Source organism: Musa acuminata, chromosome BXJ3-7, assembly GCF_036884655.1.
Source record: "Musa acuminata AAA Group cultivar baxijiao chromosome BXJ3-7, Cavendish_Baxijiao_AAA, whole genome shotgun sequence".
Classification (NCBI taxonomy): Eukaryota; Viridiplantae; Streptophyta; class Magnoliopsida; order Zingiberales; family Musaceae; genus Musa; species Musa acuminata.
The window spans coordinates 27476254-27548342 of record NC_088355.1 but is presented as its reverse complement, the minus strand read 5'-3'; the positions used below and the strand labels follow the sequence as shown (position 1 = coordinate 27548342).

Here is a 72089-nt window from a genome sequence, read left to right as displayed (position 1 = left end):
ATGGGAAGAAAGAATTTTCTCTTCTCTTCTGTGGCATGCCAACGGTGGAACCACCAGAATCGGCAGTAGCACCACTTGAGCGCTCGGGTGTCAGGCGGTGGCACCGCTCGTTTTGGCGATGGCATCGCCCGAGAGCCCCTTTATAAGCCAAGGGGTTAGGGCCGGCGATGACACCGCCCCCAACCCGTGAGAAACCGCCTCAAACTCTCCCACAACCTCTCTAAATCTTCATTCTAGCATTTAGAAGCCTTGGAGAGTGATTCTTGTTGGTCCAAGCTCTCCATCTTCTAAGAGATTCTCAATAAGGTAAAATCTGAAAATTTTCCTCTCTTCTAAGAGATTCTTAATGTGAAGTTAGAAGTCTGTCATCTTCTTTTGAACAAAAAAACTGAACCTTTGTGTTGTTAAATTCTGGATAATTACTGATTTGGTTTGGAATCTGGATAAATATTACTTGTGAGATTAACTTTGCATGATGAATTCGAATTTTGTATGATATGATCACAAACTGTGTGTTTCAAGTCTCATCTCCTTATTTTTTTGTTGATGAGAAAGGGGGAGAAGTGATGACTTGTATGACTTATGCGCATTGCAAAAGCTTGTCTTATATGCCTTGCTTGCCTTATATGCCTTGCAAAATCTTTGAGTATATCGTAAGATTGGTTGATCATATGAATTGCAAAAGCTTGTCTTATGCGCATCGATAGCATGACTTATATGAATTGCAAAAGCTTGTCTTATATGCCTTACAAAATCTTTGAGTATATCCCAAGATTGGTGGATCATATGAAATTATTCCTCACATTTATATCATGAAATTCATGTTGAAAATCTTTATCATATTGAAAATTTTTTATCTCTCGTCGAAGTGAAAATTGTCTCTTATCATTTGATTTGAAAATGATTTTCAATAGCTAAAAATTATGAGAAATACGAAGTTTCGTATTTGCTCATGCTTAATAAGATAACAATAAGTTCAAACGGTTAGAACTTATCGATTTATGCTTGAATTCAAAGGGATGGAATTCAAGTGGTTTTATCTTCTCACAATTTGGCATATAGATAGGGGGAGTTATGTTTAACTCCATTATTAATTGATTGTCATCATCAAAAAGGGGGAGATTGTTGAATCTCATATTTTGATGATGAAATCAATTGATGGGTTAATTGATCTAATCTATGTTATTGAAGTTAAGTGTGCAGGATTATCTACGACAGCCTAAAAACATAAAGCAAGGATACCGAAGTCAAGTTCGATTGATGTTTGAGAGTCCAAAGATTCGTCGAAAATGCTGTCGGAACCAACCAAGAAAGATCGAAGACTTATCGGAACTTTTGGAAGTCTGCCGAAGAGATCGTTAGAGGTTCGTAGAGATCACCAAGAAGGCTTGGCTACTCGTTGAATTCGTCACAAGATCGGGAGCCTGCTGGGAGTCCGCTGGAAGAAACCCGAGAGCATATCGGAAGTCCTCCGGAAGAATGTAGGAAAGCTCACCGAAACAAAACTCGACGTTGGCCGGTTAAAAACTTGCTTAGGATTATGTTTTTAGGTATGTAGTTCACATGTAATTAGGGTTAGGATTAAGGGACAATCCTATATCTTGGTTAGGGGCCAACTTAGCCAAAAAGTGACCTGGTTTGGGACGGACGTGAAGCCCAACCAGAGATCTGTAAGGACGGGTGGTGGAACCATCGGACTGGGTGGTGGCACCGGCCAGAGCCCGAAGAGCACCCGAGACCAGGCGGTGGCACCACTAGTACACCGCCTGATAGACATTGACAGGCGGTGGCATCGCCAGTCTCAGAAACCCAAGAGAAATTCAAATTTTGGAGCCTAAATTTGAATACTCTTGGGGCCTATAAATACCCCTCAATTCTCAGTAGAGAATACAACTTTTGCAAAGCAATAGTTTGAGAAAATAACCTTAGATAAGTCTTAGCAAGTCTTGTTTTTCAAATTGCTTGAGTGTTCACCTCCTCCTATCTTGTTGAAAAAATTGTGAGAGTATGAACCACTTGTAAAGGTTGTAAGAGGGGTATTAGTCCTTCCCCTTCAAAGAGATTTGCTAGTGGAAGTTGGGAGCCTCTTCGAAGAAGGCTTCGCAAGTGGATGTAGGTCATTTTGACCGAACCACTTTAAAACTACTGTGTTATCTAGTTTGCATCCTACTCTTGCCATTTAATACTGCAAATTACTTAGTTACTATGCTTTCATACGCTTCTAAGTTATCAAGCTTCCAAAATCGGTTTTCATCGATATTGGTTTTTATCGTACGAAAGTTTTTAAACCAACGTTAGTTTACCATTGCACTAAGTCACACCCCCCCCCCCCCCCCCCCCCCTCCCCCCCCCCTCTTAGTGCCACTCCGATCCTAACAGTATAAACATTTTGGAGCATATCAAAGAAAAAATATGAAATAAAAGCTCAAATAATACATATGACATCACATTCATTTCATTCTTATCTAATGACCACTAAATATAAGTCTATAATGTTTGGGAGTTTCATCCACCCATGTCTGAGTAAAGTCATAGGGGGCCGATAGAGCATTGCGAGCTCTAAGCATAACTCCCTTTATCATTTCTAGCAAAGGTTCATATTTATTCTATAAATATCATAGTACATAAAGATAGTGTGAATAATAAGATTGGCACATATCAGAAGCACATGCGGAACAATGGAATGCATGTGCCTATATGAAACATTACGATATAAACATGAACATTACATAATAAAATTAGGTATGCAAATAATTAAAGGATAAGAGTATACAGGAATTTAAAACAATAATATAAAGCTTAACTGAAGTAAAAGTTTTAGCTGAAATCATTTTCTAAAGAGAAGAAATAAGAATAAACGAAATCGATCAAAGCTCGATTTTGGCAGAATTTGAGATGCATATTGTATGAATTATTTGAATAATCAATTATGCTCTAATTTCTACAAAATAGGTATCATTCGAAAGATGTGTAAATCTAGTTTAGGTAAATTAAGTTTTGCATGAATTAGAGTTTACACCAAGGAGTTACAAATAATTTCGTAGCAAAATATATGAAAACATCAGCTCTATTTTACTAAATACATAGGGTTGATGAAAATAGATGTTTCAGTTTGCATTCATATTCCAAATCTTTCAAATAAGATAATTATAGAAATATATTTGAGTTTAGATTCCAATAAATTATACTTTACATGAATTTGAGTTCCCAACAGAAAGTTATAAGCAGTTTAGTAACAAAAGGTCATAAATTATAGTCCCTATTTTACAGAATCTGTAGGGTTAATTGAAGCAGAAGTCTATATAGGTATTTAAAATCTAAATTAAAATACAGAACTTTGAGTCTAATTTTAAATGGATTAGATTTTGCCAAAATCAAAGTTTAGTGCTAAAAGTTAGGTTTGAAACAATGCATAGAGGTCAGATTACCAAAAAATTTCAGATTCATGGCTTTATATCAAAACGAAAGAAATGTTTGGTGCTAAGTGAAGTCTTTTGAATTTTGTAGAATTAAAATAAAAATAGAGATTATGAAGGTCAAAGTCTAAGAGCAGTTCACGTATGGGTAGAAGCAAGTCAAGATCAAGAAAAGATATTGTTTGCTATAACTATGGTGAGAAAAGACATTACAAGAATCAATGTAAGCAACCTAAGAAGAACAAGAAAAAGGAAAAAGAAATTGAGTATATAGAGTCAAAATATAATATCACAGCAATAGTGTAGGGTGGTAATTATTTGATTTTGTCTTCTTCTAATGATATTTTTTCTTATAAATGTCAGGATTTTGAGTGGGTGATTGATACAGGTGCTTCTTATTATACTACACCATAGAGGGAGTTTTTTGCTACATACAGGTTGAAAATTTTAGTGTTGTCAAGATGGACAAATATGGCACAACAAACATAATTGGCATGGGTGATATCCATTTAAAGACCAACCATGGCTGCAAGTTGGTGTTTAAGGATGTGAGGCATGTGGTTGACTTGAGGCTGAATTAAATTTTATGTGGAAGGCTAGATGATGAAGACTATGATAGTAGATTTCACAAAAGGCAATGGAAGCTCAGTAAGGGTTCTCTTATTATAGCTAATAGAAAGAAATATCATACTTTGTATAGGTTACAGGCTAAAGCTTATGGTGAGCAGTTAAATGCTACAGAAAAATACTTCAGCATGGAGTTGTGGCATAGGCGATTAGGACACATGAGCGAGAAGAGGCTGCAAGCTCTTTCCAAGAGAGAGATATTGCTAGACCTTAGAGGTATATATTTGAACCCTTGTATTGATTGTTTAGTTGGTAAACAACATAGAGTTTCATTTGCTAGTCCTACTTTGTTTAGAAAAATGCATGCCTTAGATCGTGTTTATACGGATGTATGTGGTCCTTTGAGGACAAAAACTCCTGGTCGATCTGTTGATATTCTTGGTATAAGTGGTGCACTTTATTTTGTCACTTTTATAGATGATTTTTTCAAGAAAGTTTGGGCCTATGCTTTGAAGACCAAAGATCAGGTTATTAATGTCTTCAAAGAGTTTCATGCCAAGGTTGAAAGAGAGACAGAAAGACAATTGAAATGCATAAGATCAGATAATGGTGATGAGTATACAAGATTATTTAATGATTATTATAGGTCACATAAGATTCAACATGAGATGACAGTTCCCAGTATACCTCAGCATAATACAATTGTAAAGATGATGAACCATACCATCATGGAAAAGATCAGATGTATACTTTTATAGGCCAAACTACCCAAAAGGTTTTAGGATGAGGTTTTGAGGACTGCAGTTGATGTGATCAACTTATTACCATGTACAACCTAGATGGTGATATTGCAGAGCATGTATGATTATGGAAAGATGTTTCTATTGAATCTTGGATTTTGATGATGAAACTAATTGATTGTGTTTAGATGTTTAACTGCATTTTGAGTAATGCATGTCTACTCGATCAGGATTAGACAGTTGACGCAGGAGGAATTGACATTGCGCCGGAGGAGATCACGTCAGGATATTGGATGGCAGAAGGCTTCGGACGTCGGGCAACGGGCCAAGGAGAGCGGAATTGCGCCAAGGATATCGGGGTTGCGGAGGTCAACCGTCGATTGGGCAACAAGCCGCAAGAGAGGACGAAGTGCCAACCAATGACGTGCTGGGCAACGGAATGTCGATTCGCGTTGTAATAATTGTCTAGATCGGAGTAGAGTTTTAGTTTGTGTGTGCAGGAATAACTATGATAATGAGAAAGACATAAAGCGAAACAAAGTACGGAGTCAAGCGCGAAGGATTCATTGGAAGTTCGACAGTTCGACGGAAGTCTTAAGGTTCGTCGGGAATGCTGCCGGAACTAGCCGAGAATGAGTAGGGAGCTTGCCGAAGGGTTTTTTGGAAGCTCACCGAAAGGATCATGGGAAGTTCACGGAGCTCGCCGAGAAAGATCGGAGCTTGCTGAAGAAGCTCGTTAGAACTCGCCAAGATCAAATTCAAGCGCGAAGGATTCATTGGAAGTTCGAGAGTTCGACGAAAGTCTTAAGGTTCGTCAGGATTGCTGCCGGAACTAGCCGAGAATGAGTAGGGAGCTTGCCAAAGGGTTTTTTGGAAGCTCACCGAAAGGTTCATGGGAAGTTCACGGAGCTCGCCGAGAAGGATCGGAGCTTGCTGAAGAAGCTCGTTAGAACTCGCCAAGATCAAATCGTGAAGTTTAAGAGCTTGCCGGGAGTCCGCAGAATGGTTTCCGAGAGTTTAACTAAAGACCGCCGAAAGTTCGCCGGAAGCTTGCCGGAATAAGTCTTGACTTATGGAATTTGTAATAGCTTAGAAAATATCTTTAAATTCATAGTTAGCATGTTAATTAGGGTTAGGATTAGGTATTAATCCTATAATACAAGTAGGGGCCAATTGGGCCCGAGTTCGGACTAGTTTGGGCCAAGATGGAAGCCCAACTAGTGGGTTGAAACACTATAGGCGGTGGCACCGCCTGGGTTGGGCGGTGGCACCGCCCAGTGCCCGAGAGCTGGGCGGTAGCACCGCCTAGGCTGGGCGGTGGCACTGCCACTAACAGGCGGTGGCACCGCCAGCATCGGGAACTCCAAGAGAATTCAAATTTTGGAGCCCAAATTTGAATTCTCTTGAGGCCTATAAATACCCCTCAAATCTCATCTAAGATATCAACTTTTTTAGCAGCAAGTGTTGGAGAGAAAGGCCTTAGAAAAGTCCTTGCTAGTCTTATTTTCAATTTGCTAGTGTTCACCTCTTTCTTTCTTGCTGAAAATATGTAAGAGAGTGAACCGCTTGTAAAAGAGTTGTAAGAGGGGTATTCACCCTTCCCTTTCAAGAGATTTGCTAGTGGAAGGTGGGAGCCTCATTGAAGAGGGGCCTCGTAAGTGGATGTAGGTCACTTGAACGAACCACTTCAAAAACGGCATAATCTCTGGTTTGCATTTCATTACTGCTATTTACATTACTGCAAACCTTCTTACTTGCTTTATTTTATCATTACCTTTGCTGCACAACTTTGCAAATACGCTTTCAAGTTAAGCACTTCGGATTCCGATTTTTATCGTACGAAAGATTTGTTGAAACCAACGTTTTAATCCGCTGCACTAATTCACCCCCCCTCTTAATGCTGTTCCGATCCTAACAATTGGTATCAAAGCCCGGTATTTCTCATTTCGTATTTACACCCGAGAGAAATGGCTCTTCATGGCTTTCAAGAGGGCTTATCGATTTTTCGTCCACCGTTGTTTAACGGATTGGACTACACTTATTGGAAAACTCGAATGAGAGTTTTCTTGATTTCTATGAATTTGGATTTATGGAATATTGTTGAAAACGGTTTTCAAGTTCCCTCTAAACTGACGAACGAATGGTCGGATTTGGAGATGAAATATTTTTCTTTAAACGCAAAGGCTATGAATGCCTTATTTTGCACTTTGGACAAAAATGAGTTCAATCGGATTTCTACGTGCGAAACAGCTTTTGATATTTGGCGAACACTTAAAATCACACACGAGGGAACTAGTAGAGTCAAAGACTCGAAAGTTAACATTTTATTACATGATTTTGAGCTTTTTCGAATACAACCAAGCGAGACTATTGGCGACATGTACACCCGTTTCACGGATGTCGTCAATAATCTAAGAGTTATTGGTAAATCTTTTCCGAATTTTGATCTCATAAGCAAGATCTTAATATCACTTCCAAAAAGGTGGGATCCTAAAATAACCGCAATACAAGAAACAAAAGATTTAAATAATTTTCCACTTGAAGAACTTATCGGCTCATTGATGACATATGAAATGGTGCGTAATGCACATGATGAACACGATGAACACTTGAACCACCTTCCAAAGAATAGGAAGGATTTGGAACTCCGGACAAATGAATACCACTTGAGCGATGACTCAAGTGATGAGGACAATGTTGAACTTGAACTTCGAACACTAAATCTTAATAAGTTCATTAAACAAAAATCTAAAATAAACAATGAACTTGAACGGAGGAAGAGGCCAAAGAAAAGGAAGGCACCCAAGGATGAATCAAGAACTTCCAAAAGTGAAATGGCGAATTGGGCTTTGACGAGCTTCGACTACAAGGTAAGTAACTCAACTCTCTTGAATTATTTTGAAATTACTTGAAGTCTTTCATGAGTGCTTAATTTAGATAGTAGCAATAGGAAATTAAAAAAAAATTGTTTTTCAAAAATTATATCATGTTTTTCTTTTTAGCATCTTTGAAAAATTAAAAATTTGATCATAAAAAGTATATAGCTAAGGTTTCATGCATGTTATGTTTTGAAATGTTGAATGATGTATGCAACGTTAGGGATGATAATGCTTAGGATTAATCCATGTATGTGTATCTTGATGATTTTATGTCATGCATGAGTTTTTGAAGTAAATGTTGATTTGAAACTCTCATTTTAGATTAACATGTTTTTGGTCTAATCGTTTTTATGACGAATTAAGATAACATAGTACATGTACATCTATGTATGAATTTTTTGATAGTCTTTTGATGATAGATGTGTTTGGTCTTGACGATTTCATAACGAAACTTATGTTTTGATTTTAAATGATGATACATGTTTTCACAAAAGACTTGAATACCCTCACATGAAATCAATTGTATGAAATGGAAATGAATTTTCTATCCTATTGAGATTAATAAGTTTATTTTACCAATCTTGTGAATCTCATGAAAATAAACATGATGAATATTTTGAAAAATAAATGAGTGTGTCATGCTTTTGGTCTTAATGATTTCTATTGAACATACTTTTTGGAATCATGATGATTTGTTTTACGAAATTTGTCTTTTCGTCTTAAATGTTGACACTTGTTTAATTAAAGGTAAAGGCATGCTCATAAGAAGCAAATCATATGAATAAAAATTTATGAAAACGAAATGCAATCCTCTATCTTATCGACTTTTCAATAAATCTATGCTTGTCATATATGAATTTATTGAATGTGACTTTGAGGATGATTTCAGATTTCACAAATGCTTGATTCATACTTATGACATGAGATAATTGAATCCTTGACTTACTCTTTATATGACTTGAAAATAGATGTTTAAAATCTTGCTTGATGAGTTGTTTTATAAGATTTTGCCTTTAAATCTTGAACTTTCATGCTTATCTTGATTTGGCTTATAATGCTTAGATGAAAAAGAATCATTTAAAAAATACTTTTCCCATAGATTAATGATTTCATGATATTTTGTGAATCTCGAAATTGATTTTGATGACTTGATTATGAATTTCAAGTTAATGATTTGATTTGAATGAGTTTTATCTAAATCATAATCTTGATCTTGCAAAATTGAAGTCACAAATAATATCTTTTGGTATTCATGAATTGATACTCACAATATGAAAGTATTGGTATTCATGACTTGAATTGGATTGAAACATTGCATGCCTAAATTAATCGTTCTCCTATGTTTTAAAAATTCTTTAAATGCCTTATGTGATGATTGAAAATTAACTTGCTTTATGATAAATCTATATATACAATTTTATTGATGAGATTTTTGATGAATTTGACGATTTGAATTTGAATGAGTTTGTATTCGAATTATGATCTTGACTTCTTGAATTTACTATTTGAGATTTTTTTTTAATCACAATCTCTTCTTTGTACACCAACAATTTTTGATATTTATAAAAAGAAGAGATTTGATAAAATGAATCATTGTTGACTTAATGTTCGGTATCATGAATACTCTATTATCATACATGAAAATAGTGATAAATATCTTGAAAATAAATGTTTGTATCATGTTAGATGATTTTACATTTTGTGCATGATGAGTTATAGTGATGATTGAAACAATGATTGAAATGATATGAATGATGATTTGGAATCATGCATATAATGATGAGTTTATATGTTTTGAAAATATATATGATGATTTGGTATTATGCATGCAATAATGATGCACGCAATGATGAAATATTTATGATAAAATTATTATTTTGATATTCATGACTTGAATTTTTCTTTCTTTTTGCCAATGACAAAGGGAGAGAAAGAGTTGCTAATGTGCCATCTTGAATTGATGTAAAGGGTCATCTCAAAGAGAAATTAGCTACCTTGCACAAGTCAAGAAAATACAAAAACTTTCTTACTTTCTTACACATCTAAAGAAGATACAAATGTAACACTTGCCAAATTGTTTGCTTGCCTCATGTAAAATATGGTCCCTTGCTAGTTTGGTATTTTGCTAAGGAAGCAAAAATGACACCTCTCAAAAGAGAAGAAAGAGCTTGCTTCCTTGAACATCTTTAATATGCTAGCTAGCATGATTTACAATTTGCTATCTTGAACATTACAAAGAAATACTATCATGCATATTGCAAAGAAAAGCAAATATGCCAACTTGCACATCTTTAAATTTGCTAGCTTGTATATCGTAAAAGTTGCTAGCTTATAGAGAAGCAAAGAATTGCTATCTCGAAAGAAGCAAAAAATACAAAACTTAGAAAACTTGTAATATAATTGCTCTTGCCATGCTTTGTATCAAAAATAGGTTGATATCCTTAAAAGCATCGCATTAAATTTTTTAGTATTGCAATGTATCACATGTATTGCAAATTAAAATTTTTGAGACTATTATCATATCATGTTTAACAATTGATGTCTTTCATGACATGATTTCTTTGCATTTTTATCTTATATGTATCATATGATGATTGAAATATTGATTGATGCAAATTCATGATTTATGAAAAAGTCTAAATCATTGGTTCCTCTCCTTCTTTTCGGCAATGACACAGGGGGAGAAAGATTGCTAGCTCAAGGCAAATGTTGGCTAGCTTGTATTCTTCCCTTCTTTTCGACAAAAACAAAGGGGAGAGTACAAGCTTACACAAGAAGCAAGTGTTGAATTGCGATGATTCAACTTAAGAATCTTGCTATGCTTTTGTGCTTATATGTTGTGATGAAAATCTAGCTTCATGTTGTAAAAGCATGCATATATTTTAAAATAGCTAGAGCTACTTCTCCTTTTTATTGATGACATAGGGGGAGAAGTATATTGATGACTTCATGCATTGAATTGAATATTTTATATATTTGCATGATGGTTTAAATATTTTTCATAACATGTGATGAATGTTACTTGGATTTGGGATAATCCAAGTGTTCTATCAATGGCATATTGATAGGGGGAGTTTGGTTAAACTCCGGGGAGTTTAAGTTAACTCCGTTAGTCATCAATTAATTGTCATCATCAAAAAGGGGGAGATTGTTGAATCTCAGATTTTGATGATGAAACTAATTGATTGTATTTAGATGTTTAACTGCATTTTGAGTAATGCAGGTCTACTCGATCATGATTAGACAGTTGACGTAGGAGGAAATGACATTGCGCCGGAGGAGACCACGTTAGGATATTGGATGGCAGAAGGCTTCGGACGTCGAGCATCAGGCCAAGGAGAGCGGAATTGCACCAAGGATATCGGGGTTGTGGAGGTCAACCGCTGATTGGGCAACAAGCCGCAAGAGAGGACGATGAGCTGAAGAATCGGACGAAGCGCCAACCAATGACGTGTCGGGCAACGGAATGTCGATTCGCGTTGTAATAATTGTCTAGATCGGAGTAGAGTTTTAGTTTGTGTGTGTAGGAATAACTACGATAATGAGAAAGACAAAGCGAAACAAAGTGCGGAGTCAAGCGCGAAGGATTCATTGGGAGTTCGAGAGTTCGACGAAAGTCCGAAGGTTCGTCGGGAATGCTGCCGGAATTAGCCGAGAATGAGTAGGGAGCTTGCCGAAGGGTTTTTTGGAAGCTCACCAAAAGGTTCATGGGAAGTTCACGGAGCTCGCCGAGAAAGATCGGAGCTTGCTAAAGAAGCTCGTTGGAACTCGCCAAGATCAAATCGTGAAGTTTAAGAGCTTGCCGGGAGTCCGCATAATGGTTTCCGAGAGTTTATCGGAAGACCACCGAAAGTTCGCTGGAAGCTCGCCGGAAGAAGTCTTGACTTATGGACTTTATAATAGCTTAGAAAATATCTTTAAATTCGTAGTTAGCATGTTAATTAGGGTTAGTATTAGGTATTAATCCTATAACCCAAGTAGGGGCCAATTGGGCCCGAGTTCGGACTAGTTTGGGCCAAGATAGAAGCCCAACTAGTGGGCTGAAACATTGTAGGCGGTGGCACCGCCTAGTGCCCGAGAGCTGGGCGGTAGCACCGCCTGGGTTGGGCGGTGGCACCGCCCAGCACTATCAGGGTCAGAAACTGACAGGCGGTGGCACCGCCAGCATCGGGAACTCCAAGAGAATTCAAATTTTGGAGCCCAAATTTGAATCCTCTTGAGGCCTATAAATACCCCTCAAATCTCAGCTGAGATATCAACTTTTTTAGCAGCAAGTGTTTGAGAGAAAGGCCTTAGAAAAGTCCTTGCTAGTCTTGTTTTCAATTTGCTAGTGTTCACCTCTTTCTTTCTTGCTGAAAATCTGTAAGAGAGTGAACCGCTTGTAAAAGAGTTGTAAGAGGGGTATTCACCCTTTCCTTTCAAGAGATTTGCTAGTGGAAGGTGGGAGCCTCATCGAAGAGGGGCCTCGCAAGTGGATGTAGGTCACTTGACCGAACCACTTCAAAAACGGCGTAATCTCTAGTTTGCATTTCATTACTGCTATTTACATTACTGCAAACCTTCTTACTTACTTTATTTCATCATTTCCTTTGCTGCACAACTTTACGAATATGCTTTCAAGTTAAGCACTTCCGATTCTGATTTTTATCGTACGAAAGATTTGTTAAAACCAACGTTTTAATCCGCTGCACTAATTCACCCCCCCCTCTTAGTGCCACTCCAATCCTAACAGTTTCCTATAGCCATTTGAGGGTGTTTAGTTGTCATTCATTTGCATATATTCCAAACAATGAGAGGTCCAAGTTGGATGGTAAGACAAGAATGTATTTTTCTTGGTTACTCACATGACCAGTTTGGTTACAAGCTTTGGGATCCAGAAAACCAAGACCTAGGGACTTGTTTAGCTTAACTATGACTTAGATTTTGTAGTTAGCACATAATTGAGATTGGATTTAGGCCAACCCAATTAGGGACCAGTTAGGCCCATATAAAGATTGTGTTAGGCCCAATGAGAGGTATAAATAGTGCTCCAAGAGGTGACACCATCGTGGCATAGTATCCGAGACTGTGTCAAGCGGTGGTACCACCCAGACACAGCATCTGAGAGGCTACAGGTAGTGGTACCGCCTGTCTGGGCGGTGGTACAACCCAATGTTAAGCGATGGTACTGCTAGACTAGGCGATGGTACCGCCCAGTGCAGTGTCCATGTCAAACTGACACTAGCGGTGATACCGCCCAATGTAGGCGGTGGTACCACCCGTGCTCAGAAAACCCGATATGAGATGTTTTTAGGCTCCAAGTTTGAATCAACTTGAAGCCTATAAATACCTCTATCATCCCTGGTTAATACACACAAGTATTGAGAGTAAAAAAGGATAGAAACTCTACTATAATCTTATATGAGGTTCTCTCAAAGTTCTAAGTGTTAGAATAGTTTGAGAGAGGAGTGAGTGGGGGTGTAAAGATTATCTCTTAAATCTGGTAAAAGGAAAATTGAGTTGTAAAAGGTGGTTGGTCTTTGCCTATTGAAGGAAAATCGATAGTGGATGCCGGTGGTCATGACGGAATAGGAATCGACGAAGTGGATGTAGGTCACAACGACCGAACCACTCTAAAATCTGGTTTGCATTTTACTTTGAGCAATTTATCTTTGCTGCAAACCTCTTTAATAGCTTACTGCTTTCAATACATTTATGAATGTGTTTCAAGTTAAGATATTTACGAAATAGTTTTCATCAGAAACAGTTTTATCGAAATGAAAGGTTTTTTAGAAGACATGATTTTACCGCTGCACTAATTCACCCCCACTCTTAGTACTGACCCCGTTCCTAATAGGAGACACTAGCATTCAAGAAACCAATCCTGGACAAGTTTCAAGATGTTATACCGGAAGAGATTCCATATGGCCTTTAACCTTTGAGAGATATATATCATCACGTTGATCTTATTCTAAGGGCTATTCTATCAAATAAAGCAACATACAAAATGAGTCTCAAGAAGCATGAAGAACTTCTAAGTCAAGTAGATGAGTTGGTAAAAAAGAGGTTAATTCGGGAGAGCATTAGTCCTTGGTTCCAGTCTTGTTGGTGCCTAAGAAGGATGATTCTTGGAGAATATGTGTGAATAGTCGTACCATCAACAAAATCATAGTGGATTATCGTTTTCCCTTCCAAGGTTAGATGGTTTACTTAATTAATTGTGTGGTGCTTCTATTTTCTCTAAGATTGATTTGAGAAGTAGCTATAACCAAATAAGAATGAGGATTAAAGATGAGTGGAAAATAGTATTTAAAACTCAAGAAGGCTTATATGAATAGTTGGTTATGTCACTTGGGTTATCAAATGCTCCTAGTATTTTCATGAGATTTATGAATCACATACTTAAGCTATGCATTGGGACTTTTATTGTGGTTTACTTTAACAATATATTGGTTTATAGTAAGAGTGAAGAGGAGCATATAAATCATCTTAAGGAGATCATTTTTATTTTGAGATAGCAAAAGCTTTATGCTAATCTAAAGAAATATGATTTTTTTTACTCATAATGTAGTGTTTTTGGGGTATATAGTTTCAAAAAATAAAATCATGATGGATCAAAGCAAGGTAGAAGCTATTCTCAATTGGCCAACACATGTTTCATTGTATGATGTGAGGAGTTTTCATGGCTTAACTTTCTTTTACAAAAAATTCATCAAGGGTTTCAACTCTATTATCGCTCCAATAACCGAATGTCTAAAATGTGCTAAATTCAAATGGACTAGTGATGCTAATGATATTTTTAAGCTTTTAAAAAGAAAGGTGACCGAAGCTCCTATCTTTGTACTACCTAATTTTGACAAGATGTTTGAAGTTAAATGCAATGCATCTAATGTGGGAATTGGTGTTGTTTTGATTCAAGATGGAAAGCCCCTAAATGATACAAAAAGGAAATATCCAACCTATAATAAGTAGTTCTATATCATTTATTGAGCTTTATCTTATTGGAGTTAGTATCTTCTTGTTAAGCCATTTGTCCTATATTTTGATCATGAGGCATTAAAGTTTATTAATCACCAGCACAAGCTAAATTAGAGGCATATAGCTTGGGTGAAGTACTTGCAATCTTATAATTTTATAATCAAGCATAAATCTAGTGTTCAAAACATAGTTGCTGATTCATTAAGCAGAAAGCACTCTTTATTATCAGTAATAAAGTTAAAGTGGTTGGATTTGAGATATTCAAATATCTCTATGAGAATGATATAGATTTTGGCTCAATACGGTAGAATTACAAATCAGGTTCTTTTCAATAATTTTCTATCTTTGATGATTTTCTTTTTTGAGCTAATGCATTATGTGTTCCATCTTATTCTTTAAGACAAGTAATTCTAGCTGAAGCTCATAGTGGTGTTTTAGGAAGACATTTCGATAGGGACAAGACTCTAGCTCTTGTTCAATCAAATTTCTATTGGCCTAAGATGTTTAGAGATATGGAGAGACATGTAAAGTAATATCGAGTGTATGATTTAGCAAAAATAAGAAGTTAAAATTCTAGTTTGTACATTCCATTACCATTGCCAAATGCTCCATGGGAGGAAGTAAGTCTTGATTTCATTTTAGGACTACCAAGAACTCAAAGGAATATAAGGATTCTATCATGATTGTTGTCGATAGATTTTAAAAAAATATCTCACTTTATTCCCTACAATAAATCGAATGATGCATCTTATATTGTTGATTTATATTTTAAAGAGATTATTAAATTGAATGGTATTCCAAGTACTATGGTGTCTGATTGAGATTCAAAATTTCGTAGTCATTTTTTGAGAACTCTTTGGAAGATGTTGAGTACTTCTTTGAATTTCAATAACTTGCATCATCCACAAACCAATGGCCAAACTGAAGTAACAAACAGAAGCTTGGGAAACTTAGAAGCTATGTTAGCAAGAACATTAAGCAATGAGATCCCATTCTTTCACAAATTGGGTTTTCCTATAATCACTCCATGTATCATAGCATTGGTAAGAGTCCTTTTGAGGTTGTTTATAGTGCTAATCCTACTGGTCCTTTAGACATTCGACAACTAAGCAATTTAGTGAAGATGCTAATGAGAGATCTAAGAAGATAAAGAAGCTGCATGAGGATGTTAAAGCAACCATAGAAAAGCAAAATGAGAGGTACATGCAAGTTGCTAACAAATATAGAAAATATGTGGAGTTTAATATATGTGATTTCATCTTGATTCATCTAAGGAATGAGAGGTATTCATCGGGCATATTTGAAAAATTGAAACCAAAGGCTGATGATCCATTTAAGGTGTTTAAGAGAATTGGCAAAAATACTTATGAGATTGAGCTATTGAAAATTATAGAGTGTACGAAACATTTAATGTTTCTAATTTAAGTCCTTTTCATAATCATGTTGACGAAACAAACAAGGACTTGAGGACAAGTCTTTTTCAAATAGAGGAGATTAACAAGGGAGTACCTAATTTACTACAATATGCTCATATGGACCTTGCTGATGCTATGGTATTTTTTTCAACTTACAATATTGCCTCATAGTTTTCAACTCAGCCTACTCAAATATTAGAGCTCATTAGCACATTCTGTTGAATCTCTGATTTTGATGATGATGTCAATTATCATTTGTTATCTAATCCATATGTTGAGATAAGTGTGCAGGATTAACTACGATGAAAGTAAGACATGCAGCAGGAGTTACGCCGGAGTCAAGACTATGATCACGTTAGGAGTTCGAGAGCTTGACGGAAGTCCGAACGGTCGTCAGAGGTTCTACGGGAACAAATCCGAGAAGTCCAGGAGCTTACCAAATTAAGCTCGTCGGAACTCACCAAGTGGATCGTTGCAAGTCCAGGAGTTTGTCGGAAGTCCGTAGGAGCATCGTCGGAGGTCCGTCGGATGTTCGCCGGAAGTTCGCCGGAAGCTCGCCGGAAGAAGAGATTGACGCATCGGAGCAAGCTGTAGTAAAAGTCTTAAGAATTGTCGTAGTTAGCATGATGATTAAGTTAGAAATGGGAGGTGAACCCATTAACTTAATCCAGGGGCAATTGGGCCCTTGAAAGAATCAAATTGGGCCGAATGGATCAACCCATTCGGATCCAGATCTCTCGCCCAGAGGTGGCACCGCTTGGGTCGGCGGTGGCACCGCCTAGGGCTCAGTCTCTGAGTTCTGGCTGGGTAGTGCAACTGCCTCTGATAGTGGTGCAACCACCTGAGCTCGGTCTCCGAGCTTTGCCAGGCGGTGCAACCGCCCCTGACAAGCGGTAGCACCGCCTAGAGGATCAGTCTTCGAGCTCTGTCAGGCGGTGCAACCGCTAGACCCTGGAATTCTGAGAAATGACAATTTTGAGCTCCAAATTTAAACTGGTTTGGGGCCTATAAATACCCCACACTTTCAGCAATGAAAGAGCAATGAAAAACCACCAAAATCCTGGTCTTACTCTGTGATTTTTAGAGCTCAAAATTGTTGTATAAGCTAAAGGTTCTTCTCTCTCTTTTCTTCCAAGTTCAGATCTTTCAAGAGAGGAGAGAAAAGTTTATAAGGGTTGTCTCCTAAGCCCGTCAAAAGGAGTGAATATGTAAAAGGGTGCTTAGCCTTCGCCTATTGAAGGAAAGCCTCTAGTGGATGTTGGTGACCACATCGGTGGAGGAAGCCAAAAGTGGATGTAGGTCAAGATCGACCGAACTACTCTAAAATTGTGCTGCTCTCTGGTTTGCATTTACTTTGAGCTTATTATCCTTACTACAAACCTCCTTCATAGCTTACTACCTTCTGCGCTTTTACGATTGTGTTTCCAAGCTCAGTATTTTCTGAATCGGTGTTTAGACGTAAATCGCTTTTCTCGTACGAACATCGTATTTCAGTTTGCACTTACATTCTGATTTCCATCACAACTGCAAACTGCCTTCATAGATTCGTTTTAACTGCTTCTTGCCTAATCTCAAGTTAAAGTGATTTATGAATCGGCTTTTCTGTTGAAATTTCTCTTGTCGTACGAACGCAGTTTTAAACGTCGAAAGTTTTCCGCTATACTAATTCACCCCCCCCCTCCCCTCTTAGTGCTCTTGATCCTAACAATTGGTATCAGAGCGGGGTTCACTCTCAAATGGATTAAAACCCAAGAGAGATGGCATACGCCGAAAACCAAGAGGGTCATTCTATTACATGTCCACCCATGTTCAATGGGACGGACTACACCTATTGGAAAACTCAAATGAGGATCTTCCTTATTTCAATGGATTTTGAACTTTGGAATCTTGTCGAAAATGGTTTTTTGAAATATTCTCTTCCAATGATCGATTGGAATGAATTGGAGAAGAAGACTTTTGCTCTTAATGCAAAGGCTATGAATGCCTTATTTTGTGCACTTGATAAAAATGAGTTTAATCGTGTTTCGGTTTGTTAAACCGCGTTTGATATTTGGCATACACTCGAAGTGACTCATGAAGGCACAAGTAGAGTAAAAGAGTCAAAAATCAATCTTTTGATACACTCTTTCGAACTTTTCCGAATGAAACCGAGCGAGACTATTGGCGACATGTACACTCGTTTCACGGATGTCGTCAATGATCTAAAAGGACTCGACAAAAGTTTTTCGGATTTTGAGCTCGTAAATAAGATTCTAAGATCCCTTCCTAAGAGTTGGGACCCTAAAGTCACTGCTATTCAAGAGGCTAAAGATTTAAGCAACTTCCCTCTTGAAGAACTAATTGGGTTATTAATGACCTATAAAATGACATGCATGGCTCATGAAGAGCAAGAAGACATCCTTCCAAAGAACAGGAAGGATATGGCACTTAGAACTTTAGATGACCACTTGAGAGAAAACTCAAGTGATGAGGACTGTGACGATGACTTGGCACTTCTAACAAGGAAATTCAAAAAATTCATTAAGAGAAACAAGTTTAAAAATGACACAAAAAATAAACTTTGAACCCAAAAGGGACCAAGTTATTTGCTATAAGTGCAAAATGCTGAGATACTACAAGAGTGATTATTCCCAAGCCAAGAAGAGAACATCAAAGAAGAAGGCGCTCAAAGCAACAAGGGATGATTCGAGCGCGTCCAAAGAAGAGGAGTCCAACACCGAGCAAGTTGCTCATTACGCCTTAATGGCCATCGGAGAGGAGGTAATAAATTTAATTGATGCAGATTTATCATTTGATGAGTTATTAAATGCCTTCCATGATTTATTTGATGAATGCAAGATTATTAGTAGAAAATACAAATTGCTAAAAAAGGAGCATGATAGTCTTAATTGTGATTTCGATAAGTTAAAAACTGAATATCATGATAGTTTAGGCTCTTGTATAAAATGTCATGATTTAGAAACTATCCAAAAGCAAAACTTGCTACTCATGAACACCTTGAAGAAATTTGAGGTTGGTAGCAAGTCTTTGAACATGATCCTTACAAACAAGGGTCACGTTCCCAAAAGAAGTGGAATCGGATTTGTGAGAACTTCTCACCAAAATCCAACCACCTTCATAAAAGGCCCCATCCTACATGTTCGACACCAAAACAAATGCAACTTATGTCGCAAGCATGGATACAAAACGCATTATTGTCCATTCAAGAAAATTAGTTCGAACAAATTAATTTGGGTTCCTAAAGGAACCATGATAAACTCTATGCAACATGACAAACAATATAGATCAACTTTTGAGGCACCCAAAAGTAAATGGGTATCTAAAAATTATCCCTTCTTGTAGAGACATACTCCATCACAAGCTAGGAGCAAGAGATGGTACCTTGATAGTGGATGCTCAAGGCATATGACTAGAGATCCATCTCAATTCTCTAAGCTCACTAGCATAGACGAAGTCTATGTCACATTCGGAGATAACAATAAAGGTAAAATCATTGGCAAAAGAACCATAGGTAACAAATCCAACTTCTTTATTGAAGATGTTTTGTTAGTTGATGGTTTAAAACATAATCTCTTGAGCATTAGTCAATTATGTGATAAAGGATATATTGTCAAATTTAAATCTAATGCATGCATCCTTAAAAAACCACACAACAACACATCTATGATAGCATTAAAACAAAATAACGTATACACCATTTACATCAATGATCTGTGTAATGAAATGTGTTTTTCGATTTTAAATGAGGATGCTTGGCTATGGCAAAGAAGATTAGGTCACGCTAGCATGAAACTAATCACTTAAATATCATCTAAAGAACTTGTATGAGGAATTCCTCACATCAAGTTCATCAAAGATAATGTGTGTGATGCCTGTCAATTAGTCAAATAAATTAAGAGTAGTTTCAAATCTAAGAATCAAATAAGCACATCAAGGCCCTTACAATTGATCCATATGGACTTGTCCGGACCAATCTCTATATCAAGCCTAAGAGGAAGCAAATACACCCTCGTCATTGTAGATGACTATAGTAGATACACATGGACTTATTTTTTTAAAACACAAAAATGAATGCTTTAGATATTTCACCAAGTTTTGCAAACTTGTTCAAAATGAAAAAAGTTTTATGATTTCATCAATTCGAAGTGATCACGGTGGTGAATTTCAAAACTGTGATTTCCAAGAATTCTGTGAATCTAATGGATTCAACCACAACTTCTCTACTCCAAGAAATCCTCAACAAAATGGAGTAGTAGAAAGAAAGAATAGAAATTTACAAGAAATGGCAAGAACCATGTTGAATGAACAAAACCTACCCAAATATTTTTGGGCCGAAGCTATAAACACTGCATGCTATATTTTAAATAGAGTTTTAATAAGACCCTTACTCACCAAAACTCCCTATGAGTTGTGGAACAATAAAAAACACAATGTTTCATATTTTAAAGTTTTTGGGTGTAAGTGTTTTATCTTGAATGAGAAAGATGCCTTAGGAAAATTTGATGCTAAATCTGATAAAGGAATTTTTCTTGGTTATTCTTCGATTTCTAAAGCTTTTTGTATCTTCAATAAAAGGACTTTAATAATAGAAGAATATATTCATGTTGTTTACAATGAGATTTCCGAAATCAAGAAAAATGACTTTGATGATGATGTTAATTTCGATTCTTTGAATTTAAATGAAACCCCTTCTCCAACTAGCAACTTGGATGCATCCACTTCCAAAACATCCTTACATAAGGATTGGAAGTATGTAGATGATCATCCTAAGGAGCTAATCCTAGGAGACACATCTAACTGGGTTCAAACACATTCATCTCTTCAAAATTCTTGTGCCAACGCCACTTTTCTCTTCCAAATTGAACCTAAATGTATTGACGAAGCCATGAAAGATGATTCATGGATTATCACAATGCAAAATGAGTTAAATCAATTTGAGAGAAATGAGGTGTGGAAGCTTGTTCCTAGGCCAAATGACCATTTAGTTATTGATAATAAATGGGTCTTTAGAAACAAGCAAGATGAATATGGTATCGTGATGAGAAACAAGGCTAGACTAGTGGCCAAAGGTTTCAACCAAGAAGAAGGTATCGATTACGAAAAACCCTTCGCTCTTGTGGCTAGATTAGAAGCCATAAGGATGCTCCTTGCCTATGCTAGTAATAATAATTTTAAGTTATTTCAAATGGATGTTAAAAGCGCTTTTCTAAATGGCTTTATTTCTGAAGAAGTTTATGTTGAACAACCTCCCGAATTTAAAAATAATAGCCTCCCTAATCATATATTTAAATTAACCAAAGCTCTCTATGGTTTAAAACAAGCCCCAAGGGCTTGGTATGACAGACTAAGTACTTTTCTTATTGAAAATAATTTCACAAAAGGCAAGGTCGATACTACATTATTTATCAAAAATTTTGAAAATAACTTTCTCATTGTTCAGATTTATGTTGATGACATTATTTTCGGTTCTACGAATGAATCTCTTTGTGAATCTTTTGCTAAAACCATGAGTCTCGAATTTGAAATGAGTTTGATGGGAGAATTAACCTTTTTCTTAGGCTTACAAATTAAGCAACTAAGCAATGACATCTTTATTAGTCAAACTAAATATGCCTTAGATCTGCTAAATAGATTCAATATGAATAGCTCAAAAGCTATTAACACTCCTATGAGTACCTCCACTAAGTTGGAAGTTGATGAAAGTAGAGAAAGCTTCGATAAAAAAACTTATAGGGGTATGATAGGAAGTTTACTTTACCTCACTGCAACTAGACCAGATATCATGTTCAGTGTAGGACTTTGTGCTCGGTTTCAATCGAACCCTAAGATATCTCATCTCAAAGCGGTTAAAAGAATACTTAGATATCTTAAAGGAACCACAAATCTAGGATTATGGTATCCAAAATCCGAAAATTTTCAGTTAATTGCTCATGCTGATGCGGATTTTGCCAAGTGTAGACTAGATAGAAAAAGCACATCAGGAACATGTCAATTTTTGGGATATTCCCTTGTTTCCTGGTCATCTAAGAAACAAAACTCGATTGCTATATCAACAATTGAAGCTGAATATATTGTAACTAGTGCATGCTGTGCACAAGTTGTGTGGATGAAAAACACCTTAGAAGATTATAAATTCTATCTTAAAAATATTCCCATTAAATTTGATAACACGAGTGCAATATGTTTAACAAAAAATCTCATTCAACACTCAAGAATAAAATATATTGATATTAGACATCACTTTATACGAGATCATGTTACTAATCATGATGTAATTATAGAGTTCATAGATACTAAGCATCATCTAGCTTATATTTTTACAAAACCTCTAAGTGAAGAACAATTTGATTTCATAAGAAGAGAATTAGGAATGTTGATGTGTCCGAATGCATAAACTTGTTAAAATTATTATTCGGACTTTATTGATTGAATGATCAAATCACTTAATCGCCGTTACATACCAAAAATAACATGTTGGAAATTAATACAAAAAATTTCATAAACGATGAGCATGTCTTCATAGTCTTACATGAAAGTGTTAAATTAAATTTTCGATTCCAATCGGATTTCATGAATACATTATTCTCTTTCGGATTTTGATTCACATCATTAATTCTTGACAAACAAAATCATCTAGCAAATGCATAGCTTTTAGACTTATCATGTGAAAAATATTGCCTTTGAGAAATAAATTTGATGATTCATTCTTATAAAAGGAAGATATTTTTTGCAAGGACTTTACTCACATAAATATTCTGATCCTTGTAAAGCATGCTATCGATTTGAACTACACAAATGGCTTTCTTCCTTCATGCAAAAAAGATAATAACAAATAAAAATGAAGAAGTTTTCACTCGCCCAATTGAGCCCTTGAAAGAACCAAATTGGGCCGAATGGATCAACCCATTCGGACCCAGATCTCTCGCCCAAAGGTGTTACCATATGGGTCGGCGGTGGCACCGTCCAGGGCTCAGTCTCCGAGTTCTGGCTGACTCTGACAGCGGTGCAACCGCTTGAGCTCGGTCTCCGAGCTCTGGCATGGCGGTGCAATCGCCCCAGTTAGGTGGTGGCACCGCCTAAGCTCGGTCTCCGAGCTCTGCCAGGCGGTGCAACCGCCCCTGATAAGTGGTGGCACCGCCTAGAGGCTCAATCTTCGAGCTCTGTCAGGTGGTGCAATCGCTAGACCCCAAAATTTCAAGATATGACAGTTTTGAGCTCCAATTTCAAACTGGTTTGGGGCCTATAAATACCCCACTCTTTCAATAATGAAAGAGCAACAAAAAACCACCAAAATCCTGATCTTACTCTGTGATTTTTAGAGCTCAAAAGTGTTGTATAAGCTAAAGATTCTTCTCCCTCTTTTCTTCCAAGTTCAGATCTTTCAAGAGGAGAGAAAAGTTTGTAATGGTTGTCTCCTAAGCCCGTCAAACGGAGTGAATCTGTAAAAGGGTGGTTGGCCTTCGCCTATTGAAGGAAGGCCTCTAGTTCAGATCTTTCAAGTTCAGATATTTTAAGAGAGGAGAGAAAAGTTTATAAGGGTTGTCTCCTAAGCCCGTCAAAAGGAATGAATCTGTAAAAGGATGGTTGGCCTTCGCCTATTGAAGGAAGGCCTCTAGTGGACGTCGGTGACCTTATCGGTGGAGGAAGCCAGAAGTGGATGTAGGTCAAGATTGACCGAACCACTCTAAAATCACGCTGCTCTCTGGTTTGCATTTACTTTGAGCTTATTATCTTTACTGCAAACCTCCTTTATAGCTTATTGCCTTCTGCACTTTTACGATTGCGTTTCCAAGCTTAGTATTTTTCGAATCAGTGTTTAGACGTAAATCGCTTTTCTCGTACGAACATCGTATTTCAGTTTGCGTTTACAATCTGATTTTCATCACAACTGCAAACCACTTTCATAGATTGGTTTTAACTGCTTCTTGCCTAATCACAAGTTAAAGTGATTTACGAATCGGCTTTTCTACCGAAATTGCTCTTGTCGTACGAACGCAGTTTTAAACGTCGAAAGTTTTCCACTGCACTAATTCACCCCCCTCCCCCCCCCCCTCGCTTAGTGCTCTTGATCCTAACACATTCCTTCGATAAAGTTACAATTGTTTCAAAGTGCTTTTCTTCGTGACTAAGGAATGAATTAAAGAAGTTGGTTGCCATTTGTAAAACACTTAATTTCAAAATTTCTTATGCATGAAGGGTTGTTTCATGCACTAGTACTTATTTTGGTATTTAGGGGTTAGAAAGGAGTTTAAAAACTGATGACATTGGCAAAAGCTCTCTTAGAGTTATCTCTTAAACTTTGTATCTCTTGGATGCTTTTTGGAGTGGTGAGTCTTTTATTTTTCAATTCTATATCCTTATTTAATTTCTTTGGGGTGGTGAACTTTTTGTATCCCTTTATGATTTTAAACTTGGTGGTGAGTTATTTTTCGATCTTATTGAAGTATTATCGTAAGTTAGTTTCTTTTCTATTTGAAAAACTTATTCTAGCAAATACAATTATACTATCGATTTTTCTTTCAAAATCCATTCTGCATTTTACATAAACTAAGAATAAATGAACTAAGAACTAAGTATCAATCCTTGCTCGGTTAACATATGAACTAAGAATAAAAATTGGAAAAAACACTATTGTGATCTTATGAGAATTTCCCTCTAGCTCTAAGTATTGATTTCAGTTTCAGAGATAGGTGAGTGGCTTATAAAGGTTATCTCCTAAACCTATAAAAAGGAGAAAAATGCTGTAAGAAGGTAATTAATCTTCATCCATTGCAAGAAGATCGATAGTGAAAGTCGATGGCCTCGACGGAGAATGAATCGGGAGTGGACGTAGGTCACGATGATTGAACCACTATAAATTTAGTGTGTACTCTCTTTCTACTCTTCATTACTATTGTTCTTTATTTTAATTGCTTATTAAACTTACTTCAAGTGAAGTGAAGCATACTTTCGATATCATTTCCGATACAAGCTTTATCGAAATGATTTTTCTAAATCGTCAAAGTTTTTTTATAGCACTAGTAATGATAGATTTAATAATCATAAATTTGTTCATAAAATTAAATATAGTGAAATAAAAGATGCATTAAAGAATATAAAAAATCTAAGAGTATAGGACTTATTAAAGTCTGAAAAAGTTTACGGGATAAGAGAGTAACTTTATCAACTAACTTATTTAATAAAATTATTAGATTTAGAAAGATGTTTGATTAATAACAAAAGAGTTTTATAGTACTAATTTGTAAAATTAAGGATGATATGTAAAATTATTTAAATTATAGAGAAATTAAAATCATGAGTCATACCATGAAACTTTAGGAAAGGGTTATAGAAAGTAGAATAAAGTTTGAAATAAATATTTCTTAAAATTAATTTGATTTTATATTTAAAAGATCAATTATAAAAGTTATTTATTTATTAATATAATTAATAAAAAATATTGAGAGAAAAAAATTTGTATATAGTTTTTATTGACTTAGAAAATGCTTATGATAGGGTTTATAGAGATTTACTATAATCAGTTTGAGAAAAGAAATGTATATCCCCTAATTATATTGTGTTAGGATCAAGAGCATTAAGAGGGGCAGGGGGTGAATTAGTGCAGCGGAAAACTTTCTGCGATTAAAACGAAACTGCGTTCGAACGATAAAAACGATTTCTGTTTGAAAGCCGATTCTAAGATAACTTTAACTTAAGATCAAGCAAGGTAATGTTAAAGTCAATCTATGAATGCAGTTTGTAGTTATAATAAAAACCAGAATATAAGCGCAAACTGAAATAAGACGTTCGTACGAAGAAACTGATTTACGTCTAAATACTGATTCATAAATCACTTGATTAGGCGAGATGCTGTTTAAGCAAGGGTATAAAGGCAGTTTGCAGTTATGGTAAAAATCAAAACGTAAACGTAATCTGAAATATGATGATCGTACGAAAAAGCAGATTTACGTCTAAATGCTGATTCGGAAAGTGCAAAGCTTGAAACCCGATCGTATATGCACAGAAAGCAGTAAGCTTTAGAGGATGTCTGCAGTAAAGATAATATGCTCAAAGTAAATGCAAACCAAGATTTAGAGTGGTTCGGTCAATCTTGACCTACTCCACTTTTGGCTTCCTCCACCGATGAGGTCACCGACGTCAACTAGAGGCCTTCCTTCAATAGGCGAAGGCCAACCACCCTTTTACAGTTTCACTCCTTTTGACGAGCTTAGGAGACAACTCTTACAGAAATTTTCTCTCCTCTCTTTACAACTCAAAACTTTGAAGAATAGAGGGAGGAGAACTTTTGGCCTTTACAACAATTTTGAGCTCTAAGAATCACAGAAAGAGATCAAGATTTCGAGTGTAAGTTCTGTTCTTTCCGTGCTCAACCCAGTTCAAATTTGGAGCTCAAAACTGTCAATTCCCGGAATTCCGGGATCAGGCGGTTACACCTCCTGACTGGGGCGGTTGCATCGCCTGGCAGAGCTCGAAGACTGAGCCTCTGGGCGGTTGCACCTCTCTGCCAGAGCTCGAAGACCGAGCTCAGGTGGTTGCACCTCCTGACTGGGGCGGTTGCACCGCCTGCTAGAGCTCGAAGACCGAGCACAAGCGGTGCTACCTCCTGTCAGTGGAGGTTGCACAGCCCAATCTCGCTCGGAGACTGAGCCCAAGCGGTGCTACCTCCTGGCTGGGGCGGTTGCACCTCCCACAGCAATCAGGGTCCGAATGGGTAGATCCATTCGGCCCAATTTGGATTTTTCAGGGGCCCAATTGCCCCAAGATTAAGCTAATGGGATCACCTCCCATTTCCAACTTAATCATTGTGCTAACTACGATAAATCCTAAGACAATTTCTGCAGCTTGCTCCGGTGCGTCAATCGCTTCTTCCGGCGAGTTTCCGGCGAACTTCCGTCGATCATCCGATGAACCCTCGATGATGCTCCTGCGGACTTCCAGCAAACTCCTGGACTTGCGACGATCCATTTGGCGAGTTCCGACGAGCTTCTTTTGGCAAGCTTATGGACTTCTCGGATTTGTTCCCGCAGAACCTCCGACGATTGTCTGAACTTCCGTCGAACTCTCGAACTCCCAACGTGATCATTGTCTTGACTCCGGCGCAACTCCTGCTACATGTCTAACTTTCATCGTAGTTAATCCTGCACACTTATCTCAACACATAGATTAGACAACAAATGACAATTGACTTCATCATCAAAATCCGAGATTCAACTATCTCCCCCTTTTTTATGATGACAATCAATTGATAATAGAGTTAACCTTAACTCCCCCTGTCTATATGCCATACTTGAGATAAGTCATTCTTGAATTCAAGACCTAAGAATTCAAGCGACATATTGATAAGTTAAATCATTTGAACTTATCAATACTCCCATCATGATTCCCATCATGATGTATCTCTCTGAAGATGATGTCAAGACTTGACATTCATTTTCAGATTTTATATTACAAGTTTGAATGATGGTAATAGTAATAATTCATCATATTGTAAGATATCAACATGTAAAGCTGTGAAGTAAGATTTTGATATCATTACATGATGTACACATTTCAAATATTTTAGCATGTGTTGCATTTCTTCACATGGTAAGATATCAACTCAAGGCATAATGCAAATTATAACATCTGTTCATATATCTATTGGTGATGCAAGCATGTCATAATCATAGCATCAGTGTTTATAGCATCAATTCATATATTTCTCCCCCTTTGTCATCAACAAAAAGCATGGTAGTTGTGATACCAGGAAAACAATATAAGCAAGTTATCAAGCATATAAAGGAAGGCATGATACGTAGATTGCTTTGAATACTTCCTCCTTCTTTTTCTTGTTATAATCCTTTGTGCATGAAGGAGGAAAGTCATTTGTGATTCCAGCTATTTGTGAGTTTACTTTGAGTCAAGATATGTGTTTGAAACAGCTTTTTGCAAGTAAAAATACTATCATCCATATTTCAAGATGGAATTCATAAGCAGGAATCATTTCATCAAATCCATTTCAGAAAAAATATATTTTTCATAAGAGTGTATGAGAAAATTTGATTTTTAGCATTCCAATAGTTAAGCGAATCTGAAAATGAGATGAACTCTTTCATGCATTCGGACAAGACTATGCTATAGATTTTCAAATACAATCATGAAGACAAAACATTTCAATACATGTTATGTAATGGCAATCAAGTGATTTGATCATTCAATAAAGTCTGAAAAATAATTTTAACTAGTTTATCTATTCGGACACATCAACATTCCTAATTCTCTTCTTATGAAATCAAATTGTTCTTCACTTAGAGGTTTTGTAAAAATGTCTGCTAGTTGATGTTTAGTATCAATGAACTCTATGGTTACGTCATGATTAGTAACATGATCTCGTATAAAGTGATGTCTAATATCAATATGTTTTGTTCTTGAGTGTTGTATAGGATTCTTAGTTAAGCATATTGCACTTGTGTTATCACATTTAATGGAAATATTTTTAAGATCAACTTTGTAATCTTCTAAGGTGTTTTTCATCCATACAACTTGTGCATAGCATGCACTTGCTGCAATATATTCAGCTTCGGTTATTGATAGTGCAACCGAGTTTTGTTTCTTAGATGACCAGGAAACAAGGGCATGTCCTAAAAATTGACATGATCCTGATGTGTTTTTTCTATCTAGTCTACAGCCAGCAAAGTCTGCATCAGCATAAGCAATTAACTCAAAATTCTCTGATTTTGGGTACCATATTCCTAGATTTGTGGTACCATTAAGATATCTAAGTATTCTTTTAACTGCTTTGAGATGAGATATCTTAGGGTTTGATTGAAATCTAGCACAAAGTCCTACACTGAACATGATGTCTGGTCTGGTTGCAGTGAGGTAAAGTAAACTTCCTATCATACCCCTATAAGTTTTTTGATTGAAGCTTTCTCCACTTTCATCAATTTCTAACTTAGTAGAGGTGCTCATAGGAGTGTTAATAGCCTTTGAGTTGTTCATATTAAACTTTTTTAATAAAATCATAGCATATTTAGTTTGACTAATAAAGATGTCATTGCTTAGTTGTTTGATTTGTAAGCCTAAGAAGAATGTTAATTCTCCCATTAAGCTCATTTCGAATTCAAGACTCATAGTTTTAGCAAAAGATTCACAAAGAGATTCATTCGTAGAGCCAAAGATAATATCATCAACATAAATCTGAACAATGAGAAAATTATTTTCAAAATTCTTGATGAACAATGTAGTATCAACCTTGCTTTTTGTGAAATTATTTTCGATAAGAAAAGAACTAAGTCTCTCATACCAAGCCCTTGGGGCTTGTTTTAAACCATAGAGAGCTTTAGTTAATCTAAACACATGATTAGGGAGGCTATTATTTTCAAATCCAGGAGGTTGTTCAACATAAACTTCTTCGGAAATAAAGCCATTTAGAAAAGCGCTTTTAACATCCATTTGAAACAACTTAAAATTATTACTACTAGCGTAGGCAAGGAGCATCCTTATGGCTTCCAATCGAGCCACAGGAGTGAAGGTTTCTTCGTAATCGATACCTTCTTCTTGGTTGAAACCTTTGGTCACTAATCTAGCCTTGTTTCTAACCACGATACAATTTTCATCTTGCTTGTTTCTGAAGACCTATTTAGTACCAATAACTAAATGGTCATTTGGCCAAGGAATAAGCTTCCACACCTCATTTCTCTCAAATTGATTCAATTCATCTTGCATTGTGATAATCCATGAATCATCTTTCATGACTTCGTCAACACATTTGGGTTCAATTTGGGAGAGAAAGGCGACGTTCGCAAAAAAATTTTTAGAGAAGATCGTGTTTGAACCCCCTTTGACGTGTCTCCTAAGATTAGCTCCTTGGGATGAGCATCTACATACTTCCAATCCTTGGGTAAGGATATTTCGGGAGTGGACGCATCCAAGTTGCTAGTTGGAGAAGGGGTTTCATTTAAATTCAAGGAATCAAAATTAACATCATCATCAAAATCATTTTTCCTGATTTCGAAAATCTCATTAAATACAACATGAATGGATTCTTCGATAATTAAAGTTCTTTTATTGAAGATACGAAAGGCTTTAGAAACTGAAGAATAACCAAGAAAGATTCCTTCATCGGATTTAGCATTAAATTTTCCTAAGTTATCCTTTTCATTTAAGATAAAACACTTACACCCAAAAACTTTAAAATATGAAACATTGGGTTTTTTGTTGTTCCATAACTCATAGGGAGTTTTGGTTAGTAGGGGTCTTACTAGAACTCTATTCAAAATGTAGCATGCAGTATTTACGGCTTCGGCCCAAAAATATTTGGGTAGGTTGTGTTCATTCAACATGGTTCTTGCCATTTCTTGTAAATTTCGATTTTTTCTTTTTTCTACTCCATTTTGTTGAGGATTCCTAGGAGTAGAGAAATTATGGTTGTATCCATTGAGTTCACAAAATTCCTGGAAATCATGGTTTTGAAATTCACCACCATGATCACTTCTAATTGACGAAATCATAGAACCTTTCTAATTCTGAACAAGTTTACAAAACTTGGTAAAATATCTAAGGCATTCACTTTTCTGTTTTAAGAAGTAAGTCCATGTGTATCTGCTATAGTCATCCACAATAACGAAGGCGTATTTGCTACCTCCTAGGCTTGATGTGGAGATTGGTCTGAACAAGTCCATATGGATCAATTATAAGGGCCTAGAGGTACTTATTTGATTCTTAGATTTGAAACTACCCTTAATTTGTTTACCTAATTGGTAAGCATCACATACATTATCTTTGACGAACTTGATATGAGGAATTCCTCTTACAAGTTCTTTAGAAGATATTTGAGTGATTAGTTTCATGCTAGCATGACCTAATCTTCTATGCCATATCCAAGCATCCTCATTCAAAACAGAAAAACACATTTCATTACACAAATCATTGATGTCAATAGTGTATACGTTATTTTGTTTCAATACAATCATAGATATGTTTTTGTGTGGTTTTTCAATGATGCAAGCATTAGATTCAAATCTGACAATATATCCTTTATCACATAATTGACTAATGCTCAAGAGTTTATGTTTTAAACCATCAACTAACAAAACATCTTCAATAAAGAAGTCGGATTTGTTACCTATGGTTCCTTTGCCAATAATTTTACCCTTATTGTTGTCTCCGAATGTGACATAGCCTTCGTCTATGCTAGTGAGCTTAGAGAATTGAGATGGATCTCCGGTCATATGCCTTGAGCATCCACTATCAAGGTACCATCTCTTTCTCCTAGCTTGTGATGGTTTAGTTTTCTACAAGAAATGATGATTTTTAGGTACCCCTTTGCTTTTGGGTGCCTCACAAATAGATCTACATTATCTATCATGTTGCATAGAATTTATCATGGTTCCTTTAGGAACCCAGATCAATTTGTTTGGACTAATTTTCTTGAATGGACAATAATGCGTTTTGTGTCCAAATTTGCAACAAAAGTTGTATTTGTTTTGATGTCGAACATGTAAGATTGGGCCTTTTATGAAGGTGGTTGGATTTTGGTGAGGACTTCTCACAAATGCAATTCCACTTCTTTTGGGAACGTGACCCTTGTTTGCAAGGATCATGTTTAATTACTTGCTACCAACCTAGAATTTCTTCAAGGTGTCCTTAAGTAGCAAGTTTTCCTTTTGGAGAGTTTCTAGATCATGGCATTTTATGCATGAGCTTAAACTATCATGATGTTCAGCTTTTAACTTATCGAAATTACAAATAAGACTATCATGCTCCTTTTTTAGCAATTTGTATTTTCTACTAATTGTCTTACATTCATCAAATAATTCATGGAAAGCATTTAATAATTCATGATAAGGTAAATCTGCATCAATTAAATTTGTTACCTCATCTCCGATGGCCATTAAGGCGTAATGAGCAACTTGCTCGGTGTTGGACTCCTCTTCTTCGGATGCGCTCGAATCATCCCATGTTGCTTTGAGCACCTTCTTCTTTGATGTTCTCATCTTGGCTTTGGGACAATCACTCTTGTATTGTCCCGGCTTTTTGCACTCATAGCAAATAACTTGGTCCTTCTTGGGTTCAAGTTTATTTTTTACGTCATTCTTAAACTTGTTTCTTTTAAAGATTTTTTTAAATTTTCTTGTTAGAAGTGCCAAGTCATCATCACAGTCCTCATCACTTGAGTTTTCTCTCAAGTGGCCTTCTGAAGTTTTAAGTGTCATATCCTTCCTATTCTTTGGAAAGATGTCTTCTTGCTCTTCATGAGCTTTACAAGTCATCTCGTAGGTCATTAATGACCCGATTAGTTCTTCAAGAGGGAAGTTGCATAGATCTTTTGCCTCTTGAATAGCAGTGACTTTAGGATCCCAACTCTTAGGAAGGGATCTTAGAATCTTATTTATGAGCTCAAAATCCGAAAAACTTTTTCCAAGTCCTTTTAGACCATTGACGACATCCGTGAAACGGTTAAACATGTCGCCAATGGTTTCACTCGGTTTCATCCGGAAAAATTCGAAAGAATGTAACAGAAGATTGATTTTTAACTCTTTCACTCTACTTGTGCCTTCGTGAGTCACTTCGAGTGTGTGCCAAATATCAAATGCGGTTTCACAAGTTGAAACACGGTTAAACTCGTTTTTATCAAGTGCACAAAATAAGGCATTCATAGCCTTTGCATTAAGAGCGAAAGCCTTCTTCTCCAATTCATTCCAATCGATCATTGGAAGAGAAGACTTCGAAAATCTGTTTTCGACAAGATTCCAAAGTTCAAAATCCATAAAAATAAGAAAGATCCTAATTCGGGTCTTCCAATAGATGTAGTCCATCCCACTGAACATGGGTGGATGTGTAATAGAATGGCCCTCTTGGTTTCTGGCGTATGCCATCTCTCTTGGGTTTTAATCCGTTAGAGAGTTAACCCTGCTCTGATACCAATTGTTAGGATCAAGAGCACTAAGAGGGGGGGGGGGGTGAATTAGTGCAGCGGAAAACTTTCTGCGATTAAAACGAAACTGCGTTCGAATGATAAAAATGATTTCTATTTGAAAGTCGATTCTAAGATTACTTTAACTTAAGATCAAAAAAGATAATGTTAAAGTCAATCTATGAAGGCAGTTTGCAGTTATAATGAAAACCAGAATATAAGCGCAAACTGAAATACGACGTTCGTACGAAGAAACTGATTTACATCTAAATGCTTATTCGTAAATCACTTGATTAGGCGAGATGCTGTTTAAGCAAGGGTATAAAGGTAGTTTGCAATTATGGTAAAAATCAAAATGTAAACGTAATCTGAAATATAATGATCGTACGAAAAAGCATATTTACATCTAAACATTGATTCGGAAAGTGCAAAGCTTAAAACCTGATCGTATATGCGCAGAAAGCAGTAAGCTTCAGAGGAGGTTTGCAGTAAAGATAATATGCTCAAAGTAAATGCAAACCGAGATTTAGAGTGGTTCGGTCAATCTTGACCTACTCCACTTTTGGCTTCCTCCACCGACGAGGTCACCGACGTCAACTAGAGGCCTTCCTTTAATAGGCGAAGGCCAACCACCCTTTTACAGTTTCACTCCTTTTGACGAGCTTAGGAGACAACCCTTACAGAAATTTTCTCTCCTCTCTTTACAACTCAAAACTTCGAAGAACAGAGGGAGGAGAACTTTTGGCCTTTACAACAATTTTGAGCTCTAAGAATCACAGAAAGACATCAAGATTTCAAGTGTAAGTTCTGTTATATCAGTGTTGAATGGGTGGGGTATTTATAGGCCCCAACCCAGTTCAAATTTGGAGCTCAAAACTATCAATTCCCGGAATTCCGGGATCAGGCAGTTGCACCTCCTAACTGGGGCGGTTGCACCGCCTGGTAGAGCTCGAAGACTGAGCCTCTTGGCGGTGCCACCTCTGTCAGGGTCGGTTGCACCTCTCTGCCAGAGCTCGAAGACCGAGCTCAAGTGGTTGCACCTCCTGACTAGGGCGGTTGCACTGCCTACCAGAGCTCGAAGACCGAGCTCAAGCGGTGTTACCTCTTGTCAGGCGAGGTTGCACCGCCCAATCTCGCTCGGAGACTGAGCCCAGGTGGTGCTACCTCGTGGCTGGGGCGGTTGCACCTCCCACAGCAATCAGGGTCCGAATGGGTAGATCCATTCGGCCCAATTTGGGTTTTTCAGGGGCCCAATTGCCCCAAGATTAAGCTAATGGGATCACCTCCCATTTCCAACTTAATCATTGTGCTAACTACGATAAATCCTAAGACAATTTCTGCAGCTTGCTCCGGTGCGTCAATTGCTTCTTCCGGTGAGTTTTCGGTGAACTTCCGTCGATCATCCGATAAACCCTTGGTGATGCTCCTGCGGACTTCCGGTAAACTCCTGGACTTGCGACGGTCCACTTGGCGAGTTCCGATGAGCTTCCTTTGGCAAGCTTATAAACTTCTCAGATTTTTTCCCGCAGAACCTCCGACGACTATCCGAACTTCCGTCGAACTCTCGAACTCCCAACGTGATCATTGTCTTGACTCCGGCGCAACTCCTGCTGCATGTCTAACTTTCATCGTAGTTAATCCTGTACACTTATCTCAACACATAGATTAGACAACAAATGACAATTGACTTCATCATCAAAATCCGAGATTCAATATATTGATGTTATTAAAGATATATATAATAATATAGCTACTAGTGTTAGAGCTATTAACATAGGATTACTTTAAGAATCTATACTAAGTCCTTATCTTTTTATATTGATAAATGAATGAACTTACTAATCATTTATATGATAAACCTCTCTGATATATATTATTTATCATTTATATTATCTTAATTACTGAGAGCCTAAGTAGAATTAGTTATAAACTTGAACTATGAAGGTAATCCATAGAGACTAAAGGTTTTAGATTAAGTATGATTAATATTGAATATATAAGATGTAATTTTAATAGTTCTAGAAATATACAAGAGAATATAGTTAAGTTGGATACACTTAAGTCCCCTTAAGTAAAATTTATTGGTATCTTTGATCAATTATTCAATAAGATAAAAAGATTAATATAGATATAATTAATAGAATAAAAATAGAATGATTTAAATGATTAGGGGCATCAGGAGTCTAGTGTGAGCATCAGATACCCTTGAGGTTAAAAGAAAATTTTATAAGATAGTTATGAGACCAATAATGTTTTATAAATTTAAATGTTGGTTAGTTAAGAAATAACACACATATAAATTTTTTGTTGTCGAGATAAGAATATTGAGATGAATTTGTGAAGTTACTATAAAGATTAAAAAAGAAATTTTTATTCATGAATAACTAATTATCACTTCCATAGAGAATAAGATGTGATAAAATCATTTAAAATAGTATGAGCATATACTTATGAGACCTCCAAATGTTCAGAAAAGTTAAAATAATTATTGTAAGTAGTACAATGAGAGATAGAAGATGACTTAATAAGACCTTAATAGAAACTATAAATAAAATTTTAAATTTTCTAAACTTAACTAAATATATGATTTTCTACATATTTTAATAATGATAAGAGATTCACGTAGTCAATCCTAAATAGTTAAGACTTACGATTTTATTATTGTTGTAACAATAAAAGATATTTTGGGCAATTAAGAGAGGAAGAAAAATAATTGTATCATTTCTTTATTTATTCCTCATATTTTTATAAGTGTTTTCAGGTGCTCCTTTCTCATTTTGTCTAATAAAAATAGTTTTTGTACTTAAGGTTTGTCAAATTTGGTGCTATACCTAATTCAAAGATTTGTTAGGTTGGTATATATTGGTGTAGTAGCGCATAATATATTGGCATGATAAATAAATAGAAAGAGAGAAGAAAATAAAATGAAAAGATGATAAATAAAGAGAAGGAACTGGCAAATGGAAAAAGACATACTGAGCCGTGATGGTGTGCAACGAGGTCGCTACGTGTGTGAGAAGTTAGTCCTCTTTTGTCTCTTGGTCACGAAAACTCTCTTTAAGCTAATTCTCCAATGAGACTCGCTGAAAAGAGACATGTCCCCCAAGCGCAAGCTAACGATTAAGTCGATGCTCCTTGCAAGCTACACGCCAAAGGCCTACTTCAGATGTGGAAAGGCAGGCGTTCTCTTCGCTTTATCCAACGTGGCAAGCTGCAGATTCAATGGTTACCTATGCAGTTTGGAGGTGGAGAGATGAATTTGGATCCTTGGTTCTCGATCTCCCTGTGCCTTGATTGCCGACGTATGCTTCTTCGATTCGCGTGGCGACGGGTGGAGAGACAAGCAAACCCGCGTTTGCGTCTCCGGTTCCAGGTAGGTTTCTGATCGTCTTTCTTCGATTCCATTCCGTGTCACTCGAATAACCTCGCTCGCGGACAGGAGAAACGTCGACTCGTCCGGGTTGTGGCTTTATTGATGGGCCGCGGCAAGCTTGGGAACCAGCAACCGCCATTAGGCCCGCCGCAGCAGTCGGCGCCGCGTACTTGGGTGATCGGCATGCCGATCAGCAAGTGGAATCGGTCACTTCGGCTATCCTTACAAATTTTGGTGTTCCTTCTCTGTGAATGTTTCCCCTGTCGCTAACAGCAGCGACGCCAGCGGCAATCCTTTAGGCCTGCAGACAAAATAGTCTGGCACAACCAGAAGTTTCTTCTTCCCTGCTCAATCACGCAGTTCAAATCAGAAATATGTATAGTGCAGCATTTTTAAGATCGTTTCTTCCGATCGAAAGAGGAAAAAAAAAAAAGAGGACCTCAAGATGGCTACTTTTGATCGTTACTATATGAATTCACCTTTTCCGAGTCGCACAATCATAATTAATTTCTGATTTTTAAGTTGCTATTTTTTCTTTTTTTGTTGACAATTTTCGAGTTACATGAATGTGCGGGAGGTGGTGGCTCTGGCTCAGTTCAGAGCAGTAAATCCCTCTCTTCTGGCACAGGGAACACTCCCTAGAAATGCATCCACATGATCACCGTGGACAAACGACCATGAGTTTTAGACAGCCCTCAAGATTAGTTCTCATCAGAGAAACTTCTAGTCTCAAGTATTACCAACTTAATCAAAATGGTTGGTCTGAGTTGGAAGGTGACGAGGATAATAACTGCGATAAGACTCGTATGACATTAGTCGTCTCAAATAACGCCTCACAGCACCAGGTCAACGCAGATCGAAGCGCCGACCGAGGCACATTAACGCCCTGCTCAAGCTCGGCTCTTCACGCCACGCCAACCCCAATGTCAGACGCTATCAGCCTACCCCCTGCAAGCGGGCACATCAGGAAACAGTAAGCTTCCCTATAAATACCCTCGCATTCTGAACGGATAGAGGGGGAAGAAAAAAGATACTTCTTCATCTGAAACCCCCTTCGCATCAACTAACTTGATCGGCGGAGGGGTCGAGCCGAGGACCTCGACCCGACCTTTATGCAGGTGTAAAACTGGCGGTCCCCGCGAGACGCGAAGGCAAGCTCTCGCTCGGAGGAGACAACAACGTCATTCCGACCCCCGCACCCGACTACCTCGGCGGACTTGAAGACCACCTCGGGAAGATCCCCCGTAATCCAGGCCCAAACCGAGCCGCGGCACAAGGTTGTTCACACAAACATTTTGGCGCTAGAAGGAGGGCCTTCAAGAATGTCGATGGATCATCAGGTCGACTCTAACGAGCCCATGGTTGGGGGATCACACCCGATCGGAGCTTCGGGGGAACACCCCCCGCTTGAAGGGTCTCATGATGAACGCCCCGCCATGATCTCAGAGTGCTACTGGCGGATATTCAACGATCCGGGCCTATCGCCGCCCGACGGCGCCCTTGCTGACCCATCGCCCGTGTCATCCAAGGCCTTCCATGACCTCACCCATCAAGTCCGAATTCTGATCGATATGGTGCAATCCATTATTCCCCTTGTTTCTCGTCCATCACGCCCCTCGGCTGTTCAACCGTTGTGGCAATAGGAGCCACCCATTCAGGCTCCCACACCGCCTCGGGAGCCCCCTGCTTCGCCTCGGGTCCCGTCACCCCCACCTGGGGGTCGAGCGGCGGCCGACCCAAAAGGCCACCCGGAACCCGAGGCATTATCTTCGGATTCTACAGATTCCCGATGAGCCTAGTTGTGGTTCGTCAATCAGCGGCTCGACGATGTGCAGAAGGAGGTTCGCCGGACAAGAGGGGAGTTTGGGGAGGACATACGCAGGGGATCCCTGTTTACGCCCGTGATACAGGACCATACAGTCCCTCGAACTTCCGACTCCCCTCCCTGGATGCTTACGACGGCTCCTCCGACCCGTCTGACCATGTAGCCGCTTTTCGTGCCCAGATGGTGCTATACGGGACCTTTGACGCTCTGATGTGCAGAGTGTTTCCCACCACTATGAAGGGCCCGGCCCGCACATGGTACAACGGCTTGGAAACCAGGGCGATCGCTTCATTCGACCAACTCGTCAAGGACTTCGAGCTCCAATTCGTGGCCTATTCGCGGCTGAAGCCTTCGGTGGCGCTCCTCCTCAGACTCAACCAAAGGGAGGACGAACCCCTCTCCCTTTATATGAATCATTTCGCAAAAAGAATCCGGGAATTATCGGACGCTCACCCTTCTCTGTTAATGCAGGCGTTTATGATAGGCTTGCGCCCCTCCAGGTTTTTTTGGTCCCTCGTAGAGCGGCCCCCCGTTACGGTGCCCGAGATGCTCCAACGCGCGAACCAGTTCGTTGCGGCCGAAGCCTGGATGGCTGGGAAGCGAGAAGAGCACAAGAGGGAAAGCCCGGAGTCGGCTCGGGGACAACAGCCTCCCGCAACAAGGCGCAAGCTGAACCGGCCTGATCCACCTGCACTAAGGCCTCCCATACCCTCTTCGGGTGCGACCCGAATGGAGATATTTTTCCAAATAAAGGAAAAAGGGCTGCTCAAGGCTCCCGTCCCGATGAAGAGCCCGCGGGAGTTAGCCGACCAGTCCAAGTATTGTCGCTTCCACCGACAAAACGGACACGATACTGAAGAATGCCGCGAGCTGAAGTGGCAAATCCAGGAGCTCACCCGCAGATGACACCTCAGTCAGTACGCTCAATAGGGTAGGGATCCATCGCCCCACCCGGGGGGTCCCGTTGAGTGCCTCATTAATGTCATCACAAGCGGCCCCGCGTCCGGTGGGATTAGCATGTCCGGAAGAAAGGCATACGCCCGCTCAGTTAGGGACGACGCTCCCCGACGCAGCCTCGACCCTCGGGTTGCATTTCCCCTCGAGGGTGCTGAGCGATCGGAGCACGATGATGCGCTCGTGATAATGGCTCGAATCGCCAACGCCCAGGTGAGGAGAATCATGAATGAAACGGGAAGCTCGGCTGACGTGCTATATCTTGATGCTTTTCAGAAACTAGGGCTAACTAAAGAGGCTTTGGAACCTATCTGCTTCACGCTCACGGGGTTCACTAGCGACTCGATCTCACCGTTGGGAGCCGTCACTTTGCCCCTGACCCTAGGAACACCACCCAGAACAAAGACGGTGATGTCCACCTTCCTAGTGGTGGATCTCCCTATGGCATATAATGCCATCCTTGGTCACCCCACCCTCAACAAAATCCGGGCCGTAGTCTCCACCTACCACCAGACCGTGAAGTTCCCGACCCACGCGGGAACGGGGGAGGTTTGGGGGAGCCCTCGGGAATCCAGGCAGTGTTACCTAACGGTGGTTTCACTACACAAAAGGTCGAATACCGACCGTCCCCTAGACGATCCAAGGGAGAAAAAGCGGCCGAACCCGCATCTTGAGCCGACGTCCCCTACCTGTGATGTGCCATTGATGAAGAATCGCTCGGACCGGACGGTCAAGGTCGGGTCGGAAATAACCGAGGAGGAGCGGGAACAGCTCGTCAGCTTCCTGCAAGAGAACGCTGACATCTTCGCTTGGTCGCCGTCTGATATGACGGGCGTTGATCCAAAGGCCGCCCAACATCACCTCAACATATCACCTGATGCTCGGTCGGTGAGGCAGAAACCGCGACCCCAGGCCCCAGACAGACAACAGGTCGTCCACGAAGAGGTGGAGCGGCTCCTAGCAGCTGGCTTCATAGAGGAAGTCAAGTACCCGCGATGGTTATCTAATGTAGTTCTGGTGAAAAAACATAATATGAGCTGGAGGATGTGTATTGACTACACCAGTCTCAATCGTGCATGCCCGAAGGACTACTATCCACTCCCAAGGATCGACCAGCTCGTGGATGCGACTACTGAGCATGCCCGCCTCTCGTTCATGGACGCCTTCTCCGGCTACAATCAAATCGGAATGGCGCCCGAGGACCAGGAACACATGGCTTTTCTCACCAACCTGGGAGTATATTTCTATAAAGTAATGTCGTTCGGGTTAAAGAACGTGGGCGCAACCTATCAGAGAGCCGTAAACAAGATGTTTGCCCGTCAGATAGGGTGGAACGTAGAGGTCTACGTTGACGACATGATCGTGAAAAGCCGTGCGCCGGCAGACCACCTAGCCGACTTGACCAAGACATTCGCCACTCTTCGAAGCTACGGTCTGCGACTCAACCCGGCGAAGTGTGCCTTCGGTGTCAACTCGGGAAGGTTCCTCGGATTCATCATACACGAAAGAGGAATCGATGTCGATCTAGAGAAAGTCTAAGCGATCATCGATATGCAAGCCCCTCGGACAATCAAGGACCTACAGCGACTAAACGGAAGACTTGCCGCCTTGTCTCGGTTTCTGTCTCGATCGGGCGATCACTGCCTCCCCTTCTTCTGGGCGCTAAAGAACCCGAAGGACTTCCAGTGGACGCCGCAATGCGAGGACGCCTTCGGACAAGTCAAATAGCACCTGGCCAACCTCCCCTGCCTCGCCTCGGTATCTATGGGTGAAGAACTTAGCATCTACTTAGCTGCCTCACGACACGCGGTTAGTTCCGTCCTGATCAAAGAAACCTCCAGCGAGCAATTACCGATCTACTACATCAGCCATGTCCCGAATGGGCCTGAGGAGCGATATCCACCAATTGAGAAGCTTGCTTTGGCACTCGTGCTAGCAGCCCGGAAACTACGTCCCTATTTCCAAGCCCATCCGATCAAGGTAATCACCGACCAACCACTCAGGCAGGTGTTGTCAAAATTTGACGTTGCAGGTCAGCTCCTCAAATGGTCGGTGGAGCTTGGAGAGTTCGACATTCATTATGCACCAAGGACCGCCATTAAAGCACAGTCGGTGGCCGACTTCATCTCGGAACTCGCCTAGACTGAAGACCAGGCCCCCAGCCAGCTCGAAGAAGCATGGATCCTACAAGTGGACGGCTCGTCCACTTCGACTGGGGTCGGTGCGGGACTAGTGCTATCGGCCCCCGACGGGCGTTCGTTCAAGCGCTCCCTCTGCTTCGGGTTCCACGCAACCAATAACGAAGCTGAATATGAGGAACTCCTAGCAGGGCTCAGATTGTCCCGTGAAATGCAGGTGGACGCCATCCGCGTCCTCACCGACTCACAGCTAGTGGCCGAGCAACTCAACGGTAGATACGAGGCCAGGGAACCCATCATGGCAAAGTACCTAACGGAGGTAAAAAGCCTAGCCTCCAATTTCTCTCACTTTGCAGCAGTCATGGTGCCGAGGTGTCGGAACGAGCGAGCTGACGAATTGGCTAAGTTGGCCTCGAAGTCAAACCCTGGCACCCGCTCTGAGATCGAGAAGCTCCTCTCTCGTGTCATCTCGGTCTCGTCTGTGTCTCCGGCCGACACCCGAACCACATGGGTATAGGAGATGCTGCGCTTCAAACGTGATGGGATCCTTCCCGTCGACGAGGCTTCAGCTCGGCGCATCCGCCGAACGCAGGCATGGTACTCCGAGCTGAACGGACAACTTTACAAGCGGTCCTTCTCACACCCGCTTCTGTGGTGCCTCGGGCCGGAAGAAGCACTGACAGTTCTGGTCGAGGTCCATGAAGGGATTTGCGGAGAGCATATCGCTGGCCGGACCTTGGCCTACAAAATCCTCCGCCAAGGCTACTACTAGCCCACCATGATCCGAGACGCAAAATCTTACGTGTAGAAGTGCGGCCCGTGCCAGAGGCACGCCCTGGCAGCCTGCAGTCCCGCTCACTCCCATTGATTGTGCGTGGCCATTCGCACAATGGGGACTGGATCTCCTCGGCCCTTTCCCCCCGACCTCGGGGCAACGGAAATACATTATAGTGGTAGTAGACTACTTTACCAGATGGCCCGAAGCTGAGCCGCTAGCATCGATCATGGAACGACAAGTTGAGAAGTTCGTTTGGAGAAATATCGTGACTCGGTTTGGCTTACCCAGAACCATCGTCACGGACAACGGATCCCAGTTCGCCATCAAAAGGTTCCGAGAGTTCTGCGCGAACTATGGGATCCAATTGAGGTTCAGCTTGACAGCCCACCCTTAGACGAACGGGTTGGTCGAGATAACCAACCGATCTATTTTGGACGGACTCAAGAGGAGGGTGACAGCGGCCCGATCGGTGTGGGTGGAAGAACTCCCCAGCATCCTATGGTCCCTGCGGACCACCCCCAAAACCGTGACCAGAGAATCACCATATAGCCTCTCATACGGAACCGAAGTCGTCCTGCCCCATGAAGTGGTTTTTCCTACCCCTCTGGCGGAGAAATACGACGAAGGAACATCAACCCAAGGACTACGCGCTGGCCTCGACCTGATCGAAGAGCGACGTGCTGAAGCGCACCTGAAAGACCTTTCCTACAAGAGGGCCGCCGCAAGGATCTATAACTGTAGGGTGCACCCTCGACTGATAAAAATGGACGACCTGGTCCTACGCAGGGCTGAAGTCAGCGACCGGACCCGAACGCGCGGCAAACTTGCCTCTAACTGGGAAGGGCCTTACCGAGTTATTAACGTTGTCCGGCTTGGCACGTATCAGCTTGCAACCATGGAAGACTACCCTTTGCCAAGGACATGGAACGTACGAAATCTTAAGAAATTTTTTGTATAGCCAAACACAAAAAGTCTGAAGATTTCTCTATTCAAACACATGGAACATACAAAAATTTCTCTATTTAAATTCAAAAGTTACAAGACCCAACATTAGGCCGACCAAAACTTTACATGGCGAGTACATGCCCTAACTACTAGAGCCCCCAACACTATCGTCGAAGGGGACCTCGTCTGGCATGTCCACACCTCGGTCTTCAGGGAGTGAGGCGAAGGGGTCCGCTTCAACCTCCAGACCAGGATGGCGTGCCTTGAATCGGCCCAAGTCGATCCGATACCCATACTCGTAGGTGACCTGCCCCAACCAAACCAGCCCCAGCTGAAAGCCCGAGGACTGTTTGTAGTCCTCGATTAGCTTCTTGTCCCTCTCGGGCCGCAGAATCTGTTCGGCGGCCTGGGCCTCGGAAGCCGCCTTCGCCTCGGCTAAAGCCTCTTCCAGTCTCTTGGTAAGGGAGACCGCCTCGTTCCGGGCCAGATGTGCCTCGGTCCGAGTCGCCCTTAACGCCCCCTGAAGCCCTACGTGTCGTTCTTCGGCCATCGTCGCCTCCGACTTGAGACGTAAGACTTCTGCCTCCAGCGCCGAGAAGCGCTGGTCAACCGTCACCGCCTCGGTCTTTAGGCACGTCACCTCCGCTTCTAGCTCCGAGGAGCGCTGCTCGGCCGCTGCGACCGCTTCCGAAGTCGCTCCGGCACGGACCTCCTCAATTTCCCTGCGCAGCTCAGCATTCCGGTCGCACAGGATACCGAGGGCCCGACCCGCATCACGCACGCGGTCCGCCAACACCATAGCGTAATGTTGGCCCTGCAAAAGAACAAACAAAATGTTGGTCTAAATGCCGCCCAGATATAAGAAGGGGTCCGAGGGTAAGACGCTTACCCACAGCAACGACTTGGCAGATTTACCAAGCAAAACATCCGAGGGCATGGTGTACAGCTCCCGGGCCATATCGGGGTGAAGCCCACCATGGACAAATGCGACTGCAACCTCCCCGTCGGCCCACACCCGGGTCCCGCGGGTCAACCCCGCCCACCGGGCCTCCAACGGATCGGAGGGTCGACCCTCTAGCAGCCCGCCCATCACACGAGCCTGGTAAGACTCGTCCTGCGACCCCACAGGGAGGCGACACAAGTCTCGGATGGAAGGCTCTCGGGGCGCCTTCCCTGCCCCCGCATTGCTTGGCCCGGCCTCCCCTCGACCAAGGCCTCATCGCCAGTCACGGTTGCCCGACTCAACAACGACCTCCCCTGGCCGAGTTGCCGGCGGGTTTGGTTTCTTCGAGGGGGCAATCTTGGCCTTTTTCCGAGGGCGGCCGCCCTCAAGCACCACCGGCGCCTCTCTTGTACCGACACCCGGATCGGCCGGACAACGCGACGACGGCGTCGACGAAGAGTGCCCCCCGCGCACAGCAATCAGGTTCACCATTTTTTGCATATAAACATCGACAGAGGTTAGGATCCTAAAAAAAAACACACACACAAAACCCTGCCACTATTCGCTAAGGGCATACCTCGAGGCATTGGGCTCAGTCCCGCCTCGACCAGCCACGCCTCGGTCATCTCCCGAATGCCTCGAGAGGCCGGAAGAATCTCCTTAAGTCTCAGGAGGGCCTTGCGCTCCTAGTCATTTAGAGCCGGGGCGGTGTTGTCGATCGCGCGCGCCGCCCAAAGCCCGAAGCTCCAACCCTCCGGATGGCTCACGTAGAAGAAACGCTCCTTCCACCCTTTGTTGTTCGAAGGAGCCCCGCTAACATGGAAACCCGATCGGGTGGACAGGTAATAACCCCCCGACCCTTTGGAGAGACGAAAGCAGGAAAGGAAGAGGGACTGGCTAGGGTTGATATCGGCGTAATGGCATTCCCCTAAGAACGCTACCAGATAACACCAGGAGTTCGGCGCCATCTGAGAGGGAGAAATGCGCTAGAACGAGACGCAAGAACTTATGATTGGGTGAAGTGGGAGATGCAACCCAGCCTCAAAGGCATCTAAGGTCAAGGCAAAACCCCTTGGGATGGAGTCATATACCCATTGCCCCGGCTCAGGGACAATGAGCGAAAATTCCTCCGGGATACTATAGCGAGCCCGGAGGTAACCAAGCGACGACTCGCTCACACTGGAGTCGAGGTCATGCGGCCACATTAGCGACTCGAGGGCTCGAACCGCCTTCTCGTCCGACGATGAGTGGGGACTCGCCGGCAACACCTTCTCTCCAGCGTTACCAGAGGTGGGAGGCGAAGACGACAAAGGCAAGGGAAGAGGAGAGGCCATCCTTACCAAATCTTAGAAGGAGGAGAGGAACGGCCGGTGGGTGCGAAACAGGATCGTCCTGAGAGAAAATCAAACGAATAACAAGACATGTAGGAAGCCAACCACACGCTACTTATAGGCCAAAACCCGTCAAAAAGACGACCCTTCCTCTCCTGGAACATTTAACGCCGGGAAGACCGAATAACACTTCGCCATAAATATAGCCTGACGTGGCTTCCCACCGGCGCACGATACGAATCCTGAAGCATTTATCTTATCAACCTCGAAAACTAGCGCTTCCCGAAGGTGGCAACCCCTTGGGCTTCCCTAGAAAAGCGACCTGGCATCCCGCGCATGCACATCGCTAAGCCGTGAATCATCGATCACTGACCAAGTGGCTCCACGGCTCCATGATGCCCGAGACACACCTACGCGGCTAGCCCGCCTGCGTCGTGCTCCTCAGCTTCATGATCCCCGAGACACACCTGCACGGCCAGCCCGCCTGCGTCGTGCTCTTCAGCCTCATGCCTCCTGAGACACACTTGCGCGGCCAGCTCGCCTACGTCGTGCTCCTCGGTTCCATGATCCCCGAGACACACCTACGCGGCCAGCCCGCCTGCGTCGTGCTCCTCGGCTCCAAGATGCCCGAGACACACCTACGCGTCTAGCTCGCCTGCGTCGTGTCCACGTATCAATCGAGACCCCGGTCTCTGCCCAGCCTGTTCAACTGAGCAGTGTCCATCGACCGCACCCTACCAACAGTCACCCCTGCACACGTAGCCCCCCTTGACTACAAACCTCCACGATATCCGCACCCCCGGTAACAGACCGGGTAACGACCGACAGAGACAGTTTCTCAAAGCTGGAGCCATGCATCGGACTCCCAATACGAGAACCGACGCATAGCTTCTTTCTAGGGGGGAATATGATGAGGATAATAACTGTGATAAGACTCGCATGACGTTAGCCGTCTCAAATAACGCCTCACGGCACCAGGTCAACGCAAACCGAAGCGCCGACCGAGGCACATTAACGCTCTGCTCAAGCTCGGCTCTTCACGCCACGCCAACCCCAATGTCAGACGCTACCAGCCTGTCCCCTGCAAGCGGGCACATCAGGAAACAATAAGCTTCCCTATAAATACCCTCGCATTCCGAGCGGATAGAGGGGGAAGAAAAAAGATACTTCTTCATCTGAAACCCCCTTCGCATCAACTAACTTGATCGTCGGAGGGGTCGGGCCGAGGACCCCGACCCGACCTTTATGTAGGTGTAAAGCCGACGGTCCCCACGAGACGCGAAGGCAAGCTCTCGCTCGGAGGAGACAACGACGCCGTTCCGACCCCCGCACCCGACCACCTCGACGGACTTGAAGACCGCCTCGGGAAGATCCCCCATAATCCGAACCCAAACCGAGCTGCGTCGGTCCTGAGGCCACGGCACAAGGTTGTTCACACAAACAGAAGGATATCTTTTTGCGCATTGAACAATTAATTACTGATGAATCCATGCAAAATCTGTAACTTGCAGTGCAAGATGGTGGAGCACAAGCAAGCTCACCATTCACAACCCCCCAACATCACTTGGTTGGAGAACAATGTGCTGCAAAGGAAACAAGTTTGCATCAGTATACGAAAATTTTGGATGGGATGCATCGTCTCAGTTGCAGAGAGACACCTTAATCTGTGTCCTGTTGTAGGTGTAGGTGACATGTATGAGCTCGTCTGCTGCCTGGATGACTGCTGGATAGGAGAACTCCATGTCCAAGTCTTCCTCCAGTGTCATGATCTCAACCCAGGAATCACCATCATCCACGGAGGAGGCGACCTTGAGGACACCTCTTGAAACAGTGTTGTAGACGAGGAGGAGTCGCCCGTCTCTCAGCTTAACTCCGTCGATGCCTGTGAGAATCAGTGTCCAAGCAATGTAAGCCGACTGTGCCATTTTGAGAACAGAGAAGAAGGCAGCAGCAAACCACCGGAGTTTGGGTTGGGCAGCTCCGTTGGCCGAGCGAAGCTCCAAGTTATGCCACCGTCTTCGGATTCCGCCATGAAAACGTAGCCGATGTTCTCGAATGATCTCAGCAGCATGCGGACGGAACCCCTAGCGGTCAGGTATGGCACCGGCTGAATCACGCCGAGTGTTTCGCCTTCGATGTAAATAGGCCCGTGCTTCCTCCATGATCGGCCGCAGTCTGTGGTGACCTAGATATGGGATTACAGCTCGATGAACGATGGGCTTACCACGGCGAAGGTCATGAGGCATCAGGATTACCTCCAACCATGCTCCCCAGGAATTCCAGCTCTCCACAGATGATCCACATAGCAGCCGACCGTCATGCAGCAATATGGGCTGCACTGCAGAATCCAGCTGCAGATGAGTAATTCTTTGCCACCTCTATGGAGTACATTTCTTTTGCAAGGATTGGAGTGGATGGGGATTGACCTTGTTCTTGGTTGGACCGAGGATTCCAGGTGGGAGCTGTTCTCTGTCCGACCACGTTATGCCACCATCAACCGATCGCTTCATGCAACCGCTCCATCTGATCAGACATCAAAAACAATGAAAGCAGAGGGTGTTTGGTGGTGTTCTTCCTCCAGGGAAGAAGGGCATGAACGAGGTGGCGATCTCACATCAAAACAGGTGCTGCTGCACTCACTTTTGGACCTCTTGGCCAATCTTGTAGAATAGCAGTAGCTCACGAGAGGGCAGCTGAAACAGAACAGGGTTCCACATGGGAACTTCGTGCTGTTCGTCGGCCATCACTGGCGGCTGCCAGCAACCGTCCTGCAGACAAACACGCAGATCTTGAAGGGGGCGCAAGCCGCAAAAGAAGACAATTAATTCTCGAGAATAGATGTCATCGCGCACGTTGTATCTCTGCAACCAGATCTTGACGTCGGGCGCCCCTTCGTGGGATCCCCCGAAGTAGGCGACCAGGAAATTGCTCCTCTCCACCTAGCAAACATGACTTTCCCGGTCACATCTGGAGAATAAACTAGCAGAGAGAAGAGGAAGACGACATTCCAACCTCTACTATTGTGGAAGCATGGCAGCTGTTGAAAGGGGCAGCGCCTGCTGGAAAGGTGAACCCCTGCCTCACAATCTTCCAACCAGCGCTGCTGTTGTTGATGATGCAATCGGAACCTGAATCCAACTCCCGTCTTGCTCCTCTGTGCACCCCCTGCCCTCCGCCTCCTCCTCCACCACCTTTGCCTTGGGTGTTCTCCCGGAATCGTGTGGATCCCCCGGCCGAGTCCGTGCCCCTGCACCCGCCGGGCGTCAGATTGGACCAGAAAGAAGAGGTATATGGATCCGGGAATCAGGAACATACTTGTGAAGGCGTAGGAAGAGGGCGCGGGGAGCGTCGAGCAACAAGCCGGAGGAGGCGCAAAGGAAAAGGAAAAGGGAGAGCAACCCCATGGCCACCCAAAGAAACTGATGACCGACGGAAGGTTGGTGAGATCCGGCAAAACAAGCATGCGTGATGTAATGTCGATAGCATGATGTCCACTCTTTATTTTAGGTCATCGCAGTACGGCACGAACCCCGTAACAATGTTATAACACATTGCGTCCTTCGCACCCACATATTAAATTTTTTTCGTTTTTTACTAAATGTTTAAAACTCTTATTTAAAAAAAAAAATTAAGTAGTCGGGACATTATCGATCCCTAAAATTATAAAAATTTTAGAGGAGCAAAAATAAAATAAAAATTATTTGCCTGACTGACAACGATGTGAGTTACAAAATTATTCAACCCGTTGACATGTTCAAAAGATATGACATCCATAGAATCTGTAAATATAAAAATATTTGTACAGATATTTTGCAAATGCCATCGAGAAGGCCTATATCTATTACAAATCATCACAGCTTCCAAGGGAATGAGATTTAACAATAATTTTACAAAAGGCCCAGTTAAAATTCTTTAGAAAGGGCATCTCAAATAGCCCAGCACTCTGCACGAAGTGGGGACGAGGCTTAGCGTGTCTTTCCTCCTTTGAAGATAGTAATGTCATTCCCATCCATAAAGCACAAATTGGTGCTTGTGTATGTATGCATCCAGATTTGAGAAGGAACCATCACAATAAACTATTGAAGGGCCATGAATGCACTCAGCCTGATAAGAAGTTGGGGACTTGTGCACGCAGTTTGGACCAACCTCGTTGGTGCCTTCCCCATTAGCTGATCCACTGTCACGAAGAGAACAACTTAGGAGTAGAATCTACACATGAAGCAGTTGAGAAGTTATTATCTCTTCTGCATCGAACAGGTGAGGGGTTTAGAAGGAAGACAACCTCAGGTGGCTGGGATTGGTCATCATTGGTTTTGAGGGAAGACAAGACTTGATACCAGATGGAAAGGGGTTGAGATTAACAGCTGTTGAACTTAGAGTAATTTTTGTTCTTCCAAATAAATCAAAGTGAAGTAGCAATGACTGATACAACGGTTGAAGAAGCCGATCTACCCGTGTTCTTCTTCCCTTAACTATTCACCACTAGGCTAAGGGAATCTGAAACCCCCTTTTGATTAGAGTTGATTCCAATTGTCTTGGACTGATAGCCCATGGTGAGCTTGAACAACTCACATCCCACCTTCTCTCTTAATCAAATCCTAATTCATATTAAGGAGTGTATAGTGGCTATGAAAATAGGCGAAAAAGAGCAAAAACAAGGGCGAATATTACAGTCACGTGATTCGAAAAAAAAAAGGGAGAACAAGACAGAAAAATAAGAGAAAAAAAAAAGACAACGACAATGTAGAGAGACTATTCTCAATCATCTAGCAGTATTAGATCATATCTATAATAGATTCTTATTGTGATTACTTGAGAAGAATTTAGATATTGTGCACAGTGACGTGATCATTGTACCCAGTTATTCTATTGTGATTGTTGCTAGGGTTTTGGATAAGAGATTGAGATTTATATATTCATTATTCTTATAATGGATTATCTCTAGTTTGCCCTGTGATTTTTACCCTTCACATTGGAGGGGTTTTCCACGTCTATCTTGGTGTTCTATTTTATTGTGATTTCATTAAATTTCGCTGTGTATTATGATCTGCTAGTATTCGTTTATATACAAAAGTTTATTTCTCTTTATATCCCATCAACTGGTATCAGAGCAGGATTGTAGTGATTTAATTTTATGTTTAAACATGGAGGCCAATAGTGTTTCTCGCATGATTAGTTTGAATGGAAACAATTAGATAATATAGAAACCAAGAATGGAAGATCTCTTGTATTGCAAAGATTTGTATAGACCTTTATAGGGGAATAATGCAAAACCCACAATTATAACAAGTGATGAGTGAAAGAGGTTAGATAAAAAACAGTTTGGTTTATTCGACAATGGCTTGATGACAGTACCTTTTACTATGTTTCTACTGAAATTTTTGTATATTCTCTTTAGAAAAAGTTGAAAAGTCTCTATAAAAGATAAATAGCTGGCAACAAAACTTTTTTGATAAAAAAACTTATGAACCTAAAATACAGAGGGTGCTTTGAGTATTTGAATGAAATGCAGAGTATCACTAACCAGTTATCCTCTATGAAAATGTCTCTTAATGATGAGTTGTAGGCATTGTTACTTCTCGGTTTTTTACTAAAAAGTTGAGAGACACTAATGGTTTCTCTCAGTAATTCTATGTCAGATGGTGTTGTTATCATGAGTTAAGTAACAAGCAGTTTGTTGAATTAGGAGTTGAAAAAGAAAGAGTTCATTAATATCTCATAATAATTCATAGGCACTTATCTCAAAGAATAGAGGAATGTCAAAATATATTCTAGAAGCAATTCACGCATGGGTAGAAGCAAGTCGAGATCAAGAAAATATATTATTTGTTATAATTGTGGTGAGAAAGGATATTACAAGAACCAATGCAAGCAACCTAAGAAGAGCAAGAAAATGGGAAAAGAAGTGGAGTCAACCGAGTCAAAAGATAATATCACAGCTATAGTGTAGGGTGGTGATTATTTGATTTTGTCTCCTTCTGATGATATTTTTTCTTGTGTGTGTTAGGATCTTGAGTGGGTAATTGACACAGATGCTTCTTATTATGCTACACCACGGAGGGAGTTTTTTGCTACATACAGGTATGAAAATTTTAGTGTTGTTAAGATGGGCAATGATGGCACGACAGATATCATTGGCATGAGTGATATCCACATAAAGACCAACCTTAGCTACAAGTAGGTGCTTAAGAATGTGAGATATATGGGTGACTTGAGGCTGAATTTAATTTCAGTTGGAAGGCTAGATGATGAAGACTATGATAATAGATTTCACAAAGGGTAATGGAAGCTCAGTAAGGGTTCTCTTATTATGGCTAATGGAAATAAATGGCATGCTTTGTATAGGTTGCAAGCTAAAGCTTATGGTGAGTAGTTAAATGTTATAGAGAAAGACTTCAGCATGGAGTTATGGCATAGGCGACTAGGACACATGAGCGAGAATGGGCTGTAAGCTCTTTCCAAGAGAGAGGTATTGCCAGACCTCAAAGGTACACATCCGAACCCTTGTATTGATTATTTGGCTGATAAACAATACAGAGTTTCATTTGCTAGTCCTGCTTTGTCGAGAAAAATGCATGTCTTAAACCGTATTTATACAGATGTATGTGGTCCTTTGAGGACAAAATCTCCCGGTAGATCTGTTGATGTTCTTGGTATTAGTGGTGCACTTTATTTTATCACTTTTATAGATAATTTTTCTAAGAAAGTTTGGGCCTATGCTTTGAAGATCAAAGATCAAGTTATTAATATCTTCAAATAGTTTCATGTTAGAGTTAAAAGGGAGACAGAAAGGCAATTAAAATCCATAAGATCAGATAATGGTGGTAAGTACATAGGATTATTTAATGATTATTATAGGTCATATGGTATCCAACATGAGATGACAGTTCCTGGCACACCTCAATATAATGTTATTGCAGAGAGGATGAACCACACAATTATGGAAAAGATCAGATGTATACTTTTAGAAGCTAAGCTACCTAAAAGGTTTTGGGATGAGGCTTTAAGGACTATAGTTGATGTGATCAACTTATCACCATATACAACCCTAGATGGTGATGTTACAGAGCATATATGGTCAGGGAAAGATGTTTCCTACAAACATTTAAGAGTGTTTGGTTGTTGTGCATTTGCATATATTCCAAACAATGAGAGGTCCAAGCTAGATAGTAAGACTAAAGAATGTATTTTTCTTAGGTACTCACATGATTATTTTGGTTATAGGGTTTGAGATCCAAAAAAATAGAAGGTATTTAGAAGCAAAGATGTAGTCTTTTTTGAAGATCAAACCTTTGAGGATTTGAAGAAGAAGGCATCATCCAAGACTTCTACAGAAGGATTAGTAGATTATGACCCAGTTACTCCTCCAGTCTATCAGGGTGATGGGGGAGATATGCAAGAAGATGGTGTAGAGCATGATATTGATCTACCTGTAGGACATGTTAAGCAAGAAAAAGTTAGAGAGCAAGTTCAAATAGAACCTCAATTGAGAAGATCTTCTATGCAATGTCAATCTTCCAAAAGATACTCTATAGATGAGTATGTGATGCTTACTGATGCACGTGAACTAGAGAGTTACCAGGAAGCAGTTGAAAGTGAATAGAAAGAGAAGTTGTTAGTTGCTATATCGGAAGAGATGTATGCTCTTCAGAAGAATCACACTTATGATTTGGTACTACTACTAAATGTAATGAAGACCTTAAAGAATAAGTGGGTTTTTACGTTGAAGACTCAAGAATATTATTCTCAACCAAAGTACAAAGCTAGATTGGTTGTCAAAGGCTTTGGTCAATAGAAAAGTATTGACTTTGAAGAGATTTTCTCTCCTATTATTAAAATGTCTTCTATTCATGTTGCTCTTGGTATTACTACTAGCTAGGACTTGGAGGTTGAGCAGTTAGATGTGAAGACAGCTTTTCTTCATAGTGATTTAGAGGAGAAAATTTATATAGAGTAGCAAGAAGGCTTCAAAGTCAAAGATAAAGAGAATTTTATCTACAAGTTGAAGAAGAGCTTGTATGGGCTAAAGCAAGCTCCAAGACAGTAGTACAAAAAGTTTAATTCATTTATGATAAAAAATAGATACAAAAGAACGACTTCAGATCATTGTGTGTACATCAAATGATTTGGCGAGAATTTTATTATTCTCTTACTTTATGTTGATGATATGCTTATTTTTGGAAAACATATGTCAAAAATTGATAGGTTGAAAAAGGAATTGAGTGAGTCTTTTACAATGAAGGACATGGAGCCAACAAAGCAAATACTAGGCATGCAAATTTCCTGTGACAGAAAAACCAAGATGATTTGGTTATCACAAGAGAAATATATTGAGAAAGTATTAGAAAGATTCAGTATGAGCAATGCAAAACCAGTTGGTTTTCCTCTTGCAAGCCACTTCAAGTTGTGCTTAGAACAGAGTTAGTCAAGTGATGAGGAGAAGGAGAAAATGCAAAAGGTTCCTTATGCTTTAGTAGTTGAAAGTTTAATGTACACGATGGTATGTACGAGGCCAGACATCGCATATACAGTTGGTGTTACTAGCATATTTCTTGCAAATCCAAGCAAAAAGCACTAGGCAATAGTGAAGTGGATTTTTAGATATCTCAGAGGGAGCTCTAAGGTTTGTTTAAGCTTTGGAGGTAGACCACTTGTGTTGACAGGTTACACAAATGCAGATATGGTAAGAGATATAGATACAAGGAAGTTCACATTAGGTTATGTACTTACTTTTGCAAGGGGAGCTGTGTCATGGCAATCCAGGTTGCAAAGGTGTGTTGCTCTCTCCACCACAGAGGTAGAATATATTGCTGCTTTAGAGGTTTGCAAAGAAATGTTATGGATAAAAGAATTCTTATAAGAAGTGGGGCTGAAACAGAAAAATTATATAGTACATTGTGACAGCCAGAGTGCCATCCATTTTTGTAAGAACCCAATTTTTCATTATAAGTCAAAGTATATAGATGTCAGATACCATTGGATTCGAAATGTATTTCAAGAGAAGCAGTATAACTTCAGAAAATTTATATAGATGATAATGGAGCATACATGTTGATAAAGACTTTACCAAAAGAAAGATAAGAGATATGCCAATAGTTGGTCGACATAACTTCACAATGAGGAGTCATGAGACAACCTCCCTTGTAGGCTGAAGGGGGAGGTTGTTAGGCTGACAACCCATGGTTCAACCCATAGTGGGCTTGAACAGCCCACATCCCACCTCTTCTCTTAACCTAACCCTAATTCATATTAGGGGGGTGTGTGGTGGCTGTGAAAATAGGTAGAAAAAGGGTAGCAGCAAGGGTGAATTTTGCAACCACGTGATTCCAAAAAAAAGGAGGAGAATAAGATAGAAAAATAAGAGAAAGAAAAGAAAGAAAACAAGGACAACGTAGAGAGACTATTCTCAATCATCTAGTAGTGTTTTTATCTCAAGTTAGATCAGATCTATAGTAGATTCTTACTGTGATTGCTTGGGGAGAATTTAGATATTGTGCACAGTAATGTGATCCTTGTATCCTAGTTATTCTCTTGTGATTGTTGCTAGGGTTTTGGACAAGAGATTGAGATTTGTATATTCATTATTCTTATAGTGGATTATCTTTAGTTTGCCTCGTGGTTTTTACCCTTCACATTGGAGGGGTTTTTCACGTATATTTTGGTGTTTTATTTGATTATGATTTTATTTAATTCCACTACGTGTTATGACTTGCTAGTATTTGTTCATATACAAAAGTTGTTAAATCTCGTATTTTGATGATGAAACCACTTGATATATGTTTATAATTTAATCTGCATTTTGAGTGATGCGGGATGCTTCGATCAGAATGAGACAATTAAAGCAGAAAAAATCAAGTTGTGCCGAAGGAACATGTTAGAAGATTGGACGTCAGGCCAGTGGATCGATCAACGTATCGACAGAAGGCTTCGGGCTGTGGACTTAGGCATCGGGCCAAGAAGAGCGGGTATTGTGCCAAGGATATCAGAGTTGCGAAGTCAACTAGCCGATTGGGCAATAGGCTACAGGAGAGGATGATGTGCCAAAGAATTAGATGAAGCGTCGAGGGACCAATGACATGCCGGACAAATTGGTTAATTGCTTAGGATTAATTGTCTCGATCGAAGTTTTATTTTACATGTGCAGGATTAACTACGATGGAAGTAAGACATGCAGTAGGAGTTATGTCGGAGTCAAGACTATGATCACGTTGGGGGTTCAAGAGTTCGACAGAAGTCCGGACGGTCATCGGAGGTTCTACGGGAACAAATTCGAGAAGTCTAGGAGCTTGCCAAAGAAGCTCATCAGAACTCGCCAAGTTGATCGTCGCAAGTCCAAGAGTTTGTCAGAAGTCCGCTAGAGCATCACAAAAGGTTCATCGGATGTTCACCGGAAGTTCGTCAAAAGCTCACCGGAAGAAGCGATTGACGCACCAGAGCAACTTGGTTAATTACTTTGGATTAATTGTCTCGATCGAAGTTTTGTTTTACATGTGTAAGATTAACTATGATGGAAGTAAGACATGCAGTAGAAGTTACGCCGGAGTCAAGACTATGATCACATTGGGGATTCGAGAGTTCGACGAAAGTCCGGACAATCGTCAAAGGTTCTGCGGGAACAAATCTGAGAAGTTTAGGAGCTTGCCAAAGAAGCTCATCGGAACTCGCCAAGTGGATCGTCGCAAGTCTAGGAGTTTGCCGGAAGTCCGCTAGAGCATCACAAAAGGTTCATCGGATGTTCGCCGGAAGTTCGTCAAAAGCTCACCGGAAGAAGCGATTGACGCACTAGAGCAAGTTACAGTAAATGTCTTAAGAAATATTATAGTTAGCTTGTAAATTAAATTAGGAATGAGAGATGATCCCATTAACTTAATCTGGGGGTAATTGGGCTCTTGATAGACCCAAATTGGGCCGAATGGATCAACCCATTCGAACCAGAATTCTTGCTAAGCGGGGGCACCGCCCAGTAGATGGTCCCCTAGGAAAGCTGAGTGGTGCAACCGCCCAGGTAAGGCGGTGGCACCGCTTGGGCTTAGTCTCCGAGCGAGACTAGGCGGTGCAACCGCCCTAGTCAGGCGGTGGCACCGCTTGGGCTCAATCTCTAAGCAAGACTGGGCAGTGTAACCACCCCTGTCAGGCAGTGGCACCGCTAGAGCTCGGTCTCTGAGCTCTGTCAGGCGGTTGTAACGCCCAACTCAGGAGGTAGTACCGCCAAGACCCCAAAAATCCGGGAAAAGACATTTTTAAGCTCCAAATTCAAACCAGTTTGGGGCCTATATATACCCCACCCTTTCCTGCATTAAAGGGCAACCAAAGGCACCGAAAATCTAATCTTACTCTGTGATTTTTAGAGCTCAAAAGTGTTGTAAAGGCTAGAAGTTCTCCTCCCTCTTTTCTTCCAAGTTTTGAGCTTTCAAGAGAGGAGAGAAATTATGTAAGGGTTGTCTCCTAAGCCCGTCAAAAGGTGTGAAACTGTAAAAGGGTGGTTGGCCTTCGCCTATTGAAGGAAAGCCTCTAGTGGACGTCGGTGACCTTATCGGAGGAGGAAGCCAAAAGTGGATGTAGGTCAAGATTGACCGAACCACTCTAAATCTCAGTTTGCATTTACTTTCTTCTCTCTATCTTAACTGCAAACTACCTCCATAGCTTTACTTTAACTGCACTTCGCCTAATCTAAGTTAAAGCAACTTTTGAATCGGTTTTCATACTAAAATCGTTTTTATCGTACGAACATCGTATTTCGGTTTGTAATTACATTTTGTTCTCTATCTTAATTGCAAACTACCTCTATATCTTTACTTTAACTGCATCTCGCTTGATCACAAGTTAAAGTGATTTCCGAATCAGTTTTCTTACCGAAATCGTTTTTATCGTACGAACGTCGTTTTAAATCGTCGAAAGTTTTCCGCTGCACTAATTCACACCCCCCCCCCCCTCTTAGTGCTTTTGATCCTAAGAAAAGTTTATTTCTCTTTATATCCAATCAAATAGAACCTAGTAAAGCTATAAGAGAACAGAAAATGTTTGATTGAGTTTGTCCCACTGTTACGAACATTGATCAATATAATAATGAATGATGTTTGAAAGCCATAAGAAGGTAGGTAGTCTACCTACTAAAAATTTTCACATAGAGACTTTGATTATACTAAGAATATTAAGATTTCATACAATCTTTTGATCATTTCATTCCATCCCCATCTATCCCTCAAGTATTTTTAAATATTTTTAAAAATTATAAATTCTTAAGGATAAGGACTTCAAATCTAACTATCATCATTAGATAAATACTTATGATGTTGCTATGAAAGGATGAAAAATATCCTACATAAGTTAGAGATTCTAGACAATATGTATAAGCATGTCTTTAATATATTACAAGTCATTAATCACATCACAATTAAAAAAATAATCATTTACTTAGAGGCAAATTGGGGATCTAATGATTGTCCAATAACCTAATGTGCTATCAAATCCTACTATCCTCCTAAGACCCTCTCATTAACATAGTGATTGTGATATCTTTCCAAATTAAGAAGACTTTTCCACATCCCATGGTGTAAGGATTAGGAATACTATATTTGGCTATTAAGATTCTGGCCTAAAGTGAGTTAGATTTATTAAGAGCAACAAAATACGTCTAACATTAAAAGTATATTTGATCAGGTAGATATCACACACCCCTATCTAACAAGGTGTTAGATAAGTTTTTATATGATTTGTTAGTAGATCTAATGAAAATCAAGATATCATTGGCAAAGACAAGATGAAAAATCTGAATACTTTTGATAGTAAACAGTTGGATTATGTTATACTTGACATGCACATCCAAAGGAGTAGATAAGAGCTATTGAGCAATGACAAACAAGGGGATATCGAGTCTCCTTAGCAGATACCTTGACGACATAGGAGTGCCTAATTTGCTATAGTCAGCTCAAACATATTTTGCTAAACCTATAGTATTCTCTATAGCCCACAATACATGTCCTATTGCTTTTAATCCGGACTTCTCAAATATAATAGCCCATTAGTCAAATGAATTGCAAGCCCATTTTTCAAACTTGTAGATGGCCCAACTTAACTGAATAGCCCAAATTAATTGCTAAAGAGTTAAGGAGGGTGACTTTATAAGTTGAAAAAGCATACACTCTTAACTTTTCAACATATTTTAAAATAAGTCAAAAGCATTTCCTAGAGAAGTTAAGGTTGTTTCATTAATAGATGGTCTAGTGGACAGATTCACTAAACTTGGTCGATTTTCAAAGAGAGAGTTAATTCAATTTATCTTCGTGATCAAGAAATACATTAAGGGCTTAAATATCAGTAGAAAAATAATAAATTTTGTAGTTCACTATGCATTGAGGGTTGTTTCATACACTAATATTTATTTTGATATTTTAGAATTAGAAAGATAATAAAATCTGATTATATTTATAGAAATTCTTTGAGTTATCTCTTTTAACTCTGTATCTATTTGGTTTATCATAAAGTGATTGGTTGAGTTTTTATATTTATTGGATATTTCCTTTAATGAGTCATTTATAAGCTATGCCCTTATTTAATTATCCTTAACATAGTGAGTTTATGTATCCTTTGTGATTTTTAAACTTGGTGAATCCATTTATTTTCATTCCAAGAGTGTTTCCAACAAATTCAACCATTAGCCTTTTCATTCCTCATTATCCTAGTATCACCCAACTTCTTCTATACCAACTAGAATTATAATTATTCACTATGCAACTAAACTTGGCAGAGATGATGTAAGCTAAAATCCAATCAATAATGGTTTGAGGAAAGTTTATTTTGTCAAGGACTCTTAGATAAATCAAATCAAGAAAGAGAGTTAAAGGTTTTTGTGTAAATCGATCTTATTAGGATAAGGGAGTTTTTACCATGTGAATTATATATAGAATGAGTGCAATGATAATATTATCATGACTACATCTACCAGGGATAAAAGTGGATTGCTCCTAATTGATGAGGTTACATAAAATAGATTTAATATGGTTAGCTAGCTTTCAAGAGGAAATCCATGATTGACCAAATCTATTATTGCACAATATGAAATGAGAGTTATAGATATGCAAATCTATAAGGCCAGCATTATCAATAAGGCTTTATAAACTAGAGATCAAAATATTAAAAATAAAAAGATGTCTACCCTGATAGGAGATAATATTTTGAGGAAATCTCTCTACTCTGTTAAGGGAAATCCTTTGAGGAAAATCCTCCCTCCTAATCTGTATAAATAGGAGGATTTCATTTCAATCTTCTTCTTTCTATTTCATTTCTATTGCGGTATCAGAGCCACTTGCCTAGAGTAAGCTCTCTTCTCACTACCGACTCAAGCCCTCTTTTCGCTGCTGATTCATCACTGTTGCTTCTCTACCTCCGGTGGCAAAAGAAAAGGCTTTCTACTACTGCTTTTTCGTTGTCAGGCCGTCGGTGTGACAAATCTTTCCTCACGAACGGTAATTGTCTTCTTCATTACCAATCTGCGCCAACGTTCGTTCCCTTCCGCTGTGACGTCTCTAGTGTTGCACTCACCAGCACTGCCTCACCTTTCCTCCTCTACTACAGCTTTCTTCTCTATTGTAGCATCGTTGTAGCTTCCTTCTCTATTGCGGCTTCCTCTTCTGCTGCACCTCTATTGCAGCTTTCTCCTCTACTACACCTCTACTGTAGCTTCCTCTTCTGCTATAGCATAGCAGCAACATCGCTGCAACTTCTCTATTGCAGCTTCTATTGATGCAGCTTTCTTAGCTGTCGCAGCCGCAGCAACAGCAACAACAGCAACAATGATCTACTCTTGCCCTACTTACGAAGCCTCTGGCTCGTAAACTATTTGCTTTGCATCAATCCAAGATTGGTATCCTTGACAGGAGCACCATCTTGCGGGGGCATGATAGCAGATAAGGTTTTGAGAAAATCTCTCTACTCTGTTGAGGGAAATCCTCTATTTTATTGAGAAAATTCCTCCCTCCTAATCTGTATAAATAGGAGAGAGACATGTTAATGTATTCAAGCTAAAGCTACTTCAATAAAGCTATTTCAATAAAGCTTCTTCAATACAATCTTCTTCTTTCTATTTTATTTCTATTGAACTTTTTATTTGTACTAATAATATAGTTCAAGTCGCCACACAAAAGTCAAGGAATATCATATAAGTTCATATTGCTTAGGTAAGAACAAAGAGTATTTCTGTTATTAACTACGTTCTTATTGTTAGGATCAAGAGTGACACTAAGAGGGGGGTGAATTAGTGCAGCAGAAAACTTTTCCGGTTTCAAAAGTCTTTCTTTCGATTAAAACCAATTCCGACAAAAATGGTTTCGATTCGATCCGATTTGGAGAGAAATTAAACTTGAAAGCTTTCGTAAAAGTGCAAGAGAAGATTAAGGAGATTTGTATTAGGATCAAGAGCGGTACTAAGAGGGGGAGGGGGTGAATTAGTGCAGCGAAAATTCTTCGATTTCATAAAATATTTCATATGTTCGATGGAAATCGATTCAGAAAGATAGCAACTTGAAAACGTTCAAGAGCATAAGCGTAGTGAAAGCAAGATAAGGAGGAGAAGCCGTTTTCTATTAAATGATTTGCAGTTAAAGTAAATTGCTCAAAACGAAATGCAAACCAGAATTTAGAGTGGTTCGATCAATGTGACCTACATAAAATTTTGGATTCCTTCTCCATCGAGGTCATTGGCATCCACTAAATGCCTTCCTTCAATAGGTGAAGACTAACCACCTTTTATAGCTCTTTCTCTTTTTGTTGGGTTTAGGAGTAAATCATTACAAGCCTTACTCCTCTTTCTTGAATAGTTACAAAGCTAAGAAAGGGAGGAGGAAAACTCTAGCACTTTTACACCCCAAAGATTCAAGATTATAATCACACTTCGGTGCCCTTTTTTGCAGTAAAAGGTGAGGTATTTATAGCCCCTAATGGCTTCAAAAGTGGAGCCAAAAAGTGTCTTATCCCGATTTTTTGAGGTACTGGCGATACCATCACCATTACTGGGCGACACTACCACCTATAATCTGACACTGGGTGGTACTACCGCTCAGTCTGGGCGATACTACCACTCAGCCTGGGCGATACTACCATCTGACAGAGCTCGGAGATCGAGCTCTAGCGGTACCACCGCTTAATAGGGGCAGTACAACTGCTGATAGCAATAATTACTGGCGGTGCCACCACCCAGTCTCGACGATACCACTGCCTAGACCACCTAGAAGACTGGGTCTTTTAGGCGGTGCCACTGTTGGTCAGAGTCCAGCAACTTGGTTGGGCCTTGTATTCGGCCCAAACCATCCTAGCTCCAAGCCTAGTTGGCCCCTAATAAAGTTGATGGGATTACCTCCCAAATCAACTCTAATTATCGTTCTAACTACAATTAAGGAAAGCATGGTCTGGTACGTCGATTTTTCACTCGACGAGTCTTCCGGCGAGTTTTCGGTGAACTCCCAACCAACTCTCAGCTAGTCTTCCGGCATGCTTCCGGCGATCTCCCGATGAGCTTTCGACGAGTCTTCCAGCATGCTTCTGGTGATCTCATGATGAACTCTCGGTGAGCTCCTGATATATCATCCGAGTGTTCGACTCCGGCCCATCATTTGCTTTACACTTTACTAGTATCGTAATTAATCCTTCACACTTATCTCAACACATGGATTAGATCAAATAATTTACCAATTTATTTCATCATCAAAATCGAGATTCAACAATCTCCCCCTTTTTGATGATGACAACCAATTGGTGATAGAGTTAATCTTAACTCCCCCTATCTATATGCCATAATTGAGAAAAGACACTCTTGAATTCAATGCCTTTGAATTCAAACATCAAATTAATAATTTAGACTTATTATCATCATGCTCATCATAATTTACTAAATCTAAAGATGATACCATATATTCATCGATAGAAATGATGTCAAGGCATGACATCCATTTTCGAGTCAATATCATAGAAATTTTTAGCATCAAAATAAGTACGATATTACATCATCATACTCATCATTTAAAGAGATAGCATAGAAATCAAAGCAGAGAATTGCAATCATCAAAGTAAGTAGCATTCTAAGTTTACAACATCAAGGTAAACAACATAGGATTACAACATCAAAGTAAGCAGAATAAAAGAAAAGGGATTTTATCCATTTCTCCCTCATTGTCATCAACAAAAAGTCATAATTAATTATTCAGGTGATGGCCAGTCAAAATGTTGAAACTGTTAGGATCAAGAGCACTAAGAGGGGGGGGGGGTGAATTAGTGGCAGCGGAAAACTTTCTGCGATTAAAACGAAACTGCGTTCGAACGATAAAAATGATTTCTGTTTGAAAGCCGATTCTAAGATTACTTTAACTTAAGATCAAGCAAGATGATGTTAAATGCAATCTATGAAGGCAGTTTGCAGTTATGATGAAAACCAGAATATAAGCGCAAACTGAAATACGACGTTCGTACGAAGAAACTGATTTACGTCTAAATGCTGATTCGTAAATCACTTGATTAGGAGAGATGCTGTTTAAGCAAGGGTATAAAGGCAGTTTACAGTTATGGTAAAAATCAAAACGTAAATGTAATCTGAAATATGATGATCGTACGAAAAAGCATATTTACGTCTAAACGCTGATTCGGAAAGTGCAAAGCTTGAAACCCGATCGTATATGCGCAGAAAGCAGTAAGCTTCAGAGGAGGTATGCAGTAAAGATAATATGCTAAAAGTAAATGCAAACCGAGATTTAGAGTGGTTCGGTCATTCTTGACCTACTCCACTTTTGGCTTCCTCCACCGACGAGGTCACCGACGTCAACTAGAGGCCTTCCTTCAATAGGCGAAGGCCAACCACCCTTTTACAGTTTCACTCCTTTTAACGGGCTTAGGAGACAACCCTTACAGAAATTTTCTCTCCTCTCTTTACAACTCAAAACTTTGAAGAACAGAGGGAGGAGAACTTTTGGCCTTTACAACAATTTTGAGATCTAAGAATCACAGAAAGAGATCAAGATTTCGAGTGTGTGTTTTGTTCTTTCAGTGCTGAATGGGTGGGGTATTTATAGGCCCCAACCCAGTTCAAATTTGGAGATCAAAACTGTCAATTCCCGAAATTCCGGGATCAGGCGGTTGTACCTCTTGACTAGGGTGGTTGCACCGCCTGCCAAAGCTCGAAGACCGAGCTCAAGCGGTGCTACCTCCTGTCAGGGGAGGTTGCACCGCCCAATCTCGCTCGGAGACAGAGCCCAAGCGGTGCTACCTCCTGGCTGGGGCAGTTGCACCGCCCAGTCTCCCTTGGAGACTTAGCCCAGGCGGTGCTACCTCCTAGCTTGGGCGGTTGCACCTCCCACAGCAATCAGGGTCCGAATGAGTAGATCCATTCGACCCAATTTGGGTTTTTCAGGGACCCAATTGCCCCAAGATTAAGCTAATGGGATCACCTCCAATTTCCAACTTAATCATTATGCTAACTACGATAAATCCTAAGACAATTTCTGCAGCTTGCTCCAGTGCGTCAATCGCTTCTTCCGATGAGTTTCCGACGAACTTCCGTCGATCATCCGATGAACCCTCGGTGATGCTCCTGCGGACTTTCGGCAAACTCCTGGACTTGCGACGATCCACTTGGCGAGTTCCGACGAGCTTCTTTTGGCGAGCTTGTGGACTTCTCAGATTTGTTCCCGCAGAACCTCCGACGACTGTCCGAACTTCCGTCGAACTCCCAACGTGATCATTGTCTTGACTCCGGCGCAACTCCTACTACATGTCTAACTTTCATCATAGTTAATCCTGCATACTTATCTCAACACATAGATTAGACAACAAATGACAATTGATTTCATCATCAAAATCCGAGATGTAACAATCTTCCCCCTTTTTATGAAGACAATCAATTGATAATGGAGTTAACCTTAACTCCCCCAGTCTATATGTCATACTTGAGATAAGTCATTCTTGAATTCAAGACCTAAGAATTCAAGCGACATATTGATAAGTTAAATCATTAGAACTTTTCAATACTCCCATCATGATTCCCATCATGATGTATCTCTCTGAAGATGATGTCACGGCTTAACATTCATTTTCAGATTTTACATTACAAGTTTGAATGATGGTAATAGTAACAATTCATCATATTGTAAGATATCAACATGTAAAGCTGTGAAGTAAGATTTTGATTTCATTACATGATGTACACATTTCAAATATTTTAGCAAGTGTTGCATTTCTTCACATGGTAAGATATCAACTCAAGGCATAATGCAAATTATAGCATCTGTTCATATATCTCTTGGTGATGAAAGCATGGCATAATCATAGCATCAGTGTTTATAGCATCAATTCATATATTTCTCCCCCTTTGTCATCAACAAAAAGCATGGTAGTTGTGATACCAGGAAAACAATATAAGCAAGTTATCAAGCATATAATGGAAGGCATGATACGTAGATTACTTTGAATACTTCTTCCTTCTTTTTTTTGTTATAATCCTTTGTGCATGAAGGAGGAAAGTCATTTGTGATTCCAACTATTTGTGAATTTACTTTGAGTCAAGATATGTGTTTGAAATAGCTTTTTGCAAGTAAAAATACTATCATCCATATTTCAAGATGGAATTCATAAGCAGGAATCATTTCATCAAATCCATTTCAGAAAAATATTTTTCATAAGAGTGTATGAGAAAATTTGATTTTTAGCATTCCAACTGTTAAGCGAATGAGATAAACTCTTTCATGCATTCGGACAAGACTATGCTACAGATTTTCAAATACAATCATGAAGACAAAACATTTCAACAAATGTTATGTAATGGCAATCAAGTGATTTGATCATTCAATAAAGTCCGAAAAATAATTTTAACTAGTTTATCTATTCGGACATATCAACATTCCTAAATCTCTTCTTATAAAATCAAATTGTTCTTCACTTAGAGGATTTTAAAAAATGTCAGCTAGTTGATGTTTAGTATCAATGGCAATGACTTATCAACTGTATTGGTATATCATTTTTTCAAACTATATTTATCATGAAAATCAAAGCACAAGGTTTTCAAAAATTTTAGTTTCAATATAAAATCCGAGATAATCATTTTGTTCATATTTACCACAAGGCACAAGGCATATATTTACCACGATAGATGTTTACCACTCTACATATGCTCAAAATATATCAGGTAACCATATCAAGGATCAAGGCAAAGCACATCTTGGTGAGTAACATAAGGAGTTTACAATAACAACATATGATTGTGTTCATACAAGCTCATTCATGAGGTGGAAAATTAAAGTTCCTAAATAAGAAGTCAAATTGACGATGAATTTACTGCAGCTCAGATACGATTTGATCTTGTCGTTGTTCAAGCCGTTCTTATCTTTGTTCGAATCGGTCCATCTGAATCCCAATATCTTCGACAGATGATGTATGAGTTTGCTCAAATGGATGTGTTTCCTGAAAAGGATAGATCGGAGGAGATTGGGTACCCCTAAATACTGGTGTTTCCGGTTCTAGTTCAGGTTGAGGGGGATCAGTTCTTCTTGGCATTCTAACACAGTTACCGTAGATTGAGCAAACATGGCAAGTTTCTAAATGAATGTAAGACAATTAGTAGAAAATACAAATTGCTAAAAAAGGAGCATGATAGCCTTATTTGTAATTTCGATAAGTTAAAAGCTGAACATCATGATAGTTTAAGCTCATGCATTTAGGGGTTAGAATGCCAAGAAGGACTGATCCCCCTCAACCTGAACTTGCTAGAGAAGCTCGTCGGAACTCACTAAGAAGATCATCGTGAAGTTTAGGAGCTTACCGAGAGTCCGTTGGAATATTGCCGAGAGATCGTCGAAAGTTTGCTGGAAGATCGCCAGAAGCTCGCCGGAAGAATAGACTTACGAACTTGTTTAGCTCAGATTATGTCTTAGATTTCGTAGTTAGCACATAATTAGGTTTGGATTTGGGCCAACCCAATTAGGGGCCAGCTAGGCCCATGAAAGGATTGTGTTGGGCCCAATGAGAGGCCTAAACAGTATCCCAAGAAGTGGTACCATCATGGCACAGTCTTCGAGACTGTGTCAGGCGGTGGTACCGCCAGTTTGGGTGGTTGTACCACCCCTGGCAAAGTGCCAAGTGGTGGTACCGCCAGTCTGGGCATGGTACCGCCCAGTGTAGTGTTAGTGTTAGACTAACACTGGCGGTGGTACCGCCCAACGCAGGCGGTGGTACCGCCCGTGCTCAGGAAACCCGGGATGAGATATTTTTAGGCTCCAAGTTTGAATCAACTTGAAGCCTATAAATACCCCTCTTATCCCTGGTTAAAATACACACTCACAGAGAGTTTAAAAGTAGAAAAACATTGTAGAAATCTCTTGTGAGAATCCTCCTCTAGTCTAAGTGTTAGAATTCAGTAAGAGAGGAGTGAGTGCTTGTAAGTGTTATCTCCTAAACCTGATAAAAGGAGAAGAGAGGTGTAAGAAGGAGGTTGATCTTCTCATATTAAAGGAAGATCGATAGTGGATGCTAGTGGCCTCGACGGAGGAGGAATTGGCGAAGTGGATATAGGTCACGACGACCGAACCACTATAAATTGGCATATTCTCTGGTTTGCATTTACTTCCTGCCATTTACATACTGCAAATTGAATCTTTACTTGACTACTGCATTCACTTCATAAACGTACGCTTTCAAAGTTAAGTTTTCGAAATTGGTTTTCATCGGAATCGGTTTTAATCGAAATGAAAAGTTTTGAAGATGTGATTTTACTGCTGCACTAATTCACCCCCCCTCTTAGTACCAACCCCGATCCTAACAGTTGGTATAAGAGCCTCATGATTTCTCAGTTCGTTTAACACTCAAGAGAAATGGCTCCTTTCGGCTTTCAAGAGGGTCACTTTCTCATTTGTCCTCTCTTTTTCAATGGGATGGACTACACTTATTTGAAAACTCGAATGAGAGTTTTCTTGCTTTCGTTATATTTAAATTTATGGAATATTATCGAAAACGGATTTGAAATGTCTTCTCTTTTAATGAACAATTGGAATGATTTGGAGAAGAAGACGTTTTCTTTAAATGTTAGAGCTATGAACGCTCTATTTTATGTCTTAGACAAAAACGAGTTAAATCGTGTTTCTTTATGTGAAATGACTTTTGATATTTGACACAATTCTTGAAACCACATACGAAGGCACAAGTAGTGTTAAAGATTCAAAAATTAACTTTTTGATGCATGATTTTGAACTTTTTCGAATGAAACCAAGATAGACTATTGGAGACATGTACACTCGTTTTACGGATATCGTTAATAGTCTAAAAGCGCTTGGTAGAAGTTTTTTGGATTTTGAACTTGTAAACAAAATTTTACGTTCTCTTAATAAGAGTTGGGATCCGAAAGAAACCGCAATACAAGAGGCTAAAAACCTAAACAACCTGTCACTTGAAGAACTAATTGGGTCTTTAATGACCTATAAAATAACTAATGTGGCACTTGACGAATATGACAACCACCTTCTAAAGAATAGAAAGAATTTTGGACTTAGAACAATCGAAGACCACTCGAGCATAAGCTCAAGTGATGGTGAACTTGAACTCATCACAATAAAATTTAAAAGGTTCATGAAACAAGAATTAAAGAATAAAAATAAACTTAAAATTAATGCAACTATTTGCTTTGAACACAAGAAGAAAGAAGCAATCATGGATGAATTGGGCTCCTCTGAAGACGAGGAGAAAGTCAACAAAGGCGAAGAGTCAAACTATGCTTTAACGGCTTTCGACGATGAGGTAATCGAAACTCCCTTAATTTATTTTGAAATTACATGACACTTTTCATGGTGCATTTTTTTTTTATTAAGAAAAATTATTTTTCTTGAAAAATTAAATGTTTAATAATAAACAAACGAAATAATTTTGATTAAAAATGCCTTATGAAACCATGCTATATGTGTTTAAGAAAGAATGTGTATTTTGATGATTTCCATGGCTTTTGTATGGAAGGCTTGATGATTTTTTGATGAAACCTATCTTTGGTTTTCAACATGATGTATGGTTTTGACATAAGAACAAAAATTTAGGCATACTAATATAAAGTCAATTATATAAATTAAAACTAAAGAAGTTTTAGATATCTATAAGAATCATTCAAAATTATGTTCAACGAAACCTTGCTTGATGTTGTAATGAAAATATTGAAGTTTTGATACCATGCTTAATGGTTTTATACAATGTATGAGATTTTAAAGTTATACATTATGATTTTTGTGATTTATTGGTCTTGATGGGTTTTATGACGAAATTTATTTTTCGATCCTAAAATGTTGATGCATGTTTTTATTTGTAATAAAAAGATAAACACATGCTTATATAAAACCAATAACATAAGATGAAACATCTCTATCTTATTGATTTTTTGATAAAAGATTAATGAATCTATGTATATTATGCTTTTGTGAATCTCTTGGACTATGAAAATGATTTGATGAATTTGAATGAGTTTTATCAAAATCATAATTTCTCATGATCTTTTATATGAATCAAGATTTTTTATGATCTCCTAAGAACTCTTTACGTTATTTATTTAAGAGGAGATTTGTTAAAATGAATCACGGTTTCTCTTGATTTCTCGGAATTATAACCTGAGTATTCTTTTTATAAATCAAGATTGTTTACTATGATTCTTTTCACTATTTGAGTTATCTAAAAAGAATCACAATATGTCTCTTAATATTCACAATTTGTCTTCATGATTTGTTTATCTCATCACCAATTTTCTTGTTATCCGTTCATGTGATTGTATGAAATCATGAAATACTCATGATATTGTGTTAATTTGATAAATTGAATGAGTTAAAAATAATGATGAATGTTTGGAAAATAAATGATTATATCATGATTAATGATTCTACATGTTGAAATTATGCATGATAAGTTGAAGTGATGATTTAAAAATATTTATTCAAATACATGAATCGATAATATTTTTGTCCAAATGAATCATGATTTTTTAGAATTATAATTTTTTATGATTCATAATGAATTGAGAGATATTATATATGAATCAAGATCGTTTATGTGTTCTCTCATGACATCTTTTAAGGTTTATGACTTGAATTTTATTGTGTAAAATTCTTTGAATTTATGAAATATATCTCATCCCCAAGTTCTTTTTGATATTCTTCATGTGATGATATAAATGCATGAAACACTCATGATATTATTTTGATGCATGCAATGATAAAATATTCATGATGAAAATTTGTTTTGATATTCACAACTTGATTTTTCATCTTTGTTACCTTACCTTTGTCATAATTTAAAAATTGATATAATGGGTCTTCCCTTCTTTTTGATAATGACAAAGGGGGAGATAAAAGATACTAGCTTGCACAATACAAGAAGAAAGCAAAAATTGCTAACTTGCGCATTGCAAAGAAAACAAAAATAATCACACTTCTCAAAAGAGAAGAAATTGCCATCTTGAACATCGCCAAGAATTGCTAGCTTGAAATCTCAAGAAGATGCAAAAATATGCTATCTTGCACATCGCAAAGAAAAGCAAATATGCCAACTTGCACATCTTTAAATTTGCTAGCTTGTATGATGTAAAACTTACAGATCTAAAACTTGATAGCTTACATGTTCTAATATGATATAGCACTTACTATATCTTTGCTAGCTTGCATGATGATAAAAATGGAGATTATGTTTATCATGCAATGAGTTGAACTTATATTTCCAAACATTTGAAAGTTACACTTCTTTTTTTTTATGACAAAATGGAAGAAGTATGACCATGTTATGCATAATGATGTATTGCAAATATTCAAGATGAAATTTGCAATGACTTGAATTCAAGGTTCTATCAATATGGCATATTGATAGGGAGAGTTTGTTTAAACTCCGGGAGTTAAGGTTAACTCTATCGTCGATTGGTTGTCATCATCAAAAAGGGGGAGATTGTTGAATCTCCGATTTTGATGATGAAACCAATTGATAATTGTTTATGATTTTAATCTATATTTTGAGTGACGCAGGAAGCTTCGATCAGGATGAGACAATTAAAGCAGGAAGAATCATGTTGTGCTAGAGGAAAACATTTCAGAAGATTGGACGTCGAGCTAGTGGATCGGTCGACGTTTCGATAGAAGGCTTTGGGCCATGGAATCTAGCATCGGGCCAAGAAGAGTGGATATTACGCCAAGGATATCGGAGTTGCGGAGTCAACTGGCCGATTGGACAATAGGCCGCAAGAGAGGACGATGCGCCGAAGAATCGGACGAAGCGCCAAGGGACCAATGACATACCGAACAACATGATTAATGCTTAGTATTAATATTCTAGATCAAAGTATATTTTATATGTGCAGGATTAACTATGATAGCAAGACATGAAGCAAAATGAAGTCTTGGAGTTAAGGACGCAATTTCATTGGGAGTTCGAGAGTTCGTCGGAGGTTTGGACGTTCGTCGAAAGTTCTGGCGGAACCAGCCGAGAAGTCTCGGAGCTTGCCAAAGAAGCTTATCGGAACTCACCAAGAAGATCATAGTGAAGTCTAGGAGCTTGCTGAGAGTCCGTCGGAACATTGCCGAGAGATCGTCGGAAGATCACCGGAAGCTCACCGGAAGAATAGACTTACGAACTTGTTTAGCTCAGATTATGTCTTAGATTTCATAGTTAGCACATAATTGAGCCTAGATTTAGGCCAGCTAAGCCCATGTAAGGACTATGTTGGGCCCAATGAGAGGCCCAAATAGTGTCCCAAGAAGTGGCACCGTCATGGCATAGTCTTCGAGATTGTGTTAGGCAATGGTACCGCCAGTATAGGTGATTGTACTGCCCCTAGCAGGGTGTCAAGCGGTGGTACCACTAGCCTGGATGGTGGTACTACCCAGCACAACATCCCAAGGGGTGGTAGTGCTAGACTGGGTAGTGCTACTGCCCAAAGTAGTGTTAGTGTCAAACTGACACTAGCGGTGGTACCGCCCAGCGCAGGCGGTGGTACCGCCCGTGCCCGGGAAATTCAGGATGAGATGTTTTTAGGCTCTAAGTTTTAATCAACGTGAAGCCTATAAATACCCCTCTCATCCCTGATTAAAATACACAAGCATAGAGAGTTTAAAAGTAGAAAATGCTATAGAAATCTCTTATGAGAATCCTCCTCTAGTCTAAGTGTTAGAATTTTGTAAGAGATGAGTGAGTGCTTGTAAGAGTTGTCTCCTAAACCCGATAAAAGGAGAAGAGGGGTGTAAGAAGGAGGTTGATCTTCGCCTATTAAAGGAAGATCAATAGTGGATGCCAGTGGCCTCGAAGGAGGAGGAATCGGCGGAGTGGATATTGGTTACAACAACCGAACTACTATAAAATTGGCATGTTCTCTAGTTTGCATTTACTTCCTGCCATTTACATACTGCAAACTGAATCTTTACTTGCCTATTGCATTCACTTCATAAACGTACACTTTCAAAGTTAAATTTTTGAAATCGATTTTCATCGGAATCGGTTTTAATCGAAATGAAAAGTTTTGAAGACGTGATTTTACCGCTGCACTAATTCACACCCCCTCTTAGTGCCGACCCTGATCCTAACACATATACAATTTTTGAATGTACATCTCATCCGTCGAAGTATATTTCTATTTATAATACTAAATCTGTCTAGTTTTATAACTTTTGAGTCGGGTGGAATGGCAATATCATAGGCATGGAGTCGTCTTGTGATTAAGCCACCATATGGAAGCATCATGTCCTTTTTTGATAGTTCAATCATGTTTCATTGGATTAGGTAATCAAAACAATTATTATGTCCCTTCATAATCCAATACATGGTACTTAGTTCCATTTGGCTTACTTCATCATGATGATATTATTTTGGGACAATGATACTTATCAAGATGTGATGAAGTATTTTGGTGCTTAAAGGTAGTAAATATTCATAGCTTTTTGGAAGAATCAT

At 39.9% G+C, this 72089-nt stretch overlaps 3 protein-coding genes across 3 annotated transcripts; 1 reads left to right on the top strand and 2 right to left on the bottom strand.

Moving 5' to 3' along the window:
* The first annotated feature begins 38033 nt into the window (after positions 1-38033).
* LOC135642890 (uncharacterized) lies at positions 38034-38975 on the top strand. The gene has a single exon (XM_065159370.1). The coding sequence runs from the start codon at positions 38034-38036 to the stop codon at positions 38973-38975; it is 942 nt and encodes a 313-aa protein (XP_065015442.1).
* A 3969-nt stretch (positions 38976-42944) lies between these two features.
* LOC135642395 (uncharacterized) lies at positions 42945-46475 on the bottom strand. Its single transcript, XM_065158522.1, has 2 exons — positions 43774-46475; positions 42945-43698 (listed from the first exon to the last, which is right to left on the bottom strand). The coding sequence occupies exons 1-2, from the start codon at positions 43972-43974 to the stop codon at positions 43027-43029; spliced, it is 873 nt and encodes a 290-aa protein (XP_065014594.1). The 5' UTR covers positions 43975-46475; the 3' UTR covers positions 42945-43026.
* Positions 46476-46609: 134 nt separating this feature from the next.
* On the bottom strand, positions 46610-48634 carry LOC135642394 (uncharacterized). Its single transcript, XM_065158521.1, has 9 exons — positions 48474-48634; positions 48171-48405; positions 48011-48097; positions 47799-47926; positions 47585-47681; positions 47414-47491; positions 47118-47343; positions 46817-47040; positions 46610-46741 (listed from the first exon to the last, which is right to left on the bottom strand). The coding sequence occupies exons 1-9, from the start codon at positions 48560-48562 to the stop codon at positions 46703-46705; spliced, it is 1203 nt and encodes a 400-aa protein (XP_065014593.1). The 5' UTR covers positions 48563-48634; the 3' UTR covers positions 46610-46702.
* Between the last annotated feature and the right edge of the window lie 23455 nt (positions 48635-72089).

Bases quoted from the DNA above. Each gene is read 5' to 3' on its own strand.
- LOC135642890 (XM_065159370.1), top strand. From the start codon at position 38,034: ATGAGCCTAGTTGTGGTTCGTCAATCAGCGGCTCGACGATGTGCAGAA.
- LOC135642395 (XM_065158522.1), bottom strand. From the start codon at position 43,974: ATGGGCGGGCTGCTAGAGGGTCGACCCTCCGATCCGTTGGAGGCCCGG. The intron at 43,699-43,773 runs GTAAGCGTCTTA...GTTCTTTTGCAG, and splicing joins CTGCCAAGTCGTTGCTGTGG to GGCCAACATTACGCTATGGT.
- LOC135642394 (XM_065158521.1), bottom strand. From the start codon at position 48,562: ATGGGGTTGCTCTCCCTTTTCCTTTTCCTTTGCGCCTCCTCCGGCTTG. The intron at 48,098-48,170 runs GTTGGAATGTCG...CATGTTTGCTAG, and splicing joins ATGCTTCCACAATAGTAGAG to GTGGAGAGGAGCAATTTCCT. The intron at 46,742-46,816 runs GTGTCTCTCTGC...TTTCCTTTGCAG, and splicing joins ACAACAGGACACAGATTAAG to CACATTGTTCTCCAACCAAG.